Source organism: Coturnix japonica, chromosome 13 (assembly GCF_054131305.1).
Source record: "Coturnix japonica strain WE chromosome 13, WE-NBRP24, whole genome shotgun sequence".
NCBI lineage: Eukaryota > Metazoa > Chordata > Aves > Galliformes > Phasianidae > Coturnix > Coturnix japonica.
The window spans coordinates 4,602,728-4,672,111 of record NC_140675.1 but is presented as its reverse complement, the minus strand read 5'-3'; the positions used below and the strand labels follow the sequence as shown (position 1 = coordinate 4,672,111).

The window sequence follows — 69,384 nt, the reverse complement described above, 5'->3', positions numbered from 1 at the left end:
ATCAGCTCAAAATGCCTTAAAACATCATTAAAAAAGTAGTAGAAAGAAAGGAAAGTTGTTAAGAAGTCAGACAATAAGACTGACAACCTGAAGAGAGCCCAGATCTTCTGATTCCCAGTCCAACATCCAAATCAAATCATGACCTTCCCATCTCGATATCAAACTCCTCGCATTACGAAATGGAATAGAGGATCAGTGAAACACAGACATTGATAATTACTTTGGTTAAATACAGCAACGTAGCTCTGAACAACAAGTTTTCTCCTAGTAAAGGTCTCTGTAGCTCAAATGTAATGACTCTACTTAGGAGAAATTCATTTTCCAGGATGTTCTTGCCCTTATAATTGTAACAGTGGCAAAGCTGGGGACTGAACTCTTGAGTACTGTGCTAACTCAAATGTCTCCCTTTTCTTTACCACACTTAACATCATATATATACCCTAACATTGTATATATTAAAAAAAAACCACAACCTGTGCTCATTTCAAACATACAGAGAAGATGAAGAAAAATTCAAGCTATGTTTTTATCCCTCAACGTTCAAACACAAATCTGAAGTCTAAAGGTAGAAAATCAACTTCCTAAGAAAATCGCCTGTTTTACTTAGCAAAGTAAATCCCAAAAGACAAGCTGGATATTTTGTGGGCAGAAAGGCAGGTAGGTTGGAGCTTTTATTTCTGTGAAAGGTCATGGTGGTGTTTAACTTCCTTGACATTAAAGCAAAGGATGTTAGCTGGTTTATAACATAAGATAATTTAAGCAAAATCGTCATCAGAAGCATAATTACCTTTCACTGTAAGATGGGCACGAGATTCTGCCTTTTCTGCTACAGATTTTATTTCTGCGGCATCCTTGACTTGGACACGTGTCTAAGTCAGCGAGTAGGTCTTTCCTGAAGCAGAGAACCACAGAGTCACTAAGGCTGGAAAAGACCACTAAGGTCATCTAGTCCAACCGCCAACTCATCCCTACCAAACTGTGCTCTTGAGAGCAAACCCACAACTACACTTGGCTTCCTTGAGCAAACAGCTCTGAGGCACATGGCCAGGCTGAGCATCATCCATCTGGTTTCACAGCATCACTGCCTGTTCTCTCATGTCAATGAAACCAGCCATTCCCCCACATCCACATCCAACCAAAGCTGCTTAGTGTTGCCAAAGCGAATGCTCACCAGTTGTTTCCAACTTGAAGGTCATCTTCTGGCCAGCAGCCTCGCAGATGTATTCTCCAGCATCTTTCTTCTCCAGCTGCTCCACAACCAGACGCCGTGTTTTGCCCACAGATTCCATTCTGAACTTTCTGGAGGAGGCAAGCAGTCTTCCATCCTTGGATCATTTTACTTAGATTGGATCCTGTGCTACTTCACAGCTGAGGGAGGCACTTGCTGCCAGGGCAGCACTCAGCTCTTTCTGCACCTTCTCCTGGTTTATAAACACAGGTTTTGGCTCTGAGGGAAGAAAAGAAAAAGTATTGACTGAGGGACCGAAATGAGACCATCTTGCAGGTTTGTATGTACAGCTTGGAACAGGTTTAGGTTACCACTTGTGCCCAAACTAATAGCCTTCACTAGAGAATATCAGCTCTTCTGTTGAAACAAAGTGTCAAATCTAGGCAAGAAAGAACCTAGGAACTGAAGGAACCAAGAGGGTCCTTGAACACCAGTCCCATGGTTGCAAGTCACTATGCAAACATATTGAACCCAAAAGAACATCTGTCCTGCAGGCAACCAAAACCTGAGTTCCTTTTACTTCAGACCCACTGTGAAACATCAAAACACATAAACGTGTGATAGTCAAATCACTGGCTGCCTTTTCATGACCCAGAACAGTACTCCTGGCTTCCTGAACAGACTCCTCATGGCATCTACCATTGCCACAACTGTGACTGTCAAAGACACAAAGGAAATATGCTCACCAATGCAGTCCTTTGTTCTTTGTGTGTGATTTCCAGATATCTATTTTACTTTGAGCTCTGGGAATAGTCAGCTCTACCAGGTCTCTTACTGTGAGTAGCAGACTCACCTATCCAGATGCAGCCTCCAACATAAAGGCATAGGAAAAAGGCAGTGTACTACTAGGAGAAGTTCCTGCTTCTCCTGCCATGAAAGCCTGCACGTACAACATGCACTCCAGCCTCACTGCACATACTTATCTTAGTCAAATGTTTCGGTGAACAAGAATTACAGTTTGGGATCTCAGGCACAGGAGAGATTTGAATAATATCTTGAATATTGCTTCCATTGTACATATATCAGTAATTATTATTCTACAGACAGACTGAAACAGGTCTTTGTGCCATACTGAAACCAAATACTTTCTACAAACCCAGGCAATCAAGTCTAGGGAAAAAACCTCAGCACAGACTACTGCAACTGGATCACTGTATAATAGAAACTAGATTTTACTTTACTGTTCTCTGCTGTATTTCAGACAACACCTGTCTCACCTGTGACATGAATCTTGAAGGTGAGTTTCTGGCCAGCAGCCTCGCAGCTGTACTCCCCTGCATCTTTCTTCTCCACCTGGCTCACCACCAGCCGACGCTGTTTGCCCTCTGACTCCACCTTGAACTTCTTGCTCCAGGTGATCAGTTTCCCCTCCTTGTACCACTTCACCTCCATCTTCTCCTGGGCCACCTCGCAGCTCAGCGTGGCATTTTCTGTTGGTGCAGCCTTCATCTCCTTTTGTATCTTGTCCTTCTCTGTAAACACGTCTTCTTTCTCTGCAGGGACATCACAAGAGTCACACAGTTTTGCTGTAGTCTGCTGCAGAGCTTACTCCAGTTGCCCGTTTTCATTATACTTGCACTTCACAGGGAGCATCGTGATGCCTCACTAAGACAGGAAAATACTTTCCCCTCTATTTTGCCTTGGGAAATGATAGACATATCATTTCATGTCATATCATATCATATCATATCACATCATATCACAAAGCTAAACATTTTGCAGTCTGATAGCAGATTTGGACATGAGATTTAGAACACCTGCATGCACTGCTGAACCTCCTATCTTATCTTTTTTTCTTCTGATGTCTCTCTACATTTCCAGTAAATCAGAAGGGAACGGCCCTCTAGAACAGGTTGCCCAAGGAGACTGTGGATGCTCCATCCCTGCAGGCATTCAAGACCAGGCTGGATGTGGTTCTGGGCAGCCTGGGCTGCTGGTTGGCAACCCTGCACATAGGAAGAAGGGGGTTGGAACTGGATGAGCACTGTGGGCCTTTGCAACCCAGGCCATTTATGAGTCTGATTAGTGGCATTTTCCACCTCATTGTGTCACTCAAATTTTGTAACCAGATCTCTTCAACCACCTCCCCTTTTCTCACTCCTTGCATGCCTGGTGTGCTCTTGCACTGTAACCCTGCAGACACCAGCTGACTACAAGAGCTGCACAAGTTACCCTCCTTGCCTATGGTTTGTTGCAGTAATTCATTCCTGGATGGAAAAGCACATGTAGAAAAGTGTTGCTATGAGACTAGATGACAGAGAAAGTCCTATAGCCAAAATGTTTTGCACCAGAGAGGCTGTCAGTTGATCCTCCAAATGCAAGACACACCAAATGAAGCGTTCCTTTATCTCTGGGAGTCCAAGCATTTTCTCACCTCTGACTTTCACTTGGAATGTTGCTTTGTCATCTTTTGTTTCACAGCTGTAGCTCCCTTGGTCTTTCAGGGTCACATTTTTGACCATGAGGTTGCGGTGCGTCCCCTGGGAGATGATGGTTGTCTTCTGGTCCTGCTTCACCTCTGTTTGATCTTTCTTCCATACGACAGCTCCGCTTGCAGCTGACACCTCACACACCAGCTCCAGGTCTTCAGAAGGACTGACTGATATTTCTGGAGTCATTTTGGGCTTGTTGACAACATTAATGGCTTCATCTGAAGAAAAAAAGAGAAAGTGGTTTACATCCTGACTCAGGCTTATTCAGCACAGCATGAAGATACAGTTAGAACTGATTGTAATGTCTCTGCTCATTACATTTGGGTGATCGAGTTTCACCTCTGGAGATACTCACATACAAACGTGTGCTTGATTCTCCTGTGTAAGGAAAGAGTAAGTTCTATGCAGACAGTTCTTATTTCTTTTAATCAATTCTGTATTCTGCACGTGTTCTTCTGTAGCTAAAATGAAGGCAGCTAAGTAACGTGTTTTCAATGCATGAACAAACCTATTCAACACCTTGTCTCTAAGCTAACAAGCAGCGTTTGATGAGCACATCAGTATTTCATGCCCTTCATTCCATCCAGACAGAACCTGCCTGAGGAGCAAGCTGATGGCTGTCAGCTACAGGCAGACCAAGCTTAGTATTGCATTTCTTACAGCAACAACTGTTGCTTTCAGTCACTGGATATACCAAGGCCAATTGCTATGCCAGGCACATTTATGGCATCAGTGAACAAATAATGCATTAAAAATTGTAATAGACAGGAGCCATCTATTCTTTTAAAACTAGGTGACCAAAGAAGAACAGCCCCTCTAGAGTCAAGCTGTTAAGAACTAATAGCATCAATCAGTATCACATAGATAGATTACTTCCCTGCCCTAAGACCATCTTGTGACCATTTGGTGCTATTAATTAAGCCCTCTTGATGGCTTTTTTGTCTGAGCCATGTGACATTTTGTGATAGGAGTTACTGCTAGTGTTCCCTTAACCCAACACCAAAGTAGGAGGTATCCATTCTCAGGGAATCATGCAGGCTTCCTCTGTATTTGATGCTCAGAGACAGCCCCAGAACTTTTTAAATCTTAGCTTAGCTCTCATCCAATAATGTTCATCAAACAGTGCAACTTGTCCTTTGGGGATGCCTTTGTTCTGCATCCACCAGTTCCAACGGAGTCTTCTTGGCTTGTTTTAGATCAGTTTTTCAACAGATAAAGCCAGGGTCTTTGAATTACAAAGTGAAATTGCAGAATGCATGATTCTCAACCAAACAGAACAGCAGGTGGGATGCAGGGTGAATACCTGAGCCAATACCACCTGCAAGCAATCCTTCAGTATCTTAGGAATCTCTAGCCATCCCAAATCCAGTGTTGTGCTTGATCTATCATCTCTGCTGAGTTTTTAGCTAGCTGATGGTGAGCATCATGGTGGTGATGGGTGAGCAGTCGGACTAGAGGGTCTTAATCAGCCTTAAGGATCCTGTGATCAGAGGAATGTGAATGTGCTGTTAGAGGTCACAAGCGCTGCACTGCAGCATGAGCATACACAGCGAAAGGCTTTCAGTAGAGCTTCAGTTCACAAATGAGGACTGGGTTATGGAAAATAGGCTCAAGATAGAAACCAGAAAACAGATCTTAACGCCAGGTTCTGTGAATGCAGCCAGCTGAATTTCACAGATCTTGAATTTCAATGACAATTTCTTGTGTTATTTTACCCTCCAGCTCCACCCTGAACAGGAACATGTCAGTGACAAGCATTACTCCTCCAGGCTTGACCTGACAGTGCTTTACTTGTACTATGAGCTAATGCCAGGAAGAGCAGGAAAAGAGTTTCATCCACGTGCCTTCTCCTTCCTTAGTAAAACCAGTGTGAAACTGCAGCCACGTCAGGCTGAAGGAGACGTCTCAGATGTCCTGCCTGGATGCAGGAGGTCACGTGTCAGAGGATGTCTGGCACGTCAAGTCTCATGGCAGTGCAGTGCATGACAAACTGCAACAACACTTTCCTGTGGGCTCCTTTGGGCACGAGGCCCAGCGGGTGACACACCTCTGGCTGCAGCTCTTCAGAGCCTCCCAGCAGCCACATGATGCCCATGGGAGAGACACAGCTGACCCGCACAGCAGATGATTTACCAGCTAGCTCTGGTTTACAGCAAGAGAAGATACAAGTGGCGATGCTGAATGGTGAAATACTGCGAGTGTGTGGCATGGGTATAAGATTGGTGAGCCTGAGGATGTTCAAAGTCAGGCTGGACAGGGCTCAGAGCACCTGATGGAGCTGCGGTGCCCCTGTTCATTGCGGGGGGAGTCCAACTAGCTGACCCTTAAGGGTCTCTTCCCTATCTATGAGATACACGAAAGCTGATTCTGCAGTAACCAAGCTACCAACAGCAGTTGTTTGTCTTACAGTTTGCCAGCACAGATTTTAAAATAACAGCATTGATTACTCATTTGATAGTCACATTACAGTGCAAAGCACATGGAAACGTCCACCAGCTAATTCAATTAATTCTGGGGGCAGACCTGCCAGTATGAAATATTATGCTAACATGACTGAGAGAAGAAAAGCAAAATTAAGACTAGCTAACAAACCTTGGCAGGAAGTTCTTTTCTCCATCAATTTAGTCCCGTTATTCAATTCTGTTGGGAGCTGTTTCCATGTCTCTCTGGAGTTTGTTCTTTGAGAAGAAGCAATTAAGTAAGCTCTCCAATGCCAAAGTGCATACACTACTCTAGGCCTTTCTTGTTTCTCCATGGATCAACAAGGGTGACAAGCCAGCAGAATATGATAAAGAGCCTCATGCATACTCAGTGTGAAAAAAAAAAAGCCAATTGTTGCTGGGAAGAAGGTTCATTTGCATTTGTGTCATCTGCAGAGGGTACTGCAGAAATGGAAAGTCTTCCACTGGAGCAAACAAAGGACTCTCATTTATTGCAATCAAGGCCCAGCGTGTGGATCTCAGAGATCAGACCTACACCCTGCAGCAAAACAGAGACCTGCGTGGGAAAGTTAAGTTTCTCTCTACATCTGTGCAAGAAAAAGCCCACCATGGAATGACAGCTAAGTAAACATCCCTGTGACTCTTCACAGGTCTCTTCTACATTTGGGATCACTGCTACAAAAAGAGCTGTTTACATCATCTCTCGTGGCCACCCTGAGAGAAGAACAGGAAGACTGGGATGCTCTTTTTCCTATCTTTCCCTTGATTTCCTCTATATCTTAGGGACGAATCACAGGACAGAACACAGAAATCAAATGGCTCTACAAAGCAGATTGGCCAGTTCAAGTCAATACACCCACTGAAAACACCCCAGATGCTGTCTGACAACAGCTGGACTGTCGGGGAGTCAGGTGAATGCAGTCTGCTGGCCCTGGGCTGGAAGAGGACAGCCCAGACTGTCACATACCTTTCAGTGAAAGCTGATAGAGCATTTTATCCCCCTCACACATGCACTGACAACTTCCAGCATCATCCATTGAGACGCTGTGAATTTTCAGGGTGTGTTTCTTCCCCACAATGTGCAGTTCCTATTTTTCACTGGCCTTGAGCTCCTTCCCATCCTTCATCCACTCCACAGTAGCGCCTGTGTCTGAAAGCTCAGCCTGCAGTTTGGCTGCCTCACGCAGCCGAGCGGAGATCTTTTCTACATCTTTGCTCTTATTGGTAAATCTCACTGCAGCACCTGTCAGGAGCAAAGGCCTCATTATTTCAATTTATATCAGGCTAACGTGGTCAATGTTTGCTGCAACATCTCTGAAAAAGTATCACCTTCTGTTCCTGCACTCATCATTGTGTCAGTGCTGATCAATTCAAGATATTTCATTTGGTCTTCTTGCCGGATTTACTAAGTAAAAATCAACCAAACATCTCCTTCTACTGATTAAGAATGCTCTAAACATGCTTCTGCAGAGGTTTCCACCCAATGACAAACAGGTCCTTCCATAATGAATGTTTATCTGTTCTATTTGGTCATGCAAAGCTGATTGATACAGATATTATTGGAATGATTGCTCCCCTACTTCTAAACTATTCCAGTGCAATCAGAAAGGCTGTCTGAACCTGGAGCTGAAAGTACTGCTCTATGGTGATGCAGTGGTAAACCTGCTGACTGAATGCACTGGCCAATACCTGTGAACTGCAGACATTCATCAACTGGCATGAAGCAATCTGGTTCAGATACCAAGCAGCTGGGTAGATTGGCTTACCCTACACTCAGTGCTATCATGTTTAGGTCATTACCAGGACTCACGTCAGTCCATGGGATGCAATTTCAGGTATTTGGTACAGGCAGTGAATGCCTGCAGCCCCAGTTCTAATCAACAGATCACAGCAACTATGCCTTGACTGTAAGATGAAAGGAGAAGGATCAAAGCAAATACCTCTCACTCTCATCTTGGTGCTGACATCAACATTTTCGGCAACAAATTTCACTTCTGCTCCATCATCGTTCTTGGTGACGTTCTTTATCATTAGGCTGTGAGTAGTTTGGGTTCTCTTGATGATACAGGTCTCACTTTCTTGTAAGACTTTACCATTGAGGTACCAAGTGCTGCAACACGTTGTTATAAGGTCAATAGTAAACATGGCATCCCCTCCAGGTACAGCTTCACCAGTTGTTAGGGGGGATTTCACAGCCAGGACTGGTTCTGAGGAAGAACAACATGTATGTCCTAATGCTCTTTAGATGCAAGTCTGGTATCTCATTTAGAGATGGAAGTTTAAATCATAGGGACATTTCTTCTTCTCCCTTTGCATGAGTGCTGGAAGAAGAACTTCTATGTTTCAAATCTGTTACAGAAAGTTCTGCCTCTTGCACATGTGAGATATCAAAAGATAATAATATTCATGTCTCTGTCACAGAAACAGAACTTGTATCACTTTAGTGGTAGCTGGAGGTTGATAGGAGAACTAGGAAGAAGGGAAAGCCTTTGGTGTGTTAATGCACTACTATCCTTAAAGTCAAAGGAAACATCTTTAGGGAACCAACACAGCTGCTCAGCACACACTGACCCATTTCCATTGGGGTTTTTGTGCTTACCAAGGTGCACGCTCCCTGGGAATTCCAGAGACGGCTCTGTCCATGCGCATTGACTGCAGACACTCGGAACTGATCATCAGCCTCTTCAGACAAATTGCTCACCGTGAACTCTGGGACGGGGACATGAGACTCGTGGCACCTCACCCACGTGAAGCCAGTTAGTTTATTGCCTTCCACAATGTAGCCATCGATTGGAATGGGGGTTGCATCTTCTGAGGGGACCATGCCAGCGTCACTGAGGTTTCTGTTTTATTTTTCACCACGGGGTCAGCTGGGGGCTGGGTGGGAGGTTTTCTGGGAGCTGAACAGAAATAAATACAGAAATATTAGCATAAGGTCATTTAGGCTGGAAAAGGCCTTCAAGATCAGCAGACTCAACTTTCAGCATGACCTACTGAGTCCCACCATTAACTACTGTGGTACCTGAGGACATACATGACAAGCTTATTCCTGCAGGTATTTGCATAGTGAATATATTCACCCTCTGGTTGCTTTGGAACATTTTAGAGGTTAAAATCCCATCAGACTTTTTCACTGTGTGCAGCCACTGATACAGGCAGGAGGCTGGGAATTACCTGATGGGCTCTAGTTACAGACTACTGACACAGTAAAGGATTGATTTCATTTCATTTTGGCCATCAGAAAGTTTGGTGTCTGGTTTAAGTCATCCATCTAGACTCCAATTATCATCATATGGAGAACAGCGCATTTAGGAGAACTCATCTCATCTTAATAAACCTGAATGAAATCACAGAATCATAGGATCACGGGAGGGCTTGGGTTGGAAGAAACCTTCAAGATCATCCAGTTCTAAACACCCTGCCATGGGCTGGCTGCCCACTAACCAGCTCAGGCTGCCCATCACCCATCCAACCTCGCCTTCAACACCAAGGACAGGCATCCACAGCTTCTCTGGGCAGCCTGAAATGGAAGCAATGAGCCACATGTTGAAGATACTCAAACATTCATGACTGTAGAGAGAGCCAAATACTCCATACATATTGCCTGCCTGGTCAATGGTATTAAAATGCCAACAACAGACTCATCCAGCTCATTGAAAATGGTGTGAACATGGCGTACAGGATTCTTCCAGCAGCTAGTTAGATCTGCAAAGAGTAAAAACTGGAAATCTCAATGCGATACAATTTTCCCTCACAACATAAATAGAAACGTAACTGTTTTGGGGTGCACTGTTACCAGCCTGTCAGTTGCTGTTGGTCAGTGCTAGATGCCAAAGGTCCCACTAACATAGCATGAAGCCGAAAGCTAGACGCTGGAATCAGGTCTCCTGACCTTACCATCAGAAATTGAGATGTCATATTTTGCTCAGAGGTGCCTGCTTGTAGGAGGGACAGCTTCCGAGCTTTTTCTGCTCCAGGAACCAGCTCGAGCTTCAGAATTTAAACAGCAGTCAGAAATTAAACTGAGCTTTGTCACCTCCATCAAATAGAAGGAGTGGTTGGGTGGTACAGCTTTCCAAATCACTTAGAAACTGTCACAACAATCAGATGCCTACCTTTTCTTTTTGAACTTGTTAATACATAGAGCTTAATAGCATCAGAATGCCCCAAGCACTTCAGATAACACGACAGCTGTAAACCCTTCTTTAAGGATTCCTTTGTTTAACCACTGAGTAACTGTAATTCAGTGGTGCTGGTGGGAGAAGGGAAGTCCTAATCTTCCCAGATGGTGAATAGAGTTGATGTTCACATGCAGACTGGTGCTGCAGCACAGCCAGAAACCACTCATTTGGGAAACACAGCACCAAGAAAATAATGGGAATAGCTTCATAAAATCAGGCAGCTTCACCCAAATTTCATGTCAGGTCCATTATTCTTCCTATTTTCAGGAAGAAAGGTTTTCCCTTATTCTTGTAGTTTTATTTTCTTTTCCTTTCATGCAAGCAGCTTTGTAGCTTACAAATTGTTTTCTAATCACCTCCTGGTGTGGACAAATCACACAGGTTTGACTCCATGTTTTACATAGTTACCATTTTATCTTTGTTCCAGTATGGAACTGTACAGTCATAGAATGGCCTGGGTTGAAAAGCATCTCAAAGATCATCCAGTTCCAACCCCCTGCTATATGCAGGGTCGCCAACCACCAGACCAGGCTGCCCAGAGCCACATCCAGCCTGCCTTTGAATGCCTGCAGGGATGGAGCACTGCAGGGCTGGGCTGAGGGCACAGCCCTTCCACTGCAGGGTCACTGGGGAGCCCTGAACGAGGGCCAGGACTGGGGGCCTGGATGGGGTGCTTGGGCTCTGCACACCAAGCAGGGCACACTGCACCATCCCATCCCATCCCATCCCATCCCATCCCATCCCATCCCATCCCATCCCATCTAGCTCAGCAACAGCTAGAAACACTGCTGCGTTACCAACACTGTTTTTCTCCTAAAGCCGAAACAGAGCACCAGATGCCAAGAAGGGAAAATCAACTCCGTCCCAATGGAGACCAGAACATGGTTTAATTTGACAGGGGGGGATGCGGGGATGGACTGAAGAAGGACTCCCGGATCCCAACACTGCAGCTGTGGCAAACACACACAGTGAATACAAGGGCTCCTTCCAGACCGAACCTGCCCAAGGACAGGGACGGCTGTGGGGCTCTGGGGCGAGCCCAGGGCAAGAGGAGGGGTTCTATGTGGAGGCGGATGGAACGGGGTGAGATCACAGCCCCGTTACAATGGGCTTTGACCACCAGGAGGCAGAGCTGGAACACGAGGCTCATTCGCCGCTGTTTCTCACTGCGAGATGGAGCAGAGACCCCCACTCCGAGTTCGAGAGGCTTGGCCAGAGAGGCGCGGAGCATCCCGCACCCCCACGGCCCCGCAGGGGCCCGGCGAGGTGCATGGGGTGCAGCCCCAGCAGGGGCCCGTGGGCTCAGCTGAGGATCCTTTTGCCTCCGTCGTGTCACCTCAGGACGAGGATCCCCTGAGCTACATCGACGCCTGCTGTGCATGCAGACCGCAGGTAGTGTGCACTCTGTGCTTCCATGGCTGCCCCTGCCCGGCTGTGCCCAAAGGGTGCCGGGGTCCCCCGATGCCAACCCCTGTAACTCCCCTCCTGTCTCAGACACAGGAACAGAAGCTGCGCTTTCTGCCTGCGTCCGCACTGCCTGCACAGCTGCCATCACGGACAGCGTGGTCCACAGCCAGCTGTGTGACTACGTGCTGAAGGTGGTGCTGTGCATTGAGGTAATGGAGCACTGCAGGGCTGGGCTGAGGGCACAGCCCTTCCACTGCAGGGTCACTGGGGAGCCCTGAACGAGGGCCAGGACTGGGGGCCTGGATGGGGTGCTTGGGCTCTGCACACCAAGCAGGGCACACTGCACCATCCCATCCCATCCCATCCCATCCCATCCCATCCCATCCCATCCCATCCCATCCCATCCCATCCCATCCCATCCCATCCCATCCCATCCCGCTGTGCCCACAGGCGCTGCTGCAGGAGGAGCCTGCCGAGCACCTGGACACGGAGCTCCGGCAGCAGGCCATGAGCACCATCGCCGCCATGAGGTACCGCCCCAGCACGGCTTTGCCAGCGTGGAGGCATCAGTCCCAGCCGGGGCCCTGAGCGGGACAGGCTGCAGGGCACAGGGTGCTGAGCGGAGCATCACACCTCTGCCCTCTCTCCCCTCGCAGTGGAGCATGGCTGCTTCCAGAGGAGAAGAACGGTCTCCTGCGTGCCTGCCTCGGCAGCGTCCTCCACCTCCCTTGCTACGAGGACGACGCGGACCTCGATGCGGCACTCTACGTGGAGGTGTGCATCAGCTGAGCCCTGGGGACGCTTCCTGGGCACCAGCACCTGGGATGCCCCTCTGCTGCCAGCAGGACGCAGCAGGGCAGGCCGCCCTGACCCCTGTCCTCCTTTGCAGACCATGGAAGCCCTGCACCACCTGCTGCAGGTGCTGGTGAGCAGCGCTGGCCGCTTTGTCCTCGTGGAGCTGCAGAACATCATGGAGGTTTGGATGTGGCAACGCTGGGGTTTGCGGGGATGGTTCAAGGCCACAAAGGAGGGATCCACACGAGGTCCCCCCAGGGCCTGCTGCGGGCAGGGGGTGCTGGCCCAAAACTAGCCCGTGTGGTGTTAGAGGGATGGGTGGGGAGCAGCGGGAAGATGGCAGGGCTGCAGCAGGACAGGGACGCAACCACCCACCCCGCTGCAGCTGGGGAGCAAGGGGAAGGACGAGTGCCCCGTGCTGTGGGCACAACAGCAACTTTTCTCTCCACAGCTCCTGCTGCCCTTCACCACGTGCCAGCTGGCGGCCGTGGAGGAGAGGGCTGTGGTGTGCATTGCCAGGCTGCTCGCCTTCAGCAACACCTGCGTCTTGCCTGAGGTAGGGAGTCCCGGCGCGCTCAGCTCTGGGACCACATCCTGGCTCCCCAGCCAGAGCCCACCTGTGTCCAGGCTTGCACAGAGCCTGGGCTGGGCCCTGCTGCCCACTCAGCCGTGCTGCCTCTCTCCCCAGCTGTGCACCTGCTTCGTTGGAACCGCGGTGTTCCAGCACAAGTGCCAGGAGAACCAACGCTTCCCCGTGCTGGGAAAGCTGGTCGGACACCTCATCCTGTCCTGCACTTCCACGGATGACAGGACCAGAGATGAGGCGATTAATGCTGTTCATCAGCTTTTCATCTTCATCGCTGCCCCAAGTGAGAGGAGTTGTGTTGGGCTAGGTCCCTCCAGATGCCCAGACCCCTCACTGACACCGTGTGTGCTCCTGTCCAGGACTGCCATGGCAACCGGAGGAGCGCACAGTACCACAGCTCTGGGACAGCCAAACTTCGCTCCACCAGGAGGTTTCCCGTGAGGACAGAGCCAGAAATATCTTCGAGGTACAAAGAGCAAACCCTGAGCCCACAGGAGAACCCAGGCCTGCAGTGTCAGGAAGAGTGCACGCACTGTCCCCGAGCAGCCCTGGTGCCTTTGGGGCCCTCACGCTTCATATCCCTGGCATCACCCAGCACAGCCTCTGCTCCCAGTTCTCCTGGGACACCTGCACAGCTGAGCAGCCAAGCAGAGGATAAGTCATCCCTCCTCTCCTCCCTCCCACAGGTCCTTCTGAAATACCTCCTGTACCCTGAAAAGGTCAACATTTTACTCACAGCCATTGAGAGCATGAAAGCACCGAGCCTCCACAGCACCCAGCTGGCTGCCCACATGGTGGATGTGCTCGCAGGAGAGGCTCGCTTCCCTCCACAGCAGGTGGGAACCTGCTGCTGCCTCCGCTCCAGCCCTGGGGGCTCTGCTCCATCCCTGGCACTGCGCTTGGCCGGCAGGCAGCAGTGGGGATGGCAGCAGGGCCCTGCTCTGGTGCCATCCCATTCTCACCCATGCTCCCCCCCTCCAGGTGCAAAAGATTGTGAAGGCGATCCACAGCAGCCTGCCTTCCATCAAAGCCAAGCCAGCTCTTGAAAGCCTGAGCAGGGCCTTGCTTGTGCTGGCCAGCAAATTCCCAAAGGAGATGGTCAGCAGCCTGCTGGTCTGCTCTCTCACCTGCTCCAGGTATGGGGCCACAGCCCTCAGGGCTCCTCTCCCCCCCCCCCCCACCCCACGGCCGTCAGCCAGGCAGGAGCAGCCACGCTGACAGCCCTGGGGATCTGCAGAGTTGCTGTCACCATGTGGAGGGAAATGCTCTCGGAGTCTTCAACCGTGAAGACGGTGCTGCAGGAGGTGTTCCAAGTGCTCATAAACCACACTCTGCAGCACACCTCCCCATTCATCAAGGAGAGGCCACGTGTCCTTGCCCTGGCCGTGAGTTCCTCATTCACCCAGCTGAACCCCAGCTGAGTCCCCACTCCCCTTCCCTGTCCACCCCCGAGCCTTCTTCCTGCCCTGGGATGCATCCATAGACCTGCCTGGGGCTCTGGGGGTCTCCCTCCCCCCCCCTCCCTTTCTCCATCCCTACACTTCTAAAGACGGGATGGAAACCCAGGGGACAGGGCAAGAATCATATCCGGGTGCTTTCTGCAGGCAGCAAGGATCCTACCAGAGATACTCCAGCTGCCTCTGGTCCTCAAGGAGGCTGAAGCCATCTTCCCCCAGCTCTTCCCAGCCCTTCTCCTGCAAGTGTCCTTCACCACGGAGCTGACGCTGCAGGAGGTGGAAATCTTCTGGGAGGGGCAACAGCAGCACCAGCTCACTCCCATCAGGTGCCACATCCCCGTCCCCCTGCTGCACCCAGGGACCCGGTGCTGGGGCTCCTGATGTGACTCGCACCCTTCTCCACCTGCAGGTCCGCGGTGCAGTCCTTGAAGGTGCTGCTCTGCATCGTGGGCCTCCAGAAGCAGATGGAGGCCATCCAGGAGCAGGGGGGCTGGGACGCGCTTCTCAGCACTGTGACCCACCTCCAGGGTGTGCAGGTGGTGGCCAGGTGGGAGCCCTTCCTTGTGGTGTCACGGGGGTCCCCAGTTCTCAGAGCCTGTGGCCCCTGCAGCAGTGGCAAGAGGGCTGCACAGCCAGAGCTGCGTCTGCCTGGTTCAGGGCTCACGGTGCCTTCTTATCCCTGCAGGGTGATGAGGGAACTGCCTGCTGCTCTGCGTGACCCCATCTTCCAGCAGCTGGTTGAGCTGCTCAGCACCAACTTCTACTCCTGGGATATGGTGGCCATGGTCTTCCTCGTTGAGGTGAGCAACAGCTGCAGAAGCAGAGAACACTGGAGGCTGCAAGGCCACTGGCAGCACGAGCCCTGCTGCCTCCCTCGGGGCCTGCTGTCTTTCCCCAAGCTGACTGTTAGATCCAGCACTAAGAGCCACGTGTGTTGTTGCAGATGCTGGAATGCATGGACCTCAGCAAAGAGCTGCACCGCATCATAGGAATCTTTGCCCACTATCTGCAGAGCAAGAGGGTGGGCATGCAGCAGCTGGTGCTCAGGGGCATCCTGCAGCTCAGCAAGAGGCAGGACACGGTGAGCAGGGGTGGCCAGGAATGCCACAGGTTGGGCTGGGCCTGCCATGGGGCTGTAGCGGGGCCATGTACAACTCGGCAACTCTTCAGGCAGTGAGGAGCTGGTGCGCTCTGCCCACCCCGTCACTGCCTGCTATTCAGGGCTGGTACTGGAGTAGCCTTGCCCTCATTACGCTTGCTGCCGTACCTAAAGGATGGGGTGTTTTTCCCCACAGACAAGGACAATGATCATCTTCCTGCCGTGCATCATGGAGCAGCTGCAGGATGCAGATAGTGACATCCGTGCCACGGCCCTACCAATATTCAGCAACCTGCTGCACCTCCTGAAGGAGGTTAAGCTCAGCGTCATGGCTCTGGAGCTGGCCGGCAAGCTCCCAGCTCTGCTTAACGATGTAAGGATGATAGGGAGTCCAGCACACGAGGGATGTGGCTGCCAGCCCAGCGTGCCCATGCCTGCTGCCTTGTGACAGCGCACCAGGGGACTTTCCTGGCCGCTCACCAGGTTCAGGCACTGCGTGGTCCTGGGCAGACTTTCCGCTGGGCAGAGCTTGCACACTTTGGAGCAGTTCTGAGGGCATCCTCAAGATCTGCATCCTCTCAGCTCGGAGATTTTGCCCCCACTTCACTGGTGGTGCTGTCCCTGCTTGCCATGGACTTGGAGCTGCTGACACAGATGTCCTTCCTTCCTCCTCCACAGGAGTCCGGCACGGTGCGTCAGCTCTCCATCGACTTCTTCCTCAAAACGCTGAGCTTTGTGGAGGGCCAAGAAAAGAGGAAGATGCAGAAGACGGTGTGCAGGAACCTGGTCCTGCTGTATCTACACCTGCACGATGAGGAAGAGAACGCGTCCAAGGTGGGAATCAGGTTCATCTGGGGGAGGGTGATGCTGCTCCCGTGGTGCCCCCCATACATCAAGAGTACTGCAGCCCACAGCAGCATCAGCCCCTGCTGCTGCATCCTCCCTGCAGAGGGGCTCTGGGGACACGGGCTCTGCGGCTGCTCGGGCTGCGGTGCTATCTCAGCTCTTTGGCAGGCCTCCCAGAAAGCCCTCCTTGGTGCTGCACGGTTCCTGTGCTGGAGGAAGCTGGAGCACCTGGTGCAGACAGAGCAGTTCTGGCAGATCAGCGACTGCATGGTGTGTATGCGCAACAGTATGCCCATTCCCACACCCCAGGACAGGGTCGGGACCAGCCTGCACTGACCTCACATTCTTCCCTCTTCAGCTGACCAAGAGGAGGAGACAGAGTGCAGCGCAGGACTACCTGGGCGACTGCCTGCTCTACCTGCAGAGCCTGCAGGAAACCCTGCGACTGGAGGCCGTGAGGTTCATCGGTGAGCCACGAGGCTGAGCTTCCCCCATCCCCGGCCCTCCATGCTGCACCCACGGAACAGCGGGGGTCGCTGACGGGGCTTTGTGTTCGCAGGGCTCTTAGGGCGGCACATGAGGGATGAGCAGCGGGCTGACAGAGAGCACATCTACCAAAGTAAGCCAGGGAGTGGGATGTTGGGGCAGCCAGCAGGTGACATGCCTGTCCCTCGCTCCCTCCTGCCAGAGGGGAGAGCTGGGTCATCATGCCTCTCTGTTCCTCTTATCGCAGGCCTTCAGGGAATGAAGCATGACCCCAGTCCAGCTGTCGCTTCCTTGGCCCTTCAGACGCTGAAGATCCTGAAGGAAACGAGGCCACATCCACAAGGAGCCATTGGGCAGCTCTCCACCAGGCTCTGTGGCACATGGAGGAGGTGGCGCTCCTCCCGGGCAGACAGCTGAGCGCCCTGCAAAGCTCCCAGCATCTCCTGCCTGCTGCTCAGCCCCACTCCTCGGGCACATCACTTCCCTTTGCCCCATCGCCCGCACAAATTGTGCTTTTGGAAAGTAAATGGGAGTCGTTAGGACTGGCCCTAGTATCCAGTTTTCATAGTGACTGGGCCCGTGTGCTGCTTTGTAACCTGTTATACTGCAGATAACAGCGGAGCGACATAATGGGAGAATTTCTAGCATTTCCAATGCAGTCTCAGGAACTGCAATTATTAGGCATTATCCAGGTTATTATCCAGTGTGCTTCTATTTTATTAATAAATTGGATGTGAATCAAATAGGATCTAATGTTACCAATGCTGGAATCTATGGGAATAGGCATTTGATGTGTTAGTAATGCTGGTTACAATGCTGTTAGCCTACCAATGAGCCTTTTCTAAATTGGAGAAGACAAAACCTGGACAGAAATCTCGGGTGAAGGGGATGTTCCTGTATCATAGTGTGATCACTTCCTTTCAGCCCGCTCATCAGGATTTGTAAACTATGACCGTGCATCACTTGAGACAAAGCTGTTGGGTGCACCTGGGCTGGAGTCAGGGAGGTCACAAGTACCTGATGGGGGCGGTCACATGTACCGGTATATACTATTTGTTGCAAGGCATTAAATTCGTTCTTTTGGCATTACGCACTGTGTGTGAGTCTCATCTGTTCCCCATGTGCGGAGGCACGGTACTTTCACACGCAGCCTTGACTTGTCGCCGGATTTGGAGGCGACAGTTAAGAAAACATTTCTAACAGAACCAAACATTTCTAACGGTACCACAGTGATACCAGAAAGCATTTCACCCCGTCAGCTCTGTCCATTGGTACCAACTCCTCACTGCCATTGGAAGTGAAGATGCTTCTAGAGCTGTCTCAGGACCTGTGGAGTTTGCTATGTGATGACAGTGAAGTCTTCATGCTGTACGTCTCAGCACACTCGGCATTTCCTGCTCCACTCAAACCATGTGAAGGGAATGCTGGTTGTTACAACGTGCTGCTCGTATGCTCTGAAGTCACATCTTAGACCAGCAATACGACATGGCGCCCTTAGGAAACAAAATTCAATGCTTTATTGCTTCTGAGCATTGACATTTTCAATAAATTAAATCAACACAAAGGTTTATAACAAACACAAAAAGGAGCAACCAGATGAAAAACCTCGTTGTAAGAAAAAGCAGCATTTTTTTAATCCAAAAGCAAGAGATCCAACACGCACAAACCCAGAAGGAAATCTCATTCAACATACACAACGTTCCACTTTGCAGAAAGGCGAGACAAATCTGCTCATAACTGCACTGATCACCTCAGGTAGGAACAGAACAGCAGTGAAGTCAATGATATTTAACTCTACCTTCTGGAACTTGGACGTGACTGTAATTCACAGCTGTTGTTCGGCACTGCTCAAAAACCCACCACACTTCTGTCTAGAGAAAAGCTTCAGAGCATTTCTGACAAGCTAAACGATTCTCTCCTTACATGAATGATGCTGACAGAAGTAAACTCACACAGCCAGCTTGGACTTGGACACGCTGCATATTCCAGTAGCTTCCCTGCAAGTACCAGAACTGTCTGTTTAATGCTTCTCACTTCAGGGCACCGATAACTCAGGTTTTTCTGCGCTGCATTACGTTCCACTTTGGTACTGGTTTCGTGCTTGGTCCTCGCTCCAGTGTTTGCTTCAGGTTTTGGTTCTGGTTTTTGTTTTTCAACATCAAACCATTTCTTTGCTAACTTTTTCAACAGCCCACCATCCTCAATAAGGGTATTCTTAATTACATGTTAATTAAGACGTAAGCCATACAATGCCTTCATATATGTCTCCCTACCAGTAAGAATGGGAGCTCCCCACATTAATTCTGGCCATCAGTTCATGTCAGGCAGGTGCACTACAGACCTTCATCACCAACGAGGCTGTTGGAAGAAAAGCTAAGAACGAATGATGCATGAAGAGAAAATTACTCGGCTCTCTTTCACTGTACAGAGTAGTTTAGTCAGCAACCACTTATACTGTCACTATCAATACTTCCAACAAACTCATGTGGAAACCTTTATCCAGGCAGACCCGTGCAAAGAATACAACCCTCCATAATTGCAGCCACGAACAAGAATTATTCTGCCCACGAGCATTTCATGTTCCTTTCTTCATATACTGGGAGAGGAACTGGCTTCTGACAAAGTGGACCAGCTTGGTCTCTGTGCAGAACATGGTAATGGTGGTAGCTGCAAAGCACAGCGCCCCAATGCTGATGTGAATCAGCCTTGACATCCAACCCTTATCGCAGCAGAAGAATGCCTAAAACAAAGGAAACCAGCAACTGAAGGAAAACCAGTTGGCACAAGGTAGGCCAGCTACATACATGATAGATGTTGTTGTTTTATTCCCCCTGCACTGCTTTTTTATTTTTTTAACCGAATCTTTAGTGACCATTTCTTTGCACTATCACCATCAATTACCAAGAACTAAGAATGTGGATATACAGATGGCCAGCAGAACTGTCTGACTCATTAGGTACACAGTTCTCTGCCACCTGGAGAAGGCAAGCAGGCACACATCTGAAGATCAATATAATTGCATGTCTTTGTTTCATTTTTAATAGATCTATACGCAGCCTTGCAAGATGTAATGGAAATCTCCAAGGCTATGGTTGTAAGCCTTTCCTGTTGATAATATTTCTTTCCTTCTGGTAATGAAGCCATCTGACAAACCTCCGCAGTGAAAGGAACATCCCGAGGCAGATACTTACCTCTGAATAAACAGTAATTCCTCCACTTATGACATAAGCGAGTATTAAAAACGGTGAGGGAAGCAAGCCTGTCAAAGGTCTGTAGGAGCTTTCCTTGAAGTACTCATAGATGTACTGGATGCTGTGAGCAATGCGAATACCCATATTAAAGCAGTTGGCAAGGATGAAGCCAACACTTCCGTGCCAGCGGGTCAAGAAATAAGAGATGCACAGGAACACGAAGGACAAGGCCAGCATAACAAAATTGTACCTAGGAAGAAGAAACAACATAAACAACATATGCAGTTGCACTATTTAATTACTAAACTCATTTTCAGAAGATAAAAATCCATTCGCTTTCTAAAACATGGGAGCAACAACTCCTGTCATCTGCTAACAGCCGGCAAGGCTGAGAAAAGAAATGCAGCACAAGAATGAAAAATACGTTGAGTAAACTAAACCAACAACTACTTTAAGTGAAGGAAATTCTATCCTACTATTCACCTGTGCATTCACTTCAGAAAACCTACTAACAATAATTAGCAGTATCAAACACTGAGGACTTTTTCCTTCTCTATTCGGTACTGAAGAACAATAACGCTCAATAGGGTGACACTTAGTCCTGCTCCAAACAGTGGCTTTAAAGAGAAGATCACACTTGGAAAGGGGGACAAAAGCAGTCCTTGCACATCTAAAAAGAATTGCTCAATTGCTAAACTGCTAAAAGAGGATCTCTTTTAATTAATGACCTAAAAAAAATAAAGGCCTAATTAATTTGGAACAGAGCTGTAATAGACAACAGCCACAGAAGTGAAACAAGTCCGATGGCAGCCATCAGGTTGCAGTGCCAACACACCACAACAGAGAACCAAGAAAACATCCAGGCTGCAAAACATCACAGGAAGTCATCTTGTCCAGAGCTCTCCTCAAGGCCGATAAACCACTGAACTCATGTCATCCCAAATGTGATCTATAGAAACTGTGACTGAGAAGTTTTAACAGCTGCAAGACTTTAAGGAGTTTAACATAACAGTCCACCTTAAAAACTGAAGCTTCTATTCACGTACATGTACAGAAAATAAGACTTCACATTAAATTACTTTCCCAGTTTGCTGTGTATTAAAAGCTAATAACCTTGTCAGTTCGGATCCTTTTTACCCAAAGGTTTAAACTAAAGCTTTTACATCGAGGTCTGCACACAGTCCTTAAAACGACTGCAAAAAGAAACTGCCTTCTCAGTAACAGAAAAGCATTTCCAAGCGAATATCCAAGCAGAACAATTGTTCTCCATTTGCATGCTTAACTCCATGCAAATCACACACAGATGCACTGGGGGTACTCCTCACCTGTCCACTTCTTCTTTGCACATCGAAGCAAACGTGAAACATTCTGTTACTCCATTGACAGCAAGAAATAGGACATACAACGAGTAGCACCGGAGAAGATCGGGACCTACAACAAAATAAAGACAGCAGCATTACAAGGATAAAGAGATCATTATTTCTTTTATAAAGCCACAGTTTCATACTCCACAACAGAAGCTGTAACATTATCACCGATGATAACAGCAACTTCTGTGTCCCTTTGAGAAGCTTCTGGTCTGGACATCTTGACAAGATGACAAACAGAATAAACAAAGCAAGGGGAACCCAAACACAAAGTACAAGGCAGCAGCAGCTATTAATGTAACAGACAAGATCTCCTACACAAAAGTGGTGGTTGTATTTATTGGGCCATAAGCTGGTACACGTGACACAAGTCAGGAAAAGCCAATGCTTTATCCTTCCTTCCTTGTAAACCTCCTAATATTGTTAAAACTACTGCTGGGCTACATTCCAGCCTCTGCAAGCATCCCTGCAGGTAACTTTGGGAGCTGTGGTGCTACAGTTGGAATATTCTAAATGCATGCATCTACAGGAGGGCAAAGCAATCAAATAATTCTACCAGAATGAGGCTACTTGAAGCTCCTTTTAACCTGAGCTGATTTTTTTCAGACAGAAAGCTGACCGAGCCAAGAGCTCAGAACAGAGCTGAGAAACAAAAAACACAGCTAAAGCTTTTTACCTGTTCCAGAACTGAGCATTGAACCTCCATAAATATCCAGAGCCAGCTGAGAAAAGGCACATCCAAAAACAGCAATGGTAAGGCCAATCAGAAGCACCAGCTTCAACAGCAGTTCTAACACATTCGAAGCCATAGCAACATCATCCTGGAGAAAAAAACAGAAACAAAACAACAAAACCCAGCAGTCAATTACACGAACTAGAACCAGCACAACTGCTGCTGTCACCAAGAGAAACTGTTCCAGGGGGAAAAAGTCCACTGGCACAATGCAAGGCACAGCCAAGACTATTTTTTGGTATTGACACACCTACACACTTGGTCCTGGCTTCCAGCTGTGCTCAGGTATTCTTATTCTCTTCCGTATTATATGCAGAACTCTCAACAAAGATCAGCCATTGACAGCTCTGTTTCAGGGCTTAAGGAAAGGGGCAAACAGCAGCCAGTAAATAGCAAAGAAAAGCACAGCATTTGCCCAGGGCCACAGCCTGAATCACCAAAAGGGCCACGTCTTCATTGTTACACTGGACTACAAGTTTCGCCACAGCATAAGGAGCCACTTGTGAGTTCTGTACATGGTAAGATGCAGCTGCCCACACCCCTCATGAGGAGTCAAACCTCCTGCCAGGTGCACGGGATAAGCCCACACACAAACACACCATGAACACTCCACGTCAAACACACACACAGGTACACCTCTGTCAGCCTACCATTAACGTGAGACACGACACTTGGCTGACTGGGACCTTCCTATCTGACCAAGAATTTCTTCTAGAGCATACAGAAACCTCTCCTTCATGTAACCATCGTTACTGCGCAAACAATCCCAAAGCTCAGCTAAAACACAGCTGTCTTCCTCTGGAAAGGGCACCCTCTGAAGCGCTCAATGCTTACCAGCCTGTTGTATTTTCAAGTCAGTCAAATATTGTCAAGTGCCACTTATTTGCTGGAAAGAGATTGAACCTACAGTAATTGCCTCAGCACAGCTGCACAGACATGGTGCACAAGCACCATGCTGTTGGAGTAGAGGATTTTAACTTCAATTACCAGACAATGCAGCATTATGTCATTGAACCTCGTAACTCCTACTTCGCTACCTTTTTATCCATTTGCTTTTTGTCCAGACTCCTTCGGCATGGTCTCCACTTCAAGTTTCTTTCCAAATATCTTTACACTCAGTAATTTAAACACACGTCAGTCACACTCCTGATACAATTGATCTCCAACAGAAGGTAAGCATTTCATGTGGAACCAATACTAACAAACGTACCTGCTTCTGATCCTTTACATTCTTCCCTCTTTCCAATACTTGAGCGAAAAAGACATAAAAACTCTCTTCAATAGGCAAAAAGATGAACCTGGCCACCAGCGACCCGAGATTATTCACGATATCATACACACCTTCACAAACAAAACACACCAACAAGCTGTCACTTTTTTTCTGGCACAAATTCCTATTCCACATTTCTGATAAACAAAGAGAGAACCAGTGGAACTTAATGCAGCATTAGAGCAAATCTAGCAATAGCCCCAGACACCCCCAGGCAGCCCCTTCAGTTCTTACTACAGAGGAAGATAAAAGATCCAGATGCAAGAGAATCAGCCTGTGGCGCAGCCAGTACTGTCACCTGAACTGCTGCTGCCATTCATTACTCTGTAAGGACACTGCTTTTATGGAGCACATTCAGTTGGAGATGTGATGCTACAAACAACAGTGTTCCTGCTGTAACAGCTAACAGACTGCAAAGGAAGACAACAGGGCCAAGAAAATGAAGAGAAGGAACTGCAATGTATCAGATACTATGCTGCCTCCTTCCAAGTTTTTAAAACAGAAACAAGACGCACAGCAGAAGAGGCACAACTGCCAAGTTTTGATCCAAGGGAGAAGCATTCCTTAAATCCACGACCCTCAAACAAGTTGCTCTGGTTTTGTTTCTTGTTTTTTGGTGTGTGTTATATTTAATAACCATTTACCCATCATTCTCTGAAATGCACCTCAACGTCCCAGCGCCACTGAAATCCTCCAACATTTTCATGTTATTTTCAAATGGTTTCTAATATTTTCAGTATTTTCAGAAGCAGACAAAAAGGAGCAACTAGAAAATGATGTCATTGTTGCACAGCATCGCCACACTCACCCTGATCGCCAAAGTTTATCACATTCAGAAAAGTCATCACGTATCGCTCACCTGAAGTTGAAAACACAGAAGTAAGGACAAACCCCCACATCTCTCCCCGTGTGTGTCCAGGCCCTGCTAACAGGACGCATTCCAGAGACATGTCCAGCAGGACGGTACAGTTCTGATCCTCCACAAACCTTCCGTAACTGCACCTGGGTTGCCAACACCTGCTGGTGCCGCTCTGACCACCATCCCCTCCCAGCCTTCCCAGGCTCCTTGTCCATTTTGTGACCTGTATCCACTTTCCTTCCCCCAGCATTCCCACACATTGAGCCTCACCCTCTGTCAAAATCTGCTTCAGGAAGGACTGTTTGAAGAAGCTCCAAGTCAGCCATGCTTCCTTCCAGTTAAGGAAAGCCTGCAAATTCAAAGAAGCAGCGTCACCCTGGTCTGGCTGACTTTCTCCCTTGTGGAAAATCACCGTCTTTGCAGATACACAAAGGAACTGCATAAGTTTTCTACAGAGTAAATCACTCAACAGTAACCAGAGAGGGGGAAAAGTTGTTTAGCAGACCAATATAACTCTGCCCCTCACAGTACTGTACATCTTTCAGTGCTCTTCAAAGCACTCCTGCAAGCCTCACAAGACAGAACTGCCTTCATGTCCTCAATCCCTCAGTCTCTTCCTCATCTTTGCCTTTTCATTTCTTTCTTTGCCCCATTTCCTTTTTGGATGACATCAGAGATCTGAGTATCTGCAGGACGCTGTGCACCACCACGTTCTGTCTGAGGAGAAGTTGAAGTACCAGCTCTGTAAGACAACCCTGGATTCTCTTCTACCTGATACCAGCTCACTCCCTTTAACACTGTAAATGTTCCATCTCCAATCAACAGATGAGGCAGCCAACGAAGCCCAGAAACAAAGAGCTCCAGGTTCACTGTGGTTTTCTGACAAGGATTTGAATGCAACAACTGTGAATGGAATTTTATACAACCATGCTTCCTAACCAGCCATGGTGTCCAGGAGCAGAAATAATCTCTCAGTCACTCCATCAACTCCAGTTTTCAAAGCGCTCTCGTCAAAGACTTAAGAATGAACTGTGTGACCCACCTTATCCGCCATCCAGTTAGGTAACAGGCCTTTCATTCCTGTAATCGGAAATGACTTCTTTGTTGCTTCAGGAGACCCCAAGAACTTTGCAAAACAAACCACATAGCACAGCACCAGAACACTGGTGTACAAAAGCTGGAAAGACAAGGAAGGAAAAAAACAAAGAATGAGTGAGAACTCAGTGAGAAGTGAAGGCAGTTCTTCCTCCTGTCAACTCTGAACCTAGCTGAAGGCGTTACTGTAACTCCCCTCCCCACACACAGAGTACTGTTGATTTAAATTCATTTTAATCAGCAGATCAGCATCACAGCCCTCTGCCCTCAAGAACAGCTAAAGCACACACAACATAACAACCTTATTCACAAAATGTACCTTTAGGCACACAACAAAGGTGCCCATTAAACTGACTGGGCTCAACGCGCCAAGTAACGTCTATCACCAAAATCCTTCACATTTAAACCCTCACCTCGGAGGAACATTCTCTCACCTCCTCAGTGTTATCTAGCAGGTTAAATGTCACAGACAGCAGCAAAGAACATTTCAGAGCAAGAATTTATATACAGAATACAGGAAACTTACCTGAGCCAAGGAAAAAATGTGAAGGCCCCATTGCGGATAAAGGATGACTAAGATAACTGTCAAAGTGCATTTTGACACTATCGAAAGGCTTTCAGCAATTACCTTCAAGAAAGAGAAAATAGACAACGCTCATTTTTGCCAGCTTAACCACCTACAGGAAGGCAAAGCACTCCAGTTTCACACACACAACCCACAAAGGACCTGTAAGGCATTCACAGTCAGTGTGGCTACCACAGTTCTGCTGCTGCATTGACCACGTCACGCTGCAGCATCTCTGCACATTCTCAAGTCTTATAGGGCACTTTTCCCCCATCACACTGCCCCGCTCCCTTGTGTGGGACCCACATGGGAGTAAATCCTGCTTGGCACAATCGTGACCCCAGCTGCTGCATTTCACAGCCTCACACCAACAGTGAAAAGCAGAAGTGTGGAAGGCGTCTGTGCCTCCCTCTGAGCAACACTTGTGATTATACATTTAATGAGCATTAGGGAGGTAACTTCTAAACAAATTAACTTCCTTTTTTAAACAGGAGCAAATTAACGTTACAAATACATTATGACTACATCGTACAGCACGAAGCAACCCATAGCTTCATTTGTTTTTTAAGCACCCCTGAACATGCACAGATCCAGTTCAGGAATCTGGTCTTCATTTCCATTACATCACTTTTTCAGCACGAAGTTTCTCCGTCCCACACAGCCCTATGCTCACAGCTTCCCTACTAACCTTAAGCCTTACAAACAGGTGAGCCTGGGCTAAAACCCAGAATGGCTCCCCTAGAAGCTCAACAACTGCAGAGAGGCCAAACGCCACCACGCCAGCCTGATAGTGAGGAACCACGGATGGATCCGGAACTTCAAGTACGTGCAGCCAGACGAAGCCCAGGAAAACAGACCAGAAGACACCAAGAGGGACTCTAAAAAGTTAATGTAAAAACAGTCAGGTTTCCTTCAGCAGAAAAAAGAACAAGAGAAAATCTGATTCAAATTTCCCACGCTGCTGTACTTTACGTATGTCGAAAGAGATCAGACAAACTCATTGCTATTGTAGCTACAAGTTTTGGTGTAAAACCTGTCAGTGCGAGCTACTACTTGCAGCTATGAGTCTGATAGCCCCAATGTAACTGTTACAGTGAGCCTTCCAGGCAATGGCAGTGGAGTCAGCAGAAGAAAACATGCACGGCATGCAGTGCAGACACGGGCTGCAGACACGGGCCGCCTCGTGCAGGTCCCGCTGCAGGACCCGCCGCCTCCTCCAGCCGGAACCAGGAGTGAGCTCTAAAGCAAAGCGGAGCCGCTCTCACGTCAGCCACAGCAGGTTGATGGTCGCGGCCCAGCTCCGCTCCGCGCCGCCGCTCAAGCAGGCCCTGCGGAACGCCTCCCTGGCCAGGAACACCGCGGTGGAATAGAGCAGCGTCAGCCTGCGGGAGACACGACGGGACACGGGGTCGGCCCCGCTCCGTGCCAAGGAAACCCGGCCACCAGAGGCGGTTCCCGGCGGCTCCCATTGCCGGGGCAGCGCGGCGTCACCTCACGCTGACGACGCCGAGGAGCTCCCTGGACAGGTAGCGCAGCGTCAGCGCGTTCAGCCTGAAGGTGACCGCCCGGAACAGCACCTGCGGGAGAACGGGGGAGGAAAGCGCTGCCGGGGGGCCGGGCCGGCTCCCGCGGGCGCCGCCCAGGAGGGCGAGGAGCGGGAGGAGGCGGAGCCGGGGGTCCCGGGTCGGCCCGCACCTGCAGCAGGGCGCTGGACGAGGCCAGGCGGGCGGTCTGATGGAGAGCACCGACGGCCGCCATGACACCGAGCGACCGGCCGGAAGGACGGCGTCGCGCCGCGATGACGTCACGAGGGGGCGGACGGCAGCAGAGCTGAACCCGACCCGTGTGGTGCCTGTCAGCAGGTGGCGGCGGGGTGACACAGCGGGGTGTGCAGCGATACAATGTACGGCCTCAGTGTGCGGGGAAATGGCAGCCAGAGGCGTCCAGCTCCACTTGTGAATGTGGATGGAGCACAAGCAGCGCGTGTGAGCGCAGTGATGTGGTGCATTGCAGCACTGGGGGCACGGACAGGAAAGAAAAGCCCCAGATCTGGCCATGCAGCTTTTAGCAGCGCCGCATTCGGCTCTTGTTCTTTGCTGGCCAAAACACGGAGCTGCTGGTAGTGACAGTGCTGAGACACGGCGCTTTGTAGCTGACACTGCTCCACACAACTGTGCTGTTGTGCTCTTTGCACCCGGTGCAGTTCCCATGGAAATAAATGGCAGGCATTACTTTTGGAGCAGCCCGTACAATACAACTTCACCACCTCATTTTATCTGTGCCTTATCATCCTACCTAAAATGTACGACTCTTTTCTGAGAATCCAATAGTACCGAAGGTTCATCGTAAGAGACACTTCAGGAGTCACCTCAGGCTGTTCTAAGCGGTAGAACACTCCCATCGCATCCTGAGGAATGTGGAGAGGTTCAAAGAAGAGGCTCTGACCCCACGTCTGAGGCTAAACCAGCACTGACATCCTCCGTGCACACCATACTCCTAACATTCCATGTCTGATGTGGAGCAAACTCCTGTCCATCCGCACACAAAACCTGATGCGATCAATTATGCTGAAAGCACAATACAGAAAGCAAAAACCTGTTCTCTGTCTGTGGCGAACCTGAAATCTTTCCAACAGAAACAGAGCCCCACAGCATCCCTATGGGAGCAGCAAGGCACAAATGCCACTTCTGACTACTGCAGTGACACCATACCCCGAGCCTGTGACTTGAATCACTTCATCCTCTCACAAACATTACATTGTACAGAACGAAACCCCGTAATGTTGTCAGTAACGTTTCCGAAGGGTATATGCAGGTTCACTGCAGCCTAGGAGAGAGCTAGCCAGGAAACCATGAAGTCAGCCTTGCTTTTTTATTGAATTATGGCAGTTTTCCAGACCTTTGTGTGATTATTAAAACAAAAGAGAGAACTGTGGTGCTTAACAATGAGATCAGATCAGCGGTACAGAGAGTGGAATGTGTAATTTGCAACAGGGGAGGCCCAAAATCAGACTTGCCTTGTTAAACCATACAGATAAAAGGGTGAGCAGCCCTTTTCACTGTGCAACACTGGGTTTTTCAACCAAATCCATGTGAGGCTGCTATGAGCTTTGCGTGTCATTTTCTTGAAGCACATGACGACTCACCAATAAAAAGTGAACTCATTCAGTCTGCTGGCTGTTTTGCAGCCCAGGCTTACATTTGGTCCCTTTTTACCTCTGAGCCAAAGTCTAGCATCGTTAGCAAGAGGCCAAGCTAAGACATTTACTTACACGCAATACCATTTAACCACGTTAATAATGCAGGACATCAGGTGGTTCCAGCTGGGTAGTGCAGTGAAGACATATCAGCTATTTGCTCAGAACTGAACTGAGAAAACAGAACACTTCATCTTTGCTAACACCATCGTTACTGTCCGTGTTCTACACACAGAAGGTGTGCCCACGTGAAGAACACGCTCTGTGCTAACTGTGGGGCACAGCACACTCCTCGGTGGCTGCTCCTGCATTCCTGAAGGAAAGCAGTCTTTGTTAGCAGATCTTTTGCTTGGAAGACAAACCAAACAGTTACTTACACCAGAACACAGTAAAGCAAAAAGAATAATAAAGTTACTTGAAAAGTGATTGTGCAGAATGGACAAGGGAGAAATGCTCAATACTTGCAGAAGTAGAAAGAAAGGTCCTGAAAACAAGGGAGAATTCTGGCATCACTTATTTTAAAAGAATGGTGACTCAGTATTTAGAAAAGAGGTCAGCCACTGGATTTCACAACCACATGTGGAGAACACTACAGAGGAAACTGGATGGGTCTGCCAAAGCAGTCAGTGTAGGGCCGAGAGCTGCCTCCCCCACACACACCGAGGTGGATTCAAAACAAAAAAACACAGAACTCTCCTCTGCAACTATTTCTGAAGTGTTTGACCAGCAGAGTGCAAAAACCAGCAGCACTGAACTGCTACAGGGACCGAAATGTGCTGACATCACCAGAGCCAGGTGGGCAAATCCGAGACAGCTTCGTGTGTTACTGCCCATCCTGTACCCAGCTGTGCATAAATAGGAAATGTCAGTCTAACTATTCCAATGCAGTCTGTAAGGTGAACAGACAACACGTGGAAAAGAAGGACTTCCCAGTCTTCTCCTGGAAGTGAATGAGAGGAATTTTATGGACAACAAGGAAAGCATATTGATAGTCAGAATGCTTGTACAGCACATGCATGCTATAAACTGCACTGTATTCCACGATACTGTCTCATCCTTGTTGCTCTCCTCTGGTGTTTTCAGCCTGGGTAACGTCAACTGAAGCAGCACACCTTACAGCACACACCGACATAACTAAACACAAGTCACAAATAAGGGAGAAGTGGAGCAGATCATTCCTTTATAAGATTAAAAAACCATCCTGGGGATTTTCTTTGAAACTTATGCCATGCGGTTCCTGAACTTCCTTTTCATCCCAATGGTTCCCAAACACTTTGTCCTTCACAAGACCGTCTTCCCCCCCTGGGGAAAACACAGCATTTCCACTGCTCAAGCATTACAGCTGGAAGGCACAGGACAGGAATTAAAGCACACTTCACTAAGTGAAACTGTTAACTGCATTTAGAGACTGAAATAATGCAGAAAGCCTAAAAGAATGAATGTCCTCTCCTTGCAGAAATGGATGGAGGTTTCAAGAACCAAAGCTCACCATCTGTCTCCCTTTCTGTCACTGAAGGAGCACGCCAGCTCCTTCATAGCATGCCTCTGATCCTCTCGTTTTCCAAGGCAAAAACCTAAGAATGACTCTCACAGGACTCATTAAGGCTGCTCCCCCCTCCAAGCAAAGAGTAAGCACAAGTAGAACTCTGCACAGTGCTCCCAGGAGATGCATGGGAAGACATGTACTGAGGCAGCCAACGCAGCTACTTTCACCTCTCTGGGAAACAGACTGAAAAAGCTGAGGCTGAAAGGACAAATGATGTTTTCAGTTTACTGCTTTAACTTCTCAGCTAAACAGCAAGGATGAGCTGTCCACAACTACGAGCAGTTTTGCTAGTAATTCACATGGCCACTCACTGGAATGAGGGACGCGCTGCTTAGTGACTTGTGTATAGAAGCAGGGAGCACACACATGTCATACAGCACAGGGGTTTAACAGCCAGTATCCTTACGGTGCTTTTTGAAAGCAGCCAGGACAGTCAGGTCACAAAGATCACAGCAGTCTTGACTGACTGATCTTCACTCACAGAGGGGTTCTTGAGATCTTTCCTGTTGCATTATAAAACGATGAGCATCAGAGCTCACACGTACACCTGCACAGTGGAAAGTACCCAACGTTCATTGAAGTCATCCAGGATGCACGCAGCATTCAGAGATTCCTGGTCCTTTTACATACCCACAAAGCACTGTGTACTTCGAAGACAAGGAAGTGGTGTACAGACACACACCTGTGATTGCTTGGCCCCACTGATGCTGTTAGCAGCCAGGTTTGATCAGAGGCTGAGCAGTCAAAAACTCTTTCAGAATCTTATCCACCATCCTCTCTTCAGCTCCCCTGCTGGAGCTGTTTTCACATCCGTGAAAATCTATTAAACTCTAATGTTTGCTTTTGTAACAAAGTCCTCCAAGACTGCAAACAGCCTTCCTTTTCTCTCCCTTTTTACTGTTTAATAACTTGTACAGAAATAGCCATGCTGCAGATCTGACAAAAGCCAACCCACCACAAACCGTGAAACAAACATGCACATAAAAACTTGGGGCAGGGGAGGAAACCCTCCAAAAATCCACAACCTATTTGAGACTTTATAAAGACTCCTCCCAGCCTCACCATGGGGTGTTTGGCCTCAGCCCACCCCCCACAGAAAATATTCTCTTTTTTCCCCTTGTGAGAATACTGACAAATGTGGGTGGCAGCCTGGGGCTCTTCTCCTGGCTCACAGCATTGCCCAAACACACACAGCCCGCCTCCATGCTAAAGTAAAACTGCAGCATTAAAATATTTCTGCGTGCTGCATCTGTTCTCACCACCCACAGTCTTGCTCCTGCCTTGCTGCTCTTGCCTACTGGCGTGAGTATTCCAGCTTTAGATAGAACTGTTTTAGGGATACAGGCCAAGAAGGTTAACGACAGTTAGCTTTTGTTGTTTGGGTTGAATATGGTTAAAATCAGTGCCCACACCCAGTATTAATAAACAGGCTCAGTCCGTGGCAGTGGACAGGTTCATCCCTGCAGAAGAGAACTGCCAAGTGAGTGCCAGCAACTACTCCAAGTCTGTGCAGCACCGCCTGCAGAAAGTGCTCTGTACTCTTCCTTACTGACGTTCTTGGGTTGGATGTCTTTGGGAAAGCTGCCTGTTTTCTGTGCTAGGATGACCGAAATCAAGCAGCTTTCGACTTCCAAATCCATCCACAGTCCAACTAAATCTTGACAATGAGAAGTCCCTGTTCTATAGCTCTACTACATGGACACTCAGCTGCTGGTCCAAACGTGGCACTCTGAAATTATGCAGGTTCTCAAGCAGCTCTACAATTACTGGAAAGTTAATTCCAGAACTGCTGCAGTGAATTGTTTTTAGCAGCTATTAACCTATGTAAATGTCCATCTGTTCTGATTCCTTTCCACTGCTAAGTGTCCAGTGTCTGTTTTGTGATTTGAAGGTGACTGAACGTTACAGTCAGCTGTGAACAGGAAAGGTAACGGGTCACTAAAGCACACAGAAAGTCAGCATCGTTTGTAAGGTGGAAATGAAAAACCATAGTCTTCATTCTGATAGTCCCTCTCACTACCAGCCTTTATTACTGCTGAAATGAGAAAATCAGACTAGAGGGAAAGTTGTAATTAATGGAGTGGAATTAATCCAGGTCACTCTATTACTCTGGCTTTGCACAAGGGTAACTCTACTCCAGTAACTTCAGCTGAGTTTTTCTGGCACAAACCCACTGTAAGCAAAAGCAAAATTTAGCCTCTCGTTTGTTCTCATTAGGCTCCTGGCCCTTAAGCATCAGACTGACTGGAAACAGTTTACAGCCTTCAAGTTAGAAAGGAGAAAAATCTGACTAACAAGAAAAACACAAGTGTGCCAAATAAATATGGTACTGTTTTATAGACTACAGGATCAAAAAGATGCAGAAACACTTGTCTTAAAAGAAAGGTGACAGGGCTTAGCAAGAAAGCACTCTTAATGGCTATAGCTGCTACTGAAACTGCTGCCTCTTGTCACTAATCTTGGGCAAACTGCTTTTTTTTTCTTTCCTCTTAAATGGAAACCATAATCCTGCTATGAAGCAGAGCAGCCACGAATTAAGAGTTTTGGTACCTATTATAAAAGGTTAGATTTTATGACAGATAAGACAATATTTCTGAGGTTTCTTAAAGCATGACTGTGATGAGAATGACGATAAAAGCACCCCGTGTATCAGGGTGAGCACAGGAGACATTACATATTTTGCAGTCTAAAAGTAGCAGAAAGCTTGTTAGTTTTGAAGTGACTTGGAAACAAGCTGGCTCCATTTTGCAAAGGTTCCTCCCTGTGCTGCCAATCACAGCCTTAGACTCCTTTTCTAGGTCTCTGTCTCTTTATTAGAGCAAATAGGAAGCGACAGTAATGACACCAATGATGGATGCAGTATCTGCGATACAGTTTTCTCCCATTTCTCTCCAGGGATTGGGCTGATTAACAAATCTGAATTTGTGTTTGCAGTCACGGACTATTTATGGGGCTTGAGAACGTCAGCAGTCATGGAACTTCATACCATATATTTTTCATCACCCCTTTTTTTCCCAGAGCAAACAGCCTGTTCAGGAATGACCACGGTTTTGACTGTAATCATTCATCTAACTGCTTATTTGTGCCTATTTGTCCCAGACACATAGAAAGGCTTGGATTGGAAAGGACCTTAAAGATCATCTCGCTCCAAACCTCCTGCCATGGGCTGGGTTGGTCTCCACCCCTTAGTTCAGGCTGCCTATCCAACCTGGCCTTGAAGGCACCATTCGCCTCCAGAGATGAGGCAGAGATGTGGGACGTGCAGAGGCCAATCCTCACCTGCATCGGTTAGGGTCAGTTCAACTCTTGCACAGCAGCCAAATCACTGGTTCTAAGATACAGACTTGCTCTTAAAAAAGCTTGTCTTGCCACAAATCTTTAGTTCTGAATAAATAGAGAAGCTATTTAGAGCTAAAACTAGCATTTGCATAGCCCTGCAAAGACTTCAGCAGAAGCCGGTATCTGAGAATAGGAACAAAACGTAAAACATGTTTGAAAGAAGGATGGCCATTCTCAGAAATAACTCAGCAGAGAGCTAAAATAAACCACACCCCATGGCAATGGTTAGCTAAAATATTCTATCCTATCTTTTATTAACTGTAACAAGAACAGACTAAGAACTGCTGACAATACACACATTTTACAGAGAAAACGGGTACCATGAGACATAAAGGACAGTGACGCTGCAGGCCAGGACAGCACTTGTGCTGTTCCTGAGGATCACAGCTCACATGGTTCTGTTTTAGTAAGGCTATAAGTCACTGCATCTCTCAAATCTCTCTCTGCTGGACTGCGTTTCTATAGAGGATTCTTTGTTTGCACCTGGATGTGTTTAAGAGCCGTCTGGATGTGGTGCTCAGGGATATGATTTAGCGGAGGGTTTTTAGAGTTAGGGTACTGGTTAGGCTGCGGTTGGACTTGATGGTCTTCAAGGTCTTTTCCAACCTGGGTCATTCTATGATTTTCTGGAGAAGCGTGTTTGTCCCAACTGAACTTCACATTCATTTAGTCCACTTCCCCGTTCCTATCCAAGGAAGGAACCATCGAGTGTCTTTAACTGTTCTACCCCAGTGCAGCACCCAGGGCGCACTCCCAGGTGGCTTATTTCACTGGTAACCTTACACCTGCTGAAGATCTTGTTGATACGGCAGCATTCCCTGTATTTCCTTTTTCTGGAAGAACTGGCAGAGTGAAACTAACATAAACAAACTCTTGCACCGAGACACCGGCAGACTGGCTTAGCCTGTAATTTGTTTTCTTGCACTGTTCCTCCAGGATGACTGCATAGCTATTTGCAATACCATAAAAAGGTACAAGAGACCAAGCCCTGCCCTTCTCGGTCAGTCATGACCCAGTAATTTGTGGTGGCAACTATCCTAGTATAGTGGGAGGGATGCAACGGCACCATGCTTAGGTGTTTCATGTGTGCCAATAAAATGGAGCAAGCATAATGTTATCTGGAGCAGGAATAAGAACGGTCACTGTCAGGGCTCAGCTCCAGCAAGTCTTCCAGCTCATTAATCACGTGCTCCCAACCCCACTGTAAAGACAGGTTCTTCCCCCAGTTATTCTGCATTTAAATGCGGCCTTGTCTGTAGGTAATGTACAACCTGGGACTGTTCTACATGACGGAGATTTAGATACTACAAGGAAATTGTGCTTCTAAGACGTTTTCTTCTGCAAAACCATTAGCATGATTAGCATAAAACCCGTATGAGACCCCGCATAAAATCCAAAGCAAACATGTAGGGCAAATGAAATCAGTGCAGTAATACCACGGCTTACGTTTCCCCAGAAGGATTTCATTTTCTGCACCCTGAGCTGATGGGGCCGGCCCAGAGCAGGGCCATTGGGATGCTCAGGGGGCTGGAGCACCTCCCGGGTAAAGACAGGCTGAGGATGCTGGGCTTGTTCAGCCTAGAGAAGAGGTTCTGGGGAGTACCAATACTGATTTGCATACCTTTTAAGGCCTAAATCAGATGCTAAACACTACTGAAGTGCTGAAGATCTAAGACAACATCCCAAAAGTAGTTACTACCATTCATATGACTGAGAACAAGTATTCTGCCAGGCAGGTGCTCAGTTGTTTTTCTTATTCTTCTTAAAAAGGGGAAAGAAGTACAAACCTTACTGTGAACACAGTGCTCCACTTCTGTCTTTGCTTCCAAACAAAGTGAACTTTATTTCCCCGGGCAGTTGATCTATCAAGCTTCATAGGTTCTTAATCGCACGTTAAACAGATGCTCTGTGATGCACTCTGCCTGGTGAAGCAGAACACCTACCCACTGTGGAATGTTCTCACTATATAGAAAGTGCTGTGCTAAGTAACCCACTGGTTATTACCTCTGCAAACAGCAAGAAGCTGCTCCCTAATGCCAAGGGAAAAGATAGAAAGGGAAGAGCTACGTGACTATATAACAGAGAACCAGCAGAAAGCCATTAAGCCCCCTCACAGAGCTCCTGAAGCAGAAAGCTCGCTCAAAAGATGCAACAAAAGAAAGCACATGGAAGCCCCCGTTTGTCCTGAGCACACCTTGCACACTAACGTGTCACCCCGCTGACACACTGACTGAGCTTATGATCTCCAAGTGAAACACGGCCCTTCTATTCACATTTCTGTACCATCAGAAATGCCGATGATTTGTGTTACTTCTTAATTTCTGCCTCAAGCTTCTTCATTTATACTCTAAGCCGATGCAAGTTTTCCTTCCAGCAGGCTGTAGGCCACATTGTTCTGTATTAGAAGAGCATGATGAGTTTTATATGTTTTTATTCCAGTTACTGCAGAATATTAAGAAGGGTGAGAGCAAGAGGGCAAAATTCTCCCACCCAAATCTAAGCTGTCAGAATGGAGGGAAAAAAAAGGAGGAGGGGGGACTCTGTGATAATACTGTATGACTCAGAGGCTTTGCAAACCACCTTCAGAAATACAGCTGGGCAGGATAAAGGCTCCCTTCTCTTTCTCTGCTCCATTTACACATTCCCAGGACTTGCTGCAACAGGAAACACCAACATTTTCCTCCAAATCTTCAGGGAAAAAGTTTCATGTTTTTGCAGCTGTGCTGGTCAGAATGCCGCTCCCAGCAGCCCCTCAGCTCCCTCCTTAAACGTCCTCCCACTGCTCAGATTTCTTTTAAAATGATGGTGGAATCCTCACACAGGTTCCCAGCAGCACACACACACTGTTGTGATCCAGCAACAGGTAGCTCAGCTCCACCGCACCATGCTCCACTCCTCAACAGAACAGGGGGGAAATAGGATGGAGGAAAAGGAATCTCACAGGTTGAGGTAAGGACAGGGAGGTCAATCACCAGTTACTGTCACCGTCAAAACACTCAGCATAGACTGATTGCTGTAATTTATTACCGGCTGGTAACAAATCAGAGCAGTGAGAGCTAAAGCAAATGCAAACACCTTCCCCACATCCCCAGAGCATAGACAGCACTGCTCAGGCTCAGCTCAGGCCACCAGCACCACCCTTCTAGTCCTGGGTGGATCTGGCTCTGAGCTGAGCTGGGGCAGCTGCTGGAGACCACCAGAGGTCACTGCTGCAGCTGCCATCAAACCCTCGTCGTGCAGACCCAACATACAGACACAGCCCCATCTTTAAAACGACACAACTTTGCTGTCTTGCAGTTGACAGAGCAGCTGCTATACAGCATTGCCAGAAGGAATCCAATGCAGCTCAGTGACTACAGCAAAAGACTGAACTTTTTTTTTTTTTCTATTTCTTTGCCTGTTTCAGGATCTGTAAGTTGCTGCAGTGCACGTGATCTGTCCAAAGCTGCAGATGGGAACAAAGGCTTTTTAATTTCCAGGTTGCTCACCTGGTGCAATCTACATTAGGAACTTTTAGAAGTTCCTCCGCAAAGCTGAGAGCATCACAGCAAATCTTCATCTCAACACCTACATAAAAAGAACAGTTTTCCTTTGCTCTCCCTGGCAACATTAAGCACATTTAAGTTGTCAGAGCTCACAAAACAGCCCTGAAATCTTCATCCAGCTTGTACTTTAATAAGAACAGAAAGACAGAGCAGCCCTATAAGTTCACTTACCTTGCCTGTAGCTGGGCACTGCCGCATACACAGCAAAAGGAAGAGGCTGGTCACTGGTTGAGAATATGAATACAGATGGGCTAAATTTAAGCAGAAGGGCCAATATTACAAGACAGCAGCAAGTGAGATACAAGTCCAGTTCAGCTCTTTTCCTGATAAGTACTCCAGCTGAATTAAAAAGACCAGCCAGCTGTATTATAGGATCACAATAGTGATGAAGTGCTACATGTGCATGTTAAATAGCTGCATTCGCACTTATAATGCTTGCCTAAGTACACACTTCCACAACAGTAGGGATACTCCAATATCTTAAAACATATGTACATATATGTTATTTTACAGCAATGAGACCGCACACAATATACAGTGCTAAGAACAGTAACATCCTTCAGTGCAGGTCTGCTGTTTGCAATGAACAGCTGGAAGCATTCCGCCTCCAGACTGGGCAGATCTCCCTTAGAAACTCTCACTGGCCAAGATTTGTCTTACAAGGGCTCAGAAACGAGAGCCGCCTGGGTTGGTTCTGTGTGTGAGCACAGCCCAGCAGCACAGCCCAGCTGTAACCTGAGGGCAGGTGTGGGACGGAACATTGCCCTCAGCAGCACAGAGCTGCCCTCACGCACCGATCTGCCTCACAGGTACTGAGACTGAAATAGCACACCCAGTATTTATAGGCCCACAGAGCACTCCAGGAGGGTTAGTCACCGTGTGTGACGATGGACACAGCCCTCCTCCGAGGTCTAAAAATAGGAGGCTGCAAAGGACTCCTGCAGCAGCTCTGCTGAGTGATGCAGTACTGCTCACCATCAGCAGGAACACTGATTAACTCGGGGTTCCCCTGCGGTTACTCAGTGATATTCAACTCCTGCACTCCTTGCACTGAGCACAGCTAAACTACTACGCAATTAATCTGCGCAACCCTTGATTCTAAACGAGGGCTGGTAACTCTTGCTGACAAATGCACTTGACAGAACTGCTTTCCTGGCACCCCCAACGAGCAGAACACGTTCATATAAGGCAGAGGTGAGGTCAGCTGAGCCTTTTGTGTCACTTCATTCTTACTGTACACTCACCCAGCGTCAACAGCAAAACATGGCTTTGCAGTCTTCAAAGCAAAAGTGAACTCACTGGATGTGAAAAGCACCTCTGCAGAAATCCCCAAGGCAAACAGGTCAGTGTTAAACAGCTGCTGTTCAGAAAGAAAGCAGGACTGACAGAATGCTGGAAGGTACCTGAGGCGGCTGCACTGAATCTGTGCTGTGCACAGAGCTCTGAGAAAGACAGCATTCGTTCTGAATCCCTTCCAGCACACACCTACACTGATGCATTTATAAGAAGGAATTCAAAAAACCCGACTTCTCTGTCCTTAACTTTCAACTGTACTTTTGAACTTTAGATGCTGGCTGAGGAAAATGCAGGTTTTCAGGACATTGCTCCACTCGGGACAGTGTCAAAAGGGCACAGACTTCAAGAACCTTTCCCACAAGGTGTGTCCCTTCCCGGGCTGTCCTCCGAAAGATGCACGAGAAACACCCACTGACCACAGGAGACAATAAATAGCCTTAGGGACAAAGGTGACAGCTGTACAAACATACTTTCAATGCCAGGTTTATCCAGAGCAGCTAAACATTTGGTTCTTAGCCCTTGGGAGCCAACAGATACGGCCTGTCCTCACCATATCCAAGACTAATGAAAGGCAGAGCGCTCCAACATCTGAAAAGCCAAACACGGAGTAAAACAAAGAAGGCGGCTCCTGCCTGCGGCAGAGTTGAGGGAGCCCCGACACCGCTGGAAAGGCCGCGTTTGTTTGCTTGCTGTTTTTCCACCTCCTGGCACGTGCGTGCAAGCCCTCGGGCACAGCTCCGTTTTAGCATTAAAATTACAAAGCATCCGCTGCGCGTCTGACACCGCTCCAAGTCGGCAGCGGCACGCAGCTCTGAGCGAGCGGAGTGGGGCACAAGGAGCACCAAGGGCTGGCACCGGGCGGGCGAAGCGTTGCCTCTGCTGGGCATACAAAGGAAGTTCCTCCTTGTCCTATCACTTGTGTAAAAATGTTATTCCCCTCCTACTTATGTTTAAGTATTGTAAAGCCATAGCGAGGTCTCCTTGAAGCCGGACTGAAAAGCCCAGCTCCCTCAGCCTGTCATCATAGCAGCAGCACTCCAGCCCTCGAGCATCCTCATGGCTTCCTCTGGACCATCGCTAGAAGTTCACAGTTTTCCTGCGTTAAAGACCCCAAACCTGGACGCACTACCCCAGCTGGGGCCATACAAGAGCAGAGCATAAGGGGCCGTGCCAAAGGCTTTGCAGGATCCCAGGTAGATGCCATTAGTTGCTGTCCCTTTGTGCAGTGATGCCAACACTCCATCATAGGTCACCAGGTCACCAGGTTGGTCAGGCACAATCTACCCTTGGTGAAGCTGTGCCAGCTGTCTTGGATCACCTGCTCAACCCTCGTGTGTCTTTTTATTCAGAGGGCAGTGAGGCCCTGGCACTGTTGTCTGGAGAAGCTGTGGGTGCCCAACCCTAGAGATGGCCAAGGCCAGGCTGGATGAGGGCAGCCTGTCCTTGTGGGAGACAACCAGCTGTTGGAGGGAGTTGGAAATTTAAGGCCCCTTTCAACCCAAAGCATTCTATGACTGTATGAATTTCTCAGCTAAAGGCACAAGGAAAACGTAAGTACTAACATACCTGATATTAACAGGCTTTCTCCTGTAACTGCCGTGTTGTCTGCATTGCACCTGAGTCACAGTATGTAAACCCATGACCAGAAGAACCAGTCCCTCAATAAAACAAAAGCATGAAAACAGGAACATAAAGAGTCACATACAAGAGTTATAACTGAGTCAGCATAAACCAGGCTGAATCACTGCCAGACAAACAAGGAAGTTAGAAAACTCTGCATAACAGGTATTTTTAAGGGGAGTTTCCTCTTTCAGATTGCCTGAAGCATTTCAAATGGAATTTAATTTGTGAAATATTTGAGGAGCACTATGGAACAATGGTATTGAAAATCAATTATTCTTCAAAGTTAGGTGCAATTACAGGAGCAAACTGACATGCTTTCTAAGTCCAGTCACCGGACTACTGGCATAGAGTGACAGAAACACTAACTTTATCAGTACAAAAAATCAAATTCAGACCATATCTATTTAATGGCCTAAGGCATAGTGACTTCCATCACAGAATGTGTCAGAAGCACATTGATGCACACACATAGCTCCTTCGTGGGTGGTGTGGAGGGCAGCACACTGCCTGTTTAGTGCGCAAAACAGCACTGCACAAAGACTGACACTGGAGACAGGATCAGCATGTTGGTGATTGGAATGGTGACCAGAATGGAAAACCAGGCCAGTAGCACTGTACTGTGATATGTTTTGGCAGTGTAACTTGAAATACCACTTCCACTGTCCTTAACTATTTTGTCTCAGAAATATTTAGGAGAAATGAAAATTCTGTTATTCGCCGTTTAAAGAGAACATGAGAATTATCCATCATTTCACTTGATTCATTCCTGAAGAACCCTGGAGCTGCACATTCAGTACTAAGGAGCCCAGAGTAAAAGGACAAACCACAGGCAGCGTAAAGAAACAAAAGGTTGCGCCTGGTTCTGTTTAAAAGCCATTCCATGAAGGAGATCCAGCAGTCTCTGTCAGTAGTTCTCACATCTGTGATATCATAATCCTGTGGGGTTTACAGTTATGTTTTGGGTTTTTTTTTCCCCTAGAAGGAAACTATTTTATTGCCAGGAAGAAAACATCTGAAATCTCTAGCCAGCAAAATCCACTAAGGAAGGAACTTACAGACTGCGATCATTCTAACTTGGGCTGGACTTTCTGTCCTAGTCCAAAGATTTCTTTATGCTAAATATCTCCTACACCCTCATCAATCTCTTCAATCAGCTTGACTCCTCACCAGCATCCCTCACCCACAGTTGCTCACCTGTTGATTGATCAAAGACCATCCTTCCCTTTTGATTTATGTAAGCCTCTCCCAAAATAAGCTCACAACCAACATTTAAGAAATTACAGTAATAAGCCACCTACTCTGTGCCACTGCCTACATTATTCAGTCATACATTCTACTTCTTCTTTCCCCCTTATGGCTGTCATGTTTGTTTTTTTTCAGATCATTCATTTTCTGAATCCACGCAGGGTTGGTGACAAGGGCTCCTTATCAGCTATAATCATAGTAAGCAATATTAATAACTGAAGACTTTTCTCCTGAAAACTGAGGTGTCAAATTCAGATGCCTGCATAAGAATGGCAGCTATCACGTAAGAGAAGTTTCTAGCTGCCACAGCTGAGGGACAAAAGCATCGAGCTGTGACTCAAACACACTCCATATGTTCAGAAAGCAAAGAATCCCTACTTTTCATAGTTCAGATAAGACTTCCAATAACTTGAACAGCAAAACCATCAGCTGTGATGCTGTGCCGGTTTGAAGCTGGAATTTGACAGTCATTCGATGTGAGCATGAGAGCAAACACAACAGGGAAGAATCACATGATGAACAATGTGTTCTTCCACACTTCTGCAAAGTTTCACCCAGTGAGAACACAACATCCTGATGTTTTTCCTCCTCTGGTCTCTCAAATCTACTTCTTCTGTTTACAGTAAAGCACCAAGAGAAAGTAAAAGGGCTCACATGACAAGTGTACTTGATAAAGAACATAATAGGATTCGGAAAACAGTAGCATTCCTTGTTAAACAATCGTCTTGCTCCCTATTTATGAAGCTCAGATTTTACTTGAGCTATTTAGGAAAGCACCTTACAGAACAGCAGCTGGTCACGAGTGGAAGGCTAGGGTGCATAAATCAGGCCTCAAGTGCAAGGACAGATGAACTGCTTTAACCTCTGCTGTGCACCATGGAAAAAAATCCCACAGACATTTAAACTATTATTGTGGACTCACTCATGGAAAATATTCCACCTGATACCTGAAAACCTTAAACAACAACAGCAGAGAAAGGAATCAGACAGTAACAGAAGCACATGAGCCCTAGAAAGAACAAAAGACAAGGAAACAAAATAATATGGATGCAGAAAAAACACCAAAAGACCCCACTGACATTTAAATGAGATGCAATATTCTGATCTATCAAGTATAATGTACTTCAAGATGTCTAATTACCTTGATGGCCCTTAACTGGGAAACGAGCACAGTTCCTCGTACTTCATTCCTGGCATCAAAGACAGACTTGATCTACTTTCTCCTGCAGCTACACTTGCAAAATACAAAATACAAGACCGTTTTCCCTATGTGGAAATGAGGACTGTGAGCCTCAGCCTTCCTGTGAGACTGGGACGAACAGATTCTGCTTCAGGAGGGAAATCATCCTGATAGTGATGAAACTGACACCCTGAGCAATCAGATCTTGCCTGAAAAATAACAAACTTCAAGACCTTTGGAAGTGAACTCTGCACTATGTTTCCATCTGATTTGATTGTGTTTACAAGTACTAAGAGCACTTTAATACATGCCTGTGCACCACTGCCTGGGTATAATTCTCCTCTGGGAGTGTCATTTTAGATGTTTCACTTACAATGCAAGCAAACAACAAGAAAAGGTCTCTGATGCGTGGCCTTCTGCCTACAGATGCTGTTTGCCTTCACCGAGACCTGCATTCCTTCATGTCCCCTGGGGATTATTAATGTGAGTGGTTTTGTATTTGAAGATCCTTACCTGTACTTTACATATGTCTGAGCTGACACCGCACAGTAACTTAGTGAATTCTTCCAGACTTCAACACTTTGGAATGAAGCCTGCAGCAGATGCAGCTCAGGGTTCTGTGCTCTAATTGCTCTTTATAGTGTTTTTCCCACAGCGAAAAACCCTTCTGTTTCTCATTATGAGGAACACTGACCCTTGAAGGTAAAGCCTGATCAAGTACCTCAGCCATTTCACTGCAGTGCTGCATTAAGGTCCTGACAGAACAGTAAGAGCCTTTCCACAAAGCTGTGCCTTTCAGATGCTGCTCCTTTGTCTTGCACCTCCTCCAACCAAAGCCTGGGAAGCCAAGAATTTGAGGACTTATGCAAACAAGAAGGAAAATATAAATTTACTTCATGTTCTACAAAAGTCCTTCAAACATAACAGGCTATTCTGAAACAAACTGAACAAGCAATTAGGCATCATATCCTGCAAGCCTGTGCTCTATGGGTGATGCCTCCTGAGCAGCAGCAGCTGGGAACCTCCACTAATTCAGCTCCTGCAGACCCAGGTGTGGTTTCTTTGTCTTTGCCGTTCTTTCTACTTGCCCTGCAGATGAACTTAATCTATTAATATATAACAGTAAGGAAAGATTTCCCCTAGAGACAGCAGTGAACTTAAAACAACAGGTAACTGGTTTTATTTTCATCTTACAGAGAAAGAAGTTGAAGTAGTACTTCTAAAATCAAGACCTGAATGTTTCTGAATAGCAACAGCGCTTTGATATCTTTTGTTCCTCCCATCTCCACATCACTGGAATCAGAACTCAAGCAAGCTTGATCTGTAAGATGTTACTATTGACAGTATGTCTGATCAGCTTCAGGACCTACACACAGGGACACACAGACATGTTTACCTTCAAAAGAGCAACTGCAGTGTCCTTCATCACTTACATACATTATGCTGAAATATTTCAAACTTAATTGCACGTGGTCCAGAAAAGACACAGACAAAATGCAAACTGCAACTCTTGAACTCCAAATGTGACTGCAATCACAATTAATTAAATCGCTGCACATCAGGCCATTTCATGCATGTTGGAATTATCACAGCTCCAGCTGCCAAAAGGCAGACCTTGTGCTGTTGTGCTGTTATCCTGCATCTCTCTCAAGCACAGAAACCCTTCACTGAGCTTATGTAATCTGAAGAAAAGTGGAAGAAAATTCATCGTGTTTATAGCAGATCGGGGGAGGAGGCCTACAAAGATAATCAGGTCTAACTGCATGACAGCTTCAGGGCTGAGCACAAGTCAGTTCACGTTGAGGACACTGTCCTAACGCCTCCTGGACACTGCTGGAGAGAAATTTCTCCCCAAATCCAGTGTGAACCTGCTCTGGTGCAGCACTGTGCTGCTTGTGCAGCTCTTCCTTCCACTTCACAAAAGCACCCCATTAGTTAAGTTCTGCTCAGCTGTCCACATCAAGGATCCACGTCAGAAATCAGCACCTACACAAACACATGGTCTCACCTTCAGCTGTGGCAGTCCTGCATACAGAGTGCTTGTCTACATAGCAGTGGCCCTGCTCAGACTTTCTGGCTGCTCCCAGTCAGTCCAATGAAACTGACATTACAGACATTTGGTAACAAACAGCTCAGGTGTGGTCGGGGTGGCGCTGGTTGGTTTTTCTCCCTATGGCAGCCATGAGGTCTTCTCACCATTTGCTTTTGGGTCCCTCTACAAAGTGCAAAGAAACACAGTCCGCTACAGATGAGTCAAAAGAGAAGTCTTGGTCAAGTGCTCTAAATTGCTAGTAAAGAAGCCCTGCTTTCTAAAGAAGCCTATGAAATTACTCATCAAAAGGAACCTGAAACTGAATATATCCCTACATCCCACTTCCCAACATGAAAGGCATTTAAACACCGATACATGTACGTGACATCACTGTATTAAAAATAAAGGAGAGAGCGCTGAATGCTTTTTTTCAGAGCTGCTAGGGAACATCAACACAACTGTCAGCATCATCCCTCAGGGCACCTCCAACAGCACTGACAACTTTGTACTTTACAGGCAGACATGAAGTGAGAACTGGGAGTGCTGTTACAGTCCCAGTACAAAGCAATTGCTTTCTAATTGTGCAGCGGCACGCTTTAAGCTTCACAACCAGATGAAACTTTGTTTTGTGTATGACTCTACGATGACTAAGACGAGCAATTCCCTCCTGGTCTTCTAGAAAACAGACTGAAAACCTGTAATTTATTGATACTAAAAAAAATGCAAAACAAATTCACATCACAAAAAACAAGATGCAAAAATGCCCAAGCCTCTTACCTGTCAAGATAGCAGAACAAATGAAACCTTGCAAAGGGAGTATAGATTTTAGCCAGATTTCAGCTGTGACAATTCAAGAAAACATCTTCCATCTCTTTCTGCTTATCCTGAGGCTGTAATTTTTCTTGTCAGTGAAAACACCCCCCGGAGAGCACGCCATGCTCAGGGCTCCCACATGCCACCTTTACCAGATTATCCTCAGGATGTCAACTCAGGGGGGACCCTCAGCTCAACTGCCTACAAGCAACTTTGTTAAGGGACAACTCTGCTATGAGCACAAGCAGGAGTTTGGTCCACTTATTATTTGGCAAGATCAACGTAGAAGTGCTATTCCCACCAAACGCTCTCTCAGCATGACACAGTTGGGAAGGAGAAGCATTTTGCCATCTCTCTGTGAAGCTGCATGGCTCAACAACTATGTTGTGACACTGTAAAGCCATCCAGGACATGGAACTTTCCCTCTGTGCTTCAGCGTAACCATGACGTGCCTGGGGAGGGCAACTCCAGTCTGCCACTCCACCCTCGTCCTGTGCAAACACACACAAGCTATAGTTTAATTATGGGTATTTACTTTCATTTTAAAGGTTTACTGGGAGTTATCTCACATGCTACCTTGTTTCAACGATACTGTGCTCAACTTTTGATACCAGCAGTTGCTGTATCAATAAAAATAAATCCAACTAAGCAATTATCACAACACAATTATGGTCTAACTAGTACTTGCCAGAGTAAAGGCAAATAGAAGGATGAAGGAGTACAGCCTAGAAGAACGTGAAAACCTAAGAACAACATTGTTAAGTATCCATATAGCAGGGAAAAATACCCAAGCAGACAAGAACCGATACACGAGAATTAAATGTTAGAGGCACCAGCTGCCAAGAGTGAGCTGTCTGTTCACAGTGGTCAAACTACACTTCAAAATGACGCCAGCAGACAACGAAACCAGGAATCAGGTGCTCCCACGTCCTCACACCAGGCTGCAGTAGGGCACATTTCTTCTTTCTGCAAACAAAGCCTTGTTCCAGTCACACCGTGAGACTGATTCATGTTATTGTTTGCACAGTCTGACAGTGGTTAAAGCACATTTAATAGAACAAATAATACTAATACCCTCGTGGTTCGCACATTTTACCAATAGAAGAAATTCTAGTTAATAACTTATGTCTGCATTAATCTGAAAATGATTGCAAAGAAAACCTATCATAAAGGAAAGCAGAACCTCCTTAGGTTGTTCAGAATGAACACTGACAGCCAGAGTGTTGGACCTGGGTGTTAAGGGGATGTGTGCAAAGTCATTCTTAACATAAATACTTCTGAAAGAACAGGTTTATGTGACAGCCTCACATGTTCAAGAATCAGTTATGAGCCTGCTATCCGCAGCACAAGGAGGCAGGAGGAATACTGATAAAAGTCTTCAGAGACTCCCTGGTTCCTTTCATTTGCAGCCCAATTTTGGGGGAAATGTAGGTCACATTTGCAAGTTTGCTATAAAAGCGTGTGAAATAGGTTTTTTTTTAAGAGGGAAAAAGCACCCAAGATTGTCACATAGTTTAAATCTACCTCAAGCACACAGGCCTTAAAAAACAAACATAAGCAAAGCTCTCTAGGCAGGAATCTCAGAGTGCCAGGAAGGCGTTTTCTTGCCTCATTTGTTATCAAGCCAAATACAAAAGTTTGTTCAGATAAGTAAAGCTGCAGAGCAGTTGGGACATAACGTATATCTCAGATTTAATCTCAGTTTTTAAGACTAACATCTGATAACCAAAACCACTCTGCTGTAAGTTGCAGACACAAATATGTAGAAATCTGCATGCTTTCCTCTTTCAGCATGCCACAGGACATGGGTTGCCTGGCTTATACATCTCATCCTCCAGGAAAAACAAAAGAAATCCATTCTTTTATTTCATCTATAGCAGGCACAGAATATTATGCAATTACAAGTTCTCAAAACATCATAAATTTAAACAAAGAGATTCTAGCACCTCCTACATGTAGCAGCCTAACCACAGCGTCTCACTCCACCCAGCTGCAGCTCTGCACGGGCACAGCAGCAAACCACGAGGAGGTAGGAAAGCCCAATTCAGCTGCACATCACAGTAATTGGCGTGCTGACTATCAGAGTGGTGGAATCCTTCCTCAGTACAAAAGCTAAAACGATCTGTAGAAACTGATTCATATTGCTACCAAAAGAATCTCTAAAGCTTCAGGACTTTAGAAAAGGAAGGTGAGCTCCTGTCTCAATAGGGCATCAGTCCAAAAGCGGACAGCAATCAGATGAGTTTTTCATAGCCCCACCACAAGCAGAACAAATGAAACAAGGCTCAGGAAGGAGAGACAAGTGAAGTCCTCTCATAAGCACTGCTTTATGAAAAAGAAGTTGGCAATGAGTGCCATGATTGTTTTCTGTTCTGCATGTCATAGAAATGGAAATAATGCTTTGGCACAAATAGCCATCTCTGAATCAATCAGCTGTCCACCACCAGAATCACAGCAGGTGCCGCAGATATGGCAGCTCAGCCTACAAGAGGTGATGGCATCCTTTTTGAGAATAGTTTTGTACTAATCTGACTGTGAAGCCCCACGGGAGCTGGTCTTACCCTCCACTATTGGTATGACTGAAGCTTTGCTGAGGAAATTTTAATTTCTCACTTTCCTTTTTACTATACACTCTGGGTGTCTGGATGAGGAGCTATGAGATGTGGTTGTGGCAGCAACGGCGATGGGAGGGCGGTTGGACTGGATGATCTTGTAGGTCCTTTCCAACCTTGTGATTCTATGATTCTATGAGAAGCAAAATCACAGAAGATAAGCAGGCAGCAGGAGGGTCTCTCAGTGCCGTGAAACATCCCAAGTTTCTAAAGCCATCTTTCTCTAGCAGATGAGAATATTCTCCATTTCCTACAGGCCAAACTTAGTTAGGACTGAATAAAGAAGTTGAACCCACTGAGAGACCAGGCAAAGGCAGAAGAGGCAAAACTTACACGGTGTTCACAGTCCAGAACAGGAAGGCCTGTCTGTTTCAGAAAGACTTTGGCTAAATGACACTCTAAATGGATACATATAATAGTCATTAAGAACCTCACGTTAAATGAAATCCAGTGAACCCTGGCAAAACAGAAAATGGAAGCATTAAATGAAGAGAATCACCCTGCCACAATTAGCTTCTGCTTCTTCCCTCTCATTCAAAGTAGTTTCAGGTTTGCTGTTGTAAACTCAGCATTCATGAGCTGCTTCTGCACATCAAGTTCCTCAAATTTCAGAAGCAAGGTGTGCAATTTAAAGTTTGGTTCCATTGCAGTTCATTCAGTGCTGTTCTGTTCCAACACATACAAACCTTACTCTTATTTTCGGGCAAAAACCAAAATTGGAATAAAAACCCAACCACTAAAATTGGCCTAAGAAATGTACAAAGTAACACAGAGTTCAACTGCAAGAGGGAAAAATGGCCAGGGACTGTTCTGCTGCTTTGTTCCACCCAGACACATCACCATCTGCCAGGACTCAGCTGGTGCTATTTTCCTCTTAAAGTAAGTTACTTTAAGCTCCGAATATATCCAAATAAAGAAGTACCTCAAGGAGGCTGATTTCTAAACCCACTACAGCATCCAGATTTGATGTCAGAAAACTGAGGAACTCCCCCATCACCTGGTGAGTGCTGCTTGCTGTGGCAGATGGACTTACTGACTTTCTGTCATGTTATCTCATGGATTTCACTGTACAATGGAATTTTATCTCTCACTGTCTTGTTTGTAAATAGGTGATAATTCTTCCACAGCTTCCAAGCGAGCTGTTAAAATAAATGGAGAGATTTCTTGTGACATATTTGGATTATCTTCTAATCTACAGGTCATATGCCTTCCCATTCTTGATTGGATAGAACAGCCAGCTCCTTTCGACTCCATATGAATATTCCCCCAAAACACACTTCTTGTGAGAGGTGGTAGAGGTGGGTGAAGCTCAGAAATAAAGGGAGGAACAGATTCTCCTTCAGGAACAGCAATAGTAGAGGCTACACGGTGCCTGGGTTAGTTCACTCAAGAAACTAACAACTATTCCCTCCATGTTGTTCTTCTGTGTTTGCTCTTATAAATGAAGCTTATCGTTCGTGCTTGCTTGTGGATTTGACCAGCTGCACTCTTAGATAGCTGAGAGAATTTCTATCAAAACACTATTTAAAAGCTCCAGCCATTCAAGGAACTTCAGGCTTAAGGTCTGGGATTTAAAAATACATATATATATGTTACATATGTTATAGTTATTTGACTACCTTCTATATTTAGTTTACATACCACCGGGTCAGGGAAAGTATAAAGTCCTCCCAGCTCCCAGTCTTAGCCACAAGTTACCTAGAAAAGACAAAGCTTTCATCCTCTGCCTTGAGGATTAGATATAAAGGATCCTGACACCTTGCGAGGTATATTCTTTTTCTGTCAGCGTTTTCTGCTTGTATGTTTCTTTCTTTGTTTGTTTTGTATATGATTTTATTATTATTGTTCTGTTTTTCCTTGCTTACTATGGGAGTTGGAGAAAAGTACAAGGTATAAAACGTCCCATCAACTCTAAAGCTTAATGCCCTTCTTAAATGGTTTAATATGTTCTGAATTGGTCAACAGGGAGAAGTGTTTGGAGGCTGAATGAATGTCTTGCATGTTGTTGTGTGTGCCCTTTATTGCTGTACACTGTAGTCTGTGTAAGGACTTGTTCTCCAAACCATCTGAATGTTTGTTTGCCATGATGCAGCAGCTGTCTCCTTCATAAAGAAGGAAGCACGAAAAAGACCACATTAAATTCATTCATTCTTAGCAGAAAGGAAACAAAGAAAAGAATTTTTAACCTGCTGTTAGCCATGTTTGTAAATAAAAAATCACTGTTTAGAAATACCTGGAAAGTAAGTACACCATTCTGGAAAGTCAAATAAATGTGGTGCAAAGCAAACTGTCTCTGGCTTTGCCAAATCAGGCCTTCATTAGCCAAAGGATCCCTCCCTTTTTCTCGTAGTGATAAAGAAATTCCTTTTATGGTTCTACTATTTTCATTAGTTATTTTGGGAAGATTATCTCCAGTCCAGCAACTCAAAGGTTTTGGGATGTACCTCTGGTCCCAGTTCACCTTGCTGAACCTGTCAACAAAACTAACATCACCTGTCACAGAATGATAGAATCATGAGAGCTGGAAAAGACCACTTAGATCATCCAGCCCAATCATCAGTCCATCACCACCATGTCCACTAAGCCTCCTCTCCTCCTTCTTCACTGACCTTGGTGACTGCAGGGCTGTTTGTCTCACCTCATTCTTGCTCATAGCTCTCACATATGCTATGCAGTGGTTTGAACCTTCCTTAACAAAGTTATCACAGAAGTGCCAGCAGCATCACTCCTTGACTCAGCTTTGGCCAGCACTTGAACTGGTTCTGTCTGACATGGGGCAACTACTGGCCTCTTCCTACAGAGAACAACACTGCAGCCTCTTTTCTGCCACAGTCCAGACATTAGACACACATGTGTAACCCCTTCCTTTCACTCCCAAAGTGCACGCACACACCGGTACCACAATGTCCTTGTGCAGCTCCAACACTCTGCACACCCCTGTGCACACACATATATGTGCATGCTCGTCCTTGCACACATACCCACAGACCTATACACACCTGAGCAACACCACTGGTTTGGGCAAAGGACATCTGAACATCAAGACAGTAGTTTCGGTCTCTGAGTTTACACTTAGAGAAGTCTAATCTGGGACAACGCAAGTCAGTGAATATTGGGCCAAATCCTTCTGTACTTAATTTTCTTCATCATCATTGTGAAGACAAATAAAACAACAGCATGTTTCTCATTGTTTTTATTTTATTTCTATTGTACAATAAAATTTACATATAAATATGTTCAATATAAATTTATTTTTCCCATGAAACACCTAGACATTTTATAGTTTGAATAAGAACTGCGTCTGCTTTGTGTTTCTTTCCCATTTACAAAACTCAGTGCTTTTAGGTTTATGCAAAATTGTTGAGGATGAGATCACATTGATCTGCTTGGTTCATGCAATCTAACCTGGATACATATGACATAGGAACGTGGTCATCCAAGAAATTCTCAGGAATCAGTGAAGTAAGATTTAGGGTGATTGGGCCCTGGAACAGCCTCCCCAGATTAAGTAGTCACAGCACTGAGCTTGCCAGATTTCAGGAAGTATTTTGGACAGTGCTCTCAGACACAGGGTCTGATTTTTGGGTAGTCCTGTGTGGATCCAGGAGTTGTACTTGATGATCTTTTTGGGTTCCTTCCAAACTGGGATATTCTATGGTTCTATGGTGCTAAAAGTATGTTTAGTCAACAATGCAAACCATCTCTCATACTCTAATAACAGAGCATAAGATGATTCTGTCTGTATTAGGTGGGATGAACTCAGGATATATTCTGAAGTAGGAGCAGTGTTTGGTCATGTGTTATTTCACTCGGAAAATCTGGTAAGACCATACCATAATTCAGGGCATACAGCAGGCCAAATCTTCACTGAGCTGAGAAGGTAGCAGGATCTTTGGCAGGTACAAGTGGAGTTCAGACACAGTATTCATGTGAATAAATCACCACATCTTTCTGTTTTGCAAAAGGTGATGTTGATCTCTTAAAAGAGGCCTACATATGCCACAAAGACTTCTGACCACATTTCTAGTGCTCCTACCAGGAAGTTTCAGAGAAAATATCAACTCGTTGTTCCTGTAACATTTCCTCTGAATCTTGTTGGATTTGATGAACTTTGCTGAATTCAAATCAGGGTTTCCAGGGGAACTCTGCCAGTTTTTCAGCAGTGCACTGTGACGTTCACAGCTCCGAGGCAAATCAGTTACATGGACTAACTGAGGACCAAGGATTCTTTTACTTCAGGGTCTCCAGCTCAGGAAGATGCCCTCTGTGATGACAGCTCTTGAAATGAAGAAAAGGGTCTGGGGCCATGAGCTGGCACTCAGGGTGGTATTTTTAGTGATTGGGTATATCCATAAACAGTTATTTTCTGCTCTTATCCAAGTTTCCTCAAGATGGACTTTCCCAAAATTTGATGAGGTGCCCTTTATCTGTCAACATCTGCTTATTCTATCTTCTTCTCTTTTTAAAAATGCCATATTTTAAAATGAACACTGGAAATTTTCTCTTCTAAGCATTTCTTCTTCCAACACCCCATCCCGTTGACTGAGCATGAGCGTGCCTTTAGTCACTTGGAAAGACAGGACTCATCCTTTGCTGTTGAGGAGAGAGTGGCTCGGAGCTCGTGCTGCTGCCGGGTGCCTGGGACTGGAGGCCTGACTCCAAGTCCCCCTCCAAGAGGCTCGGCTGCTCCTCAGTGACAGTGACTTCGTCCTGCTTGGAGGTGCCGCTGTTGGGGCACTCGGGTTGTGTTTGGTCTGGGCTGCTCTGCAAAGGCACCAGGCCACAGTCCAGGCTGGTGACTGTGTTTTCTGGCAGGCTCAGATCAGCCCCTTCAGCAGAGCTGGGAGAAATGAGTGCCTGAACAATGACCTCCTGCTCTCCGTCGCTGCTGGCACACGGGAGGCTCTCATTTGAATTGCAGCAACTTGTGCTTCCCATGAGGTCTCTGTTGATGGAAGCACTGTCTGAGCAATCAGCACTTGACCTGGCTCTTCTGGGTTCACAAGAGCTCGATTCACCTAGGAAGGAGTGGATACACAGGGGTTAGCATCCAACTTCCTCTGCCCATGGAGGCAAAGGCTTCAGAGGCTCCTTTGGGAAAACAGGGGTCAGCTGAAGATGTCAGGTATGGGCTTGAACGCCAGAAGGAGGTACAAGCCCACTGAAAGCATGAATTCTACCCATGTTGCTGACAAGCAGTGCTTTGAAAGCTGGATTTGCACCCTTACCTGCCAGGACCACGCGTTCTGCTTTGGAAGGCTCCCTGGCACTGCTCTGCAATTGGTGTTTGGCCATATGGGATCGTTTGCGTAGGCAGAAACAGGAACACCAACTGCCAGCAGGTGATTCCTTCCTCTTGCCGGGAGAACATGGTCTGCAGAGAAAACAGAGCAGTCGTGGTGCAGGGTGAGGGAAGAGCTGCACCGAGCCCTTGCCAGCAGTTCCCTACTCCTGGCACTGCCTGCTTACTGCTGAAACACAGCTTAGAAACGTGCTCTGTTTCAAACAGCAGAGGATGCTTCCATTCCTACAGCTCAGCCCTCAAGTCCTGCTGGCTACATTCCTCTCAATGATTTCAAGCAAGATGCGGAGCATGTGAGCAAAGGCTCAGCAGCAGGAAAGGAGCTGGCAGGCGTAACTGCTTTCTGAGAAAATGGTGCAGCCATAAGGGAAGCTCAAAAGCATCTCTGACTCTTACGTTAACACCTCCTTGGCCTCAGCTCACTGCCATCTTTAATTTCTAGTGCCAGCAAGTCCGACCAACAGCTCTGCTTACAGGAGAAGCGCAATTGGTTTCAGGTGCGTGGCCCTGAAATCTGGAAAACCCCAGTGTTTCCAGGTATAGGCAGCACAGGCCAGGATAGACACCAGCGTGGCTTTCTGCATCTTGTGACTGCCTGCCCAACCAGGAAGGAAAGGCACCTTGTGTGGCTCCACTGAGCCCATAGTGCAACTGTTTTTTAGTTGAGTGCTTGGAGATGTAATGGACAAAAAATAAACCAATAGAAATCACCTGAACAATGATGATAGGGGCTGGAAAGGGAATTCCTCTTTCTTTACCTTTCAGATGGAAAATCAATGATTGCGTTGAAGTTCCTCAGTACAGCTGCAGGCCCTTCCTCCACTTGTATCTTGCTGCTCTGTGTTGCAACAGGAGAGCTGCTCTGGCCTCTCCTCTCAGCCTGTGCCTCCTGCAGTGTGAGCAGCTTTGTGGATGGAGACACCCACACAGACTTGGGCCCAGGCAGAGAACTGTGCCCTGCAAGGGAAAACCACAGGTGAGATGGAGGAGGAAGCAGCAGCACAGCCATCCCAGTTCTGCATTTCTCTCAGACTTGCTTATCCGAGACACTGGAAGAAGAGGAGCTCAAAATAACCGTGTGCTCAGAGGTATGCTCGTGGCAAAGGACACAGCCACAATTAAGAGCAGCTCACTGTATCAAAAACAGGCAAACAAAAATCCTAGAAAAACTAGGGGTCTGGGATTTCAGAAAGCGTTGCTGCCACATTTCAATCAAGCTTCAACTGCTTGCAAAAAATCTTAACAGCAGTGATGGTTTTCTCCATGTAAGGTTTGTGTTTGGACACACTAAGGATCCAGGAATGGGGCACCATATTCTAATCTAAGCCCAGAAGCCTGCTGTCTCCTCAACAGTAATAGAATTTTCAAAGGTCTTGGAGAAGCCCTGGATTGGATGAAGCTGTCAGATCAAGATCAAGCTAATGGAGGAAGATGCTCACCTACTCCCTCTCCCATGGCTGGTGTGGATTTGGAGCAGAAGATGACATCTGTGTGGCTGATGAGTAATTCCACAACAGCTGACTGTATCTGCAGCTCCATGCAAGCAGCTTTGCTGGCGCAGGAAGATTGGCTCTGCTGGGATCTGAAGAAAAGGCAGATCTTACAAGTCATTTCCCCGAGGTCACTTCCCCAAGTCTGAATTTCTGTAGCCAAAAACTGTCAAGCTGGGCTCTGGAGACTTCCGCAGTGGGCAAACAGCAATGCCACTGATGTGATGCCACTAATTCTCCTGGATGATCAGAGACACAGCAGTCCCAGCTAAACAAGTGAGTAGAAACTGTCATCTAGAAATTGTGCACCTGGGTTGGGGGACAGCAGAACTAAGCATCGTGTTGAAATGGAAGAAGAAGTTTACCTTAAGAGGTTTGGAGCCCACACTATCACTAAGTTCTTAGCATGCATGTTTATCACCGAGCAGATCCCTGCCAGAGAAATCAAGTGTCTTATTAAGTCCCATGGGGACAGTGCACTGGTGGTCAGCACTGAGGCAGACTTGATGCCTTCCAAGAGGCATCTGGGGAACACAGAAACACAGAATGACCCGGGTTGGAAGGGACCTCAAGGATAATGAAGCTCCACTCCCCCTGCCTGGTAGGGCCACCTATCTTCCACATTTACTAGACCAGGCTGCCCAGGGCCACATCTAACCTGGCCTTGGACACCTCTACGGATGGGGGATCCACAACGTCCCTGGGCAGCCTGTTCCAGGACCTCAGCACTCTCCTAGTAAAGAACTTTCCCCTAACATCCAACGTTAATCTTCCCTCTTTCAACATAAAACCATTTCCTCTTGAACTGATATTATCGGGCCTTTCAAAGAGTTAACACCCCTCCTGATTATACACACAGCCCGTGCCATCAAGGCCAAGCGGTGCAAGCACTGGGCAGCTTTACAGCCTGATTGCACAGTGCAGCTCCTCGCAGCAGGCATTCGTCTCCAAGTCCACTTTGCTATTAACCCCATTCTACCAATAGCAGGAGAACAGCAAAGGAAAAGGAATTCTCACAACCATTGTGAATAGCTTAAATAAGCACCTCCTGGCACCACCACAAGTGCCATCAGTGAGAGGCAGGATGTGGCAAAGACGTGACTCATGGGGCTAACAGAAAGAAGACCTCAGAGCTGGGGCACTGCTACAACCACTAACCAGGATGGCCAGGGAACTGGTACGTGTCATTTCCAAGACATTGCCCTGAGCTTATAGAGATCCTGGCATACAGCTGCTCGGTCAGCAGAGGGTTCAGGAGCTCCCTGAAATACATCTTACACAGGGAGCTCACGCTGTGAATGTCTTGGACGCTGAGCTCAGGAACCTGCTCCATATTGAATTCATGGCTGCAGAGAAGGACACAGAATTGGGCAGAGGGCTTTGAGGAAGATGAAAACAAGTCCAAAGCCACACAAAATACAGTCAAGAAAAGGAAGGACTTCTGCAGAGCCTTCCATACGGTCTCACATCACAGTTAGAAGCAGGAGAGCTCTTGTGGCACAAAGCTTGGAGCTGGAGAAATCAAGGCTGCCTCTAAGATAGTGCTTGCTAAAAGACTTGTGCTCTAGACACCTCACACCTTCAGTGTTCTTCTTTGGACATATCCCAGGATTTCAGTGTCCTTCTTGCAGTGAGGGGCCAAGAACTGAACACAGAACTCAAGGTGAGGACTCACCAGTGCCAAGTACAGGGGGATGATCGATTCCCTGCTCCTGCTGACTCCAACCTTCTGCATTCCAGTTCCAATCTAAACCATTCCTGCTGTGGTAGTACTTGAATCCTCATTTGGGGCTGGACCTCAACAGGTCAACACATCAGAAATAACACAATGTGCATCTTGAAGACGTGTCTCAAAGCCCAGAAAATCCAACTCTCTGACCTTGGCACAACTCACCAACCAAGAGCCAGGCCTTGACAACTTGGCTGATCTGAGCACATAGGAGGGGGCCAGACAGTGGACCACAAGTGTCCATTTCCACTGAAGCTCCTTGTAGAGAACAGCACCAATCAGCAGGCGTGAATCAATTCATTCACAGGCTTCACAATGAGTCTGTTTCTTTATAAAAGAAACCCACATCGATTCCTAATCAAAAAAGGGAGGAGTTAATATGGACCAAAGAAGTTTCTGTTCCTACGCTTCATCCCTCACCCCAACTTCCCTTGCCCCATCCCCAACTCCTGGATGATGCCCACAAGCTTAAAGGCAGGTCTCAAACCCACAGGGCTCCGTTCACAATACTCCATCAGAATGGATGTTACACTTCTTCTATACACTCAAACAGACTGAGCAGTGGTATCTCAGTCACTTAAAACACACAGAAGCATCCAAACCCAGAGCACACACATCCCTTCCTGTGGTACTGCAGCCCACAGCTCACCTTCACACCTCTGTTGATTCCTGGTGTTTTACACACATGCAGCCTCGCTACGGTTCCATGGGTGTCACACAAGACCTGCAGGACCTCTTTCTCTGCAAACCCCACCTGTTGGGTGTTTCCTGTTGGCACTGAACATGAACAAATCTACCGCTGAGCAACAGGACGTGAGACAAACAGCAGAAAACAACCAACCTGCAGAACTAACTCGTTTGGGTTGGCCCAGATGTTAGCATGCTCCCTTTCCATGGCCCAGGCCAAGCTTGATGAGCTGCTCCTCGTTTGCAGAGGGGGAGAACGCTGCAGATGGGATGTGGTGGCTATGCACACATCATGCCTTTCTCTTGCTTTTCCTCTCTCCATCTTCCATTAGCAAACAGCATCTATAAGCTTTCCTTCCTGAAAAAATCACTGGTTAAAAACGAATTGGTAAGCTTGCTTTTAAAACTGCCTTCTTTATTCAGCTTGATGCTTTAAAGCAGAAGCTCACCTAGCAATGGTGGGTCAAGTACAATTTGCCCTTGGTCAATCCATGCTGACTATTCCTGAAGATTCTTCCTCTTTAAAGCTCTGTGTACATCCAACCTAACTCCAAAATCTTATCAACTGTGCCTTATCACTTTCCATTGCGTTTTAAAATCCTCACTGACTCCTTTACTTGTTCCCTTGCTTGCTATTTCTGTGCAAACCAAACACTGGAGTTAGGGTTCTTGTAAAATGAACCATGGCCTACAGGTAGAAGGCACCAAAATTTATGCTTAACATACTTTGCTCAATCTGTATCTTACTTCGGTCAAGGTTTACTAGATACTGAAGTATGGAGTAAGCACTATATACAATGAGAAGTAAATTTCTGGATTAAGTGCTATATTTTTTCTGTAAGAAACTAGCACTACATCTTTACACACCTGCTTTGTTCTCTGAGTATTTAGATCAAGCGGAGATTCTTCAAACACTGAAGCTACATCAGAAAATTCCATGGATCCAAACACATCTGGCACATGGCTGCAGTCTGGCACATCTTCATTATGTCAGAGCCTTTTCAGACTGAAAAGAAATGTGCCATTGAGATTCTTTTGCAGAATTAAAAGGAAGATTTCATCAAAAGATTTCATCACTAAAATCTAAATAAGATTGCTTCGCAAGTTCCAAACTATGGCTAACAGCTAATGCAGGTCCACAAGCCAGCAGCAAAAACTTTTATATTATGTTCTTAATACTGTAATTTTGGATTTGACGTTCATATCAAGAGCAGAAGGGAAATTACTCTTAGAGCTCAAGTCATCTTTCACAGCCTGTGTCAACAAGAGCAGCACCTCATAGCCTTTGGTTTGAAGACCCGGACCACAAGCTAGCTAATGATTTTACACAGAATTCCAGAGTTCAAGTCATTGTTTCTATTAGGGCTGCAATTCTACTGAAAGCCTTCAAGTTCATCACACTGAATTATCACTGGCACCACACATAACTCCACGTTACATATGTGATCACAAGCAACCTGGCAACTTCAGACAATTCCAAAGCACTCCACGTGCACTTTGCTACTAAAGTACAGAAAAAGGAATTAACATCAGAAATAGCTGCAGTCAAAACCATCTAAGAATCCAAGTCTCCAGGAAACAAGGAAAGCAAATCCTCTCCAGGACTGTCTTCTAAAAGGAAACAGATCAGAAAGGTGAGATCTTTCCCCCTTTGATTACCCACTCATGTAACGTCCATGTCATTTCTAAGTATGCTGCCCAGACCAAGACTGAGGATGCTTCAGAAGAAGACCTTCCCTGCTAAACCAAAAAAAACAAGTAAGGTACCAAAATATGTAGAGCCAAACATGGAAAGGTGCTCTAAGAAGGTGAGCATCACAAGAGACCAACAGGAATGCTTACACAATCCAAACAATGCACAATGTCTGTTCCACAAGCTGCCAAGAGGAATGTGTGCAGTACTCACAGCACACCATGTACACTGCTTACTGCAGTCATACTGCTTCGTAGGACCAGACCAACTTACTGAAACATTTTAATGAACAGACCGAACTGTATGGAACTAGGAGGACAAGTGGTGAGAGACCACAGGCTGAATGCAAGCCAGCAGTGTGCTCTGACAGAAAAGAAGTACAACAAGATCATCAGCTGCATTAAAAAGCAGCACAACCAGACCACGACAAGTCATTCCTGCTTCAACACTCACTGGACCACATCTACAATACTGTATCTGGTTTTTGGCCAGGAAGGATAACAACCTGAAGCAAGTTCTGGGGATGACCTCCAGCCTGTGCAGGGGGCTGAAGCTCCCACTCAGAGAAGAGAAGCTGGGGAGAATGATTTTTGTTCAGAGTGCCTTCCAGTAGCCTTAGATAGAGGGATTTCATAAGATGCCTAGGAAAATGCTCGTGCTGTAATGATTTGCTTTACTGAGAGATACCAGCAGCTTACAAAATGCCAAGCTCTAACCTATTGGTGAGGAAATATTCAAGCCTTCCAGTACCTAACCTGTGCTTCATGTCTTCAGTGACAGAAAATCCATTGGATGGGGCCAGAGGAATGCATCTCACCCCATACCCTCTGTACAGCCACCATTTGTTTAAAGGATCACTCTTCCTTGAGGCACAAAACTAGAGCAGGTTACACAACAGACTGACACCACAAGGGCTTCTCTCTAGATACAAACTGCAGCAAAGAGCATCACAAAAATGGGAAACCAACACTCAGATCAGATCTGTGTCTCTGCTCCGCTCATTAGGAGCATCATGTTTTACTCCCCTTTCAGAGGAAGATACTTCTTCAAGGATAACAAAATCCAGCTCAGCTACACAACACAGTACCAAATAGCAATAATTATCTAACATTTCCTGTAGGGAAAGAATCCTAAGCACAAGTTATTCTCTGAGTTTCAGCTGGAACTGAATTATTTTCTTCAGTGTCTGATTTAATACTACGTTTTCATTCTAGAGAAACAATGGAGATAGCGCAGTGATGCTTACAGTTGCTGCCAGGCAGCGTTGTACAGAGCCACAGTCAATCTCAGCTGAGAGCCCAAGGAAGTGAGAAGGAACAGAACTAGGACAGCTGACTTAAACTGGCCAAAGGATATTCCATACTATATGACATATTGTGGAAGGAGTTTTGAAGGGGGTAGAACTTCATGTCAATCTCTTCCACTACTAGGAGGCTAACTGGACACTGATTGGTAGGTGGTGAGCAATTGCTTTTGCATTCATCATAACTATTATCCTTTATCTCAGTAAATAATTCTATCAATTCAATCAACCCATGAATTCTACTTTGTGTTACTTCTCCCGCCTTAAGTTCTCTCCTGCAATCCACTGGAATGGAGTGGAGTACTGTAACTTTCTCTCCCAACAGAAAAATAAAAACACATTCATTATTATTTATGGAAGACTGACTACAGTTCAGGCTCACTGGTTTGAGGTCTCTGGGCATAACCCTGACTGTGAACATAAGCAATTGCTGAAACAATATGTCAAAAAAAGACTGGAGCTTCCTCTTCCAAAAGGTGGTCCTTAGAATCAATGCAATCAAACAGCTTCCCTGTAAGATAAGGTTATCTGAAAATGCATTTAGAGAGTATCAGAGAAAGGTAAGTAACAATGACAGCACAGAAAGCAGAAACTATTTCTTACCTCTATGACTATAAGTATTTCTTTGATGTCTCTCTTACGTGATCCAATGGGCAAACACGTTGATGACTTCAGTTCTTCATGGCATCAATTTCTGTTTTAGCATGAGGCAAGTCATCCTTAAGAGACCATAAAAGCAAGCGATGAAATCGCTAACTACTGTGACATACCAGGTACCACATCTGACTGCTGTGGAACAGAACAAGCACATACGGGACAGTACACAATTCAACATCAACTCAGCAATGACTGACATCACTCCCATAGAAATTCTGAAACAGAGCTGTGAAAAATGAAAAGTAAAACATTCAGCATTTTCATTGGCATTTTGGTAAAGTTGCTGTAATAATATAACAATAATGTAATGTAATGTAATGTAATAACGTAATAACTTCCTCCATTTTACAGCCAGAGAATTCTGCCCTCTGAACAACGAGGAAGAAGATTTGTGGTGCTCTGTTAAACTTTTTCCAGCTCTACAGCATCTTTCAAAAGGCAATGGGACCAGTAGGCTGCATTCGTATGTACCATCCCACCTGCCCCCGTGTTCTTGAGAACTCCACAACTCCAACAGAAGATATTATCATATTTAAATGCCTTTTGGCTTACCCCTACAGTAACTTTCTCCATGATTTTTAGTGCAACTTTTTCACCAGTAAGAAGATGCCGCCCGAGTTTTACCTTGGCAAAACCACCTACAAATCAAAACACAGATGCTTAAAGTTGAGTGTGAATTCTTCTCTAATATAACATTACAATTTCCAACTGGTTTAAAAAACGAATTTCAAATTTATACAAATGAAACCTGACTTAGAGAACTGACAAGAGCTGTTAATCTATTCTCAGATTAATTCTAGAGTGGTGAGACAGACTGTTAGGCGTGCTGTTTCTGTACAAAGATGACACTTACCCGTTCCAACTGTTTCATGGAATTCCTAGTACTTGAGAATTTCCTCGTAGTCACTGACAGACATCCTGAATGTGCAAGAACTGAAGATCCTCCAAGCACGTGCAATGAGGAAGTGCCAGCAGTGTTCACATCCTACTTAGGACATATTCTTAGAGGCAGAAGGGACACTCGTGGCAGATCCAGCAATCACAGAATCACAGAATTACAGAATTACCCGGGTTGGAAGGGACCTCAAGGATCATGTAGTTCCAACCCCCCTGCCTAGCAGGGCCACCAAACATACGCATTTACTAGATCAGGTTGCCCAGGGCCCCGTCCAACCTGGTCTTGAACACCTCCAAGGACGGGGCATCCACAACCTCACTGGGCAGCCTGTTCCAGGACCTAACCACCCTTCTAGTAAAGAACTTACCCCTAACATCCAACCTAAATCTTCCCTCCTTCAACTTAAAACCATTTCCCCTAGTCCTGCTATTATCAGCCCTTTCGAAGAGTTTACTCCCTTCCTGGGAGTAAGTTCCCTTCAGGTATTGAAAGGCTGCAATGAGGTCACCCCGCAACCTTCTCTTCTCCAGGCTGAACAAACCCAACTCCCTCAGCCTGTCCTCATAGGGGAGGTGCTCCAGCCCCCTGATCATCTTTGTGGCCCTCCTCTGGACCCTTTCCAAAATCTCCATATCTTTTTTGTACTGAGGGCTCCACACCTGGACACAGTACTCCAGATGGGGCCTCACAAGAGCAGAGTAGAGAGGGACGATCACCTCCCTATCCCTGCTGACCACCCCTCTCCTGATGGAGCCCAGGATCCCATTTGCTTTCTGGGCTGCCAGAACGCACTGCTGGCTCATGTTAAGTTTCTCATCTATCAGGACCCCTAGGTCTTTTTCAGCCGAGCTGCTCTCAAGGACAACTCCTCCCAGCCTGTACAGGTGCCTGGGGTTCTTCCGGCCCAAGTGCAAAACCTTGCACTTTGCCGTGTTGAACCTCATTAGGTTCACCCGAGCCCAGCTTTCCAGCCTGTCAAGGTCCCTCTGAATGGCATCTGTTCCCTCCTCCGTATCAACTGCACCACTCAGCTTGGTGTCATCAGCAAACTTGCTGAGGGTGCACTCCATTCCCTCATCGATGTCATTAATAAAGATGTTAAAGAGCACCGGTCCCAAGACAGACCCTTGAGGGACGCCGCTCGTTACCGGCCTCCACCTGGACATAGAGCCATTGACCACCACCCTCTGTCTCCGGCCTTTCAACCAATTGCTTATCCATCTAGTTGTCCACCCATCAAATCCACCTCCCTCCAATTTGGAGATGAGGATGTGATGGGGGACCATGTCAAAGGCCTTGCTCAGGTCCAGGTAAATGACATCGGTCGCCTTCCCTTCATCCACCAACGCCGTCACTCCATCATAGAAGGCCACAAGATTAGTTAAGCATGACCTTCCCCTGGTGAAGCCGTGCTGGCTGTCTCGGATCACATGCTTGTTCTTTATGTGATCAAGCATGTTGTCCAGGAGGATCTGTTCCATAATCTTCCCAGGCACGGAGGTGAGACTCACCGGCCTGTAGTTACCCGGGTCGTCCCTGCTCCCCTTCTTGTAAATGGGAGTGACGTGACCCTTCCTCCAATCATCCGGGACCTCACCTGACAGCCACGACTTCTCAAATATGATGGAGAGCGGCTCAGCAACCACCTCAGCCAGCTCCTTCAGGACCCTGGGATGCACGCCATCTGGCCCCATAGACTTATACTCATTCAGTCTAAGGAGGCACTCTCGGACTTGCTCTACCCTTACAGTGGGGAGGGAATGCTCATCTTCTCACCAACGTGCATCCCCCTCTCACCCAGCAACAACAAAACACAGTGCATGAAGCTGGCTTCACTTAGGTTAACAATATGGAACATCCCTCAGGGCTTTGTGCCACAGAGCAGTAGCAGGGCTGGACTACAGCTTGAGGAAGCAGTGGAAGCCTTTCCCTGTATGGTTACAGTGTCCCTGCACGCACCCCACAGCCAGAGCATTGCAAGCTGAGCTGTCTTGATGTTTCTTGTACTCATCCCAATCTCTGCGAATGAAAACTCAGAATTCAGTCAAGGCGTTGATTGAGCACGAGCGTGCCTTTATTCAATAGGAAAAAGGAGGGGGTGTGAGGTCTGGAGGAAAGATGGGACTCATTCTCTGTTGTCTGACGAGAGTGTCTCAGAAGTCGTGCTGTTGCCCGGAGCCTGGGACTCTTGGCCTGATTCTACCTCCCCCTCCAAGATGTTTGGCTTCTCCTCTGTAATGCTGACCTGAGCCTGCATGGTTGTGCTGCTGTCGGGGCACTCGTGCTGTGCTTGGGCTGGGCTGTCCTCGAAAGGCACTCGGTTCAGGCTGGTGCCTGAGGAGTCTGGCAGGCTCAGGTCAGCAGCTTCAGCAGGTATGGGATGAACGAGAGCTTCAACGATGATGGCATTCTTCTCTTTATAACTGATGTTATACGGAAGGCTTTCATCTGAACTGCAGCATCCTGTGCTTAGTAACAGTTCTTCATTGATGGAATCACAGGAAGCTGCATCGTAACATGCCCGGCGTCTTGGAGATATACAAGGGCTCGGGTCACCTAGGAAGGAGTAGACGCACAGCAGTTAGTGTCAAAGTTTCACAAGATGAATCATGAAACAGGTTCTTGACATTTGGCTATGCAGTGATGGTGGGCAGAAGCAAATAGGCTTCTAGCAATAGTGTCACTGCCTTGAAAGTGATCCTCGTGCAGGTCCAGCTCTTGTGTTGACAAGAGACTCATTTGGGAAAGACAGGAGTCAACTGAAGATGTCAGGCACAGGCTTGAATGCCAGAAGGATGTACAAGCCCACTGAAAGCATGAATTCTACCTGTGTTGCTGACAAGCAGTGTTTTGAAAGCTGGATTTGCATGCTTACCTGCCAGGACCAAGACTTCTGCTTCAGAGGGCTCCCTGGCACTGCTCTGCAGTTGGCGTTTGGCCACAGGGGATGGTTTGCCCAGGCAGAAGCAGGAACGCCAACTGCAAGCTGCTGACTCTGCCCTCTTACTGGGAGAACTCATTCTGCAGAGAAAACAGCGCATGCTGTCAGTCATGGTGCAGGGTGAGGGAAGAGCTGCACCGAACCCTTGCCAATAGTTGCCTGTTCCTGTCAATGCCTGGTTTCTGCTGAAACACAGCTTAGAAAAGCCCTCTGTTTCAAACAGCAGAGGATGCTTCCATTCCTACAGCTCAGCCCTCAAGTCCTGTTGGCTAAATACCTCTCAACGATGTCAAGCAGGGACATGGATCCCGAGAATGTTGGAGGCTCAGGCTGCTTCGCTCTCCTGGGGCAGGCCTTCAACAGGGAACGAAGGCAGGAGATGAACTTGCCCCGTTTCTTTGGCTCTGCGCAACAAAACAAAAAAACAAGTTCATTTCAGCCCTGGCTCGGTTGGACGAGGCCGAGTGCAACACATTCAACAGAACACGTAACAACAGAAAGCATGTTCCCAACAAGGACACACAAGAACGGATTTTCCCCATCCCTGGAGGTGCCCAAGGAGCTTAATGCAGTTCTCTTTCTAAGCTTGCTCAACTCGGGCATTAATGAACCCCCTGAAAGCCATGTTCAGACCCCATTTTACTAACCCGCATTGTCAAATGTAAAATACGCACCTGGCTTTGGCAATGAATGTAGGATGGACTCGGGCAGTTTTCCCCTGATGAGTTCCACGCACTCACCAGGGAAAAAACCAACCTGTAATAAGAACAAAAAGACAGGTGGGCATTAGCCCAAGCCCAGAGCCAAAGGAAAGGTCCTCTGACACCGACACAGGGCAACTGTTTGCATCCAGAAGCCATCCTGTGCAGGCAGAGCAGCTCCAACCGGAGATTCTAGACACTACTGAAGCTGTGCTCTCTAGTCAAAAATGTGTGCCTACCTCAAAGCCATGCTTGCCTCTCCACCAGGGGCTCATCTCCTTTGGTGGCATATCAACAATGCACACGATGTCTCCAACCTGCAAAAGATTGAAACATCAATCCCAGCTTCAGCACAGCTAAAAGAAAAGCCTTCTTCTACGACACAAAATATGAGAGTATTCCCGAGGCGTTCACACTCTATACTAATTCTGTGCACAACAACAAGGAACGCCTGGAACTGCTTACCTCCAGAGAGAGCTCATCCGGCCCCTGGGCGACGTGGCTCCTAATAACATGGGCTGCTGCAATCGCTGGTACGTTTAAAGATGACATAGCACGCACCAGCTGCGGCTCCCGCATGTTATCAGCCTGCAAAACAGAGCACAGGCCGTGGTCAGGAGCTGAGGACAAATCAGGAGGATTTCAAGGTGAGGAGCACATCTGCAAAGAAAGCTGCAGCAAATGCGCTCCGTCCTTATCAGGAGCACTTCAGAAGGAGCTGCACTTCTCATCACAGTTATTTCCCTTCCTGGTGTGCATTGCCAGGACATGCAAAGATGCATCTCTCTCTACCCAGACTAATCAGCAATGGCACTGGCACAGACAGGTGGCCAGGCCCTTTTTGGCCCATTCTTTCCTGCAGGAGAGTACATCTGCAGCTTCTTCTAATGGTTCAACACAGGGAACAAAGACCGGCCAGAGCTTCATACTGTACCTCCGTCGCCGCCACCTCAGGCTCACGGCTGATCTCACTGCACGCAGCACCCATAACAGCAAGTGTGAAGAGCTGGAACAGAGCAGAAACACACTTCTGTTTTCTCTATTCACACAGCACAGTATGGACAGACTTCTTCAGAACTACATTCACATACCATGCGGCAAAACCATGCGGGGGGACAAATCATGGCACGTACCTGGCAGTGAGATCACCTCAAGCTATCTGCAGCAGTTGTCGCTTTGCTCGGATGGAATGAGAGCAAAAGCTGCACCGAGGCAGTGGGCGGAGGGTGAGGAGAGGAGAGAGAAAGAGCAGGTCAGTGAGCAGGGCTAAGACAGTCATGGAATAACACACACAGCACAACCGTCCCATCCACTTGCTGCAAGACATGCTGAGTCTCAGGCTACGTGATGCCTGTCCGCCCAGCAACTTTACAATGCTTCCACTACTGAGCAAAGACAATGGAAGAAGCACGGGACAGGTGCCAACTTTACGGATACCCCCTTTGGAACGTGTGTACCAGGGGAAAATTATGTCTGATGGTCAAGAGTAAGCAATACGGTGCTGTGAGCTCCGACAGCCAGCAGTTCTCAACACCTCACTGCCCACCCATCCATCCCACGCCAGCTCAGCTTACCTACAAGCTGCTGCGCACGACGGTGAGAAGAAAAAGGCAATAAAGACACTAACTAAAGGAACTAACTAAAGGCACTAACTAAAAATACTAACTAAAAGCACTAACTAAAGGCACTAACTAACGACACTAACTAACGGCACTAACTAACGGCACTAACTAACGGCACTAACTAACGGCACTAACGACACTAAACGCACAAGAACAACAAATCAAGCAACCACTCCGACCACTAGCTCACCCACAAAGGAACGCAGAACGCACCGCTCCTCCCCTCATTCCAGACGCTTATGACATCACCAACGGCCAACAGCCTGGTCCACCATGACCCCCCACAAGGCGGGGAGCCAAGACCACGTGGTCACGTCTGATTCCAACACGGCACCACAACATTCCAGGACTCAGTGTGGGCTTGGAATTCTATCCTGGTGTGGCAGCGCAATGGGAGGTGTTAGGGCACAGCTGAAGAGCTGACAGACAACGGACGTTTCCAAAGGAGGGTGCCAGATTAACTCTCAGCATTCTCTTGCGGGGCTCTTAGGAATGCTTCAAACCCATTTTCACTGCCTAGCTCATTTCTAGAAAGTCCAGTTGAGAAATGCTCACTTTGTCTGGGGAACGCCTCTATGCATCATGAATGAAAAATAAAATAAAATGGGCACGCGACCCTATGAAACTTACCTCTCTGCTCTTGCTGTCAGCCAGACACCTCAGATGAGCATGACGTGTCCCTGCTCCTGAATGAAGATTCACCCAAGTCTGTGTTCCTCTCTGCTCCATCTCTGGGTCTAAAAGAAACACAGACAGAGATGATTACAAGATCCTTTGTGCAGATGAAAGCACAGAGTGCACACGAATTCTCTTTAGCAAGAACTACTACTTGAGAATGCATAGAATCCACACAAAAATTTACTTTCTCTTTAACCCTTTTTCCTTTGTACATGATTCCACTATTTATACCCTCAATTAATGATTCATACTGCACATGATGTTATGATGTAGAATATTGACAGCAACAGCACAAAACTATGACAGAATCCACAGACAGTTTTTTGAGAGGTAGTATGAAAGATGAACAGAAAGGAAATAGATTCATTAAAATAACCTTGTTAATCCTCTCCCCGTCAAAAAAGGAAGACTTCTGGGCACTGTTACCAGCAGCTCCTAGAACACCTTGCACCACAAACTGCGGCACATACATTTTCTTCCCACAGGTCCCTCACCTCCCTCATTAGTGTCAGATTCACTCAGGTTAAAATACATGGATCAGAACAGCCATTCAGTTCTGCTTAGGCAGGATCCCACCGCCGGGATGTCTCCCAGTCCCATTCCCTGCTTTTCCCAGCACCAGTTGGGGAAAGGAACAGCAACTGACATCACCTACCCAGACTTCTGCAGGGCCTTCCATTTGGTCTCACATCACAGCGAGAAGCAGGAGAGCTCTCGTGGTACAAGAGAGTGGTGGGCTGGAGAAATAAAGGCTGCCTCTAAGATTGTGCTTCAAACAACATGTGGAACTGGACATGAGACATGAAAGACAGGGCTACATGCCCCAAAAGGGGGGAAGTTCCAGTTGCTGCAAGCCATCGAGGTAACCAATAGAGGGGCCCTGACTACAGCCTGGGCGGGGAAAGGGACAATAGAGTATACTGGGCTGTGTGGATTAGGTGGCCTGGCACATCTCAACCACAGAAATATAAAGCCTTGGTGGACACTGGCGCACAATGCACCCTAATGCCCTCAAGTCACCAAGGGACACAACCAATATATATCCATGGAGTGACTGGGGGTTCCCAAGAATTGACTATGTTGGAGGCCGAAATAAGCCTCAATGGTAAAAACTGGCAAAAACACCCTACTGTGACTGGTCCAGAGGCTCCATGTATTTTGGGTATTGATGACCTTAGGATGAGATATTTTAAGGATCCCAAGGGCTATCGATGGGCC

At 46.9% G+C, this 69,384-nt stretch overlaps 5 protein-coding genes and 1 long non-coding RNA gene across 9 annotated transcripts in view; 1 reads left to right on the top strand and 5 right to left on the bottom strand.

Moving 5' to 3' along the window:
- The first annotated feature begins 12,581 nt into the window (after positions 1–12,581).
- On the top strand, positions 12,582–18,047 carry LOC146758653 (maestro heat-like repeat-containing protein family member 7). The gene is made up of 15 exons (XM_085514901.1): positions 12,582–12,665; positions 12,795–13,353; positions 13,430–13,536; positions 13,757–13,906; positions 14,052–14,206; positions 14,308–14,455; positions 14,675–14,853; positions 14,937–15,074; positions 15,213–15,327; positions 15,471–15,700; positions 15,801–15,999; positions 16,305–16,742; positions 16,831–16,939; positions 17,032–17,091; positions 17,206–18,047. The coding sequence occupies exons 1-15, from the start codon at positions 12,582–12,584 to the stop codon at positions 17,373–17,375; spliced, it is 2,841 nt and encodes a 946-aa protein (XP_085371027.1). The 3' UTR covers positions 17,376–18,047.
- Positions 18,048–18,452: 405 nt separating this feature from the next.
- LOC146758652 (man(5)GlcNAc(2)-PP-dolichol translocation protein RFT1-like) lies at positions 18,453–29,274 on the bottom strand. The gene is made up of 14 exons (XM_085514900.1): positions 29,254–29,274; positions 28,334–28,445; positions 27,530–27,890; positions 27,304–27,420; positions 26,727–26,916; positions 26,000–26,101; positions 25,421–25,555; positions 24,649–24,727; positions 24,328–24,378; positions 23,460–23,590; positions 22,193–22,337; positions 21,475–21,580; positions 20,150–20,399; positions 18,453–19,698 (listed from the first exon to the last, which is right to left on the bottom strand). The coding sequence occupies exons 1-14, from the start codon at positions 29,272–29,274 to the stop codon at positions 19,534–19,536; spliced, it is 1,965 nt and encodes a 654-aa protein (XP_085371026.1). The 3' UTR covers positions 18,453–19,533.
- A 22,393-nt stretch (positions 29,275–51,667) lies between these two features.
- LOC146758651 (rho GTPase-activating protein 32-like) lies at positions 51,668–58,745 on the bottom strand. 4 transcript variants are annotated; one of them, XM_085514570.1, is made up of 7 exons: positions 58,541–58,745; positions 58,123–58,311; positions 56,933–58,031; positions 55,207–55,566; positions 54,526–54,724; positions 53,694–53,839; positions 51,668–53,483 (listed from the first exon to the last, which is right to left on the bottom strand). In XM_085514570.1, the coding sequence occupies exons 4-7, from the start codon at positions 55,376–55,378 to the stop codon at positions 53,026–53,028; spliced, it is 975 nt and encodes a 324-aa protein (XP_085370696.1). In that variant the 5' UTR covers positions 55,379–55,566; positions 56,933–58,031; positions 58,123–58,311; positions 58,541–58,745; the 3' UTR covers positions 51,668–53,025. The 4 variants fall into 4 exon arrangements, with proteins under 4 accessions (XP_085370696.1, XP_085370695.1, XP_085370697.1 ...); XM_085514569.1 differs by lacking the exon at positions 58,123–58,311 and having other exon boundaries at positions 56,933–57,340; positions 57,636–58,031; XM_085514571.1 differs by lacking the exon at positions 58,123–58,311 and having other exon boundaries at positions 56,933–57,340; positions 57,828–58,031.
- A 5,313-nt stretch (positions 58,746–64,058) lies between these two features.
- LOC146758650 (rho GTPase-activating protein 32-like) lies at positions 64,059–66,188 on the bottom strand. Its single transcript, XM_085514604.1, has 4 exons — positions 66,106–66,188; positions 65,443–65,569; positions 65,100–65,245; positions 64,059–64,780 (listed from the first exon to the last, which is right to left on the bottom strand). The coding sequence occupies exons 2-4, from the start codon at positions 65,466–65,468 to the stop codon at positions 64,350–64,352; spliced, it is 603 nt and encodes a 200-aa protein (XP_085370730.1). The 5' UTR covers positions 65,469–65,569; positions 66,106–66,188; the 3' UTR covers positions 64,059–64,349.
- Positions 66,189–66,805: 617 nt separating this feature from the next.
- On the bottom strand, positions 66,806–67,810 carry LOC146758649 (uncharacterized). The gene is made up of 3 exons (XR_014933989.1): positions 67,441–67,810; positions 67,000–67,068; positions 66,806–66,872 (listed from the first exon to the last, which is right to left on the bottom strand). It is a non-coding gene; the product is annotated as an uncharacterized LOC146758649 (long non-coding RNA).
- Positions 67,811–68,061: 251 nt separating this feature from the next.
- LOC146758648 (obscurin-like) overlaps positions 68,062–69,384 on the bottom strand; it is a 3,992-nt gene continuing 2,669 nt past the window's right edge. The window contains exon 3 of the mRNA XM_085514898.1: positions 68,062–68,225. Within this exon, the coding sequence (XP_085371024.1) occupies positions 68,062–68,225 (164 nt within the window). The remainder of the gene's footprint in view (positions 68,226–69,384) is intronic.

What these genes read in the sequence shown, in the direction of transcription:
- LOC146758653 (XM_085514901.1), top strand. Translation starts at nt 12,582, where the DNA reads ATGGAAGCCCTGCACCACCTGCTGCAGGTGCTGGTGAGCAGCGCTGGC. An exon ending in AGCTGCAGAACATCATGGAG is followed by an intron (nt 12,666 to 12,794) that starts GTTTGGATGTGG and finishes GTGTGGTGTTAG; the next exon opens with AGGGATGGGTGGGGAGCAGC. An exon ending in CTCGCTTCCCTCCACAGCAG is followed by an intron (nt 13,907 to 14,051) that starts GTGGGAACCTGC and finishes CCCCCCCTCCAG; the next exon opens with GTGCAAAAGATTGTGAAGGC.
- LOC146758652 (XM_085514900.1), bottom strand. Translation starts at nt 29,274, where the DNA reads ATGCTAGACTTTGGCTCAGAG. An exon ending in ATCAACCTGCTGTGGCTGAC is followed by an intron (nt 26,917 to 27,303) that starts GTGAGAGCGGCT and finishes TTAACTTTTTAG; the next exon opens with AGTCCCTCTTGGTGTCTTCT. An exon ending in CTAACTGGATGGCGGATAAG is followed by an intron (nt 24,728 to 25,420) that starts GTGGGTCACACA and finishes TTGAATTTGCAG; the next exon opens with GCTTTCCTTAACTGGAAGGA.
- LOC146758651 (XM_085514570.1), bottom strand. Translation starts at nt 55,378, where the DNA reads ATGACTTGTAAGATCTGCCTTTTCTTCAGATCCCAGCAGAGCCAATCT. An exon ending in AGCCATGGGAGAGGGAGTAG is followed by an intron (nt 54,725 to 55,206) that starts GTGAGCATCTTC and finishes TTTCCCTTGCAG; the next exon opens with GGCACAGTTCTCTGCCTGGG. An exon ending in AGAACGCGTGGTCCTGGCAG is followed by an intron (nt 53,484 to 53,693) that starts GTAAGGGTGCAA and finishes ACTCCTTCCTAG; the next exon opens with GTGAATCGAGCTCTTGTGAA.
- LOC146758650 (XM_085514604.1), bottom strand. Translation starts at nt 65,468, where the DNA reads ATGTCCCTGCTTGACATCGTTGAGAG. An exon ending in CTGCTTGACATCGTTGAGAG is followed by an intron (nt 65,246 to 65,442) that starts GTATTTAGCCAA and finishes TTTTCTCTGCAG; the next exon opens with AATGAGTTCTCCCAGTAAGA. An exon ending in AGAAGTCTTGGTCCTGGCAG is followed by an intron (nt 64,781 to 65,099) that starts GTAAGCATGCAA and finishes ACTCCTTCCTAG; the next exon opens with GTGACCCGAGCCCTTGTATA.